The sequence below is a fragment of the Catharus ustulatus genome, chromosome 29 (genome assembly GCF_009819885.2).
Source record: "Catharus ustulatus isolate bCatUst1 chromosome 29, bCatUst1.pri.v2, whole genome shotgun sequence".
NCBI lineage: Eukaryota > Metazoa > Chordata > Aves > Passeriformes > Turdidae > Catharus > Catharus ustulatus.
In genome coordinates this window covers 64829-125776 of record NC_046249.1, presented here as the reverse complement: position 1 = coordinate 125776, position 60948 = coordinate 64829, and the positions used below count along the sequence as shown (strand labels likewise).

Below are 60948 nucleotides of genomic sequence, written 5' to 3'. Positions count from 1 at the left end.
TACAAAGAGCAGGTAATAGCCTGTGTTGTTTCAGTGAGGGGTCTTAATGCAAATCCTGCTGAACAACTGGATTAATTCCCAGCTCGCTCCAATAATTATCAAATCGCGGGTTTGTAAAAACCCCATGTGTTGACCCCGGTGCATGCTGGGGCTGGCAGTCGGGGCGCCCGATCCGGCGGCGGAACGCTTGCTGAGGCGCTCGCGCGGGGCCAATGAACGGGCGGGACACTGGGGAGTCGCGGCCTGCGGGACGCGGCCGCTCGCTCCAGCCCGGCCCAGAGCAGCCTCCGCCGCCTCGGGGCGGGCGGGGCCGACGGTGTGTTCTGCGGCCCTGTTCCGCCCCATCTCACCCGTCCTGCCCTGTTCAGCTCTGTCTCGTCCCGTCCCGGATGGCCGCGATCTCTTGGTCACCCGCGGGCCGAGGTCAGGTGAGGCACCGGCGCCCTATCTCAGTCTGTACCTAGGCAGCCTCGGCCCGGGCCGGTGTTTGCGTCCTGTGTGGGGAGGGATCTGTACAACCCCCTTCCTACAGCTCCCTGACAGAACTGTGTGCAGCCAGGTAGTGACCAGCTCTGCTCCCAGGGAACCAGCGACAGGACGAGAGGACAGTCTTAAGCTGTGCCAGGGGAGGTTTAGGTTGGGCAGAAAGGGTGGTCAGACATTGAAAGGGGCTGCCCGTGGAGTCACCATCCTTGGACATGTTTAAGGAAAGACTGGATGTGGTACTCAGTGCTTTGGTTAGCGACGTGGGAATCAGTCACAGGTTGGACTCGAAGATGTCAGGTCTTTCCTAAGGTCAGTGACTCTTCATTCTTGGCAGGGCCACAGCCATGTACCCCGCAGGACCGGCACCCGTGGTGACCTCACGGTGATGGACACAGAGCTGGAAAACGCCGGAAGAACTTCGGCCCACCGCAGCAGGTTCCTGAAGGTGTGCAAAGGAAACGCTCGTGGGAGCCTACGGAGCCAGATGCCGGGAAGCACCGTGTGGGCAGGGAGCAGCCGTGGAGCCCAGAGCACTCCGGGCAGCTCCTCCCACGCGCGGTTAAGCTCAGTCCTGAATAAAGTGGCACAACTGGAAACCAAAATCATGTATCAAAAAAAGGAGCTGGAATTGCAGAACACTGACTCGGGCCTGAAGCCTTTGGCTGAGGAGTGCACCTCATCTGCTTCTGGGCATGAAGGTGGTGCCAGGGGCAAGAAGTACTGGAAGAATTATGGTACCACCAGTGGGAATGGGACCTGCAGGGATGCCTGTTCTGAGGAAGAAGAAAGCATCCAAAGCTCTAAAAGGAATGCTACGGTTAAACAACAGCTTGATCTGGATAGTGATGAAGAGGAAATGAGAGAATTGATGGAGAGCTCTTTGGGGTTTTCCAGTGGAAATGGGAATCAGAAGGTTCTGGTAACTGATGCTCAGTGGGGTAGAAAGGTAAATATGAATTTGCTGGACTATGTAATTTTATTAATGCTTTTATATAATTGTTTTAATTGATTGATCACTTTTTATTTAGATAACACCAGCAACTAAATTTTAAATTTGCATTTGTGTCTTGCTCGTGATAGGATTCAGGTTCACACCTTAACATCTTAAAATAACTCTACCCGCAGTGATTTGTTCTCCCTTACACAATGAAGTAACATAAATCTCTTTTTCATGTTCTTCAAAAAGAGCACGACTCGAGTTCCATCAGGAAGGGCTCCTCCACCTCGTAAGGAAGTTTCACCAGCAGAGTTATCTAAAGCATCTTCTTTTCACAACAAAGACTCAGAGAAAAGTGTGTTTGGTAGAGTTAATTCACCAGCACCTTCACCCACCAGCAGAAACCTGTCAGGACATGCCATGGGATCTCGATTGCTGTTGTCTTCCATGAAAGACAACACTGTAAAGATTGCTCTGCCTAAAGCAGGCTACACCAAGCAAATCCAAGAATCACTTGAAAGTGACAGAAGTGAAATAAAGTCGTTAGATGAATTATTTTCTAAAGGGGCTGATGCAGAAGATCTAACCAGCAGTAGCTTGAAATGTAAGTGTCCTAAAATACTGTCTCAGTAGACTCAGTGTGAATTGTACTGATGATAATCTGATAAATTCTCTTAATAAGCATGGACAAATAGTCACTTTGAAAGAATTCAGTGGTGAAATTTTACATAAAGCGAGGCCTGATCAAAGTAATTATCTTGATCTGTTTATTTTTTCTAGTGTAATAGGTTTCCTTTTTTCTTAGCTTTTGACTTAATGGGTTCATATTGATGCTGCTGCCCTGGGTGACATTATGTCAAGGCAAATAGGTCATTTCGAATACTTTTCATGTATCAGTGGCACAGTATACTAATGGGTCAGACTGAGAACAGCTGGAACTGAGGGGCAGCAAAAAAAATCTTTTGAACTTCAGGAATGTCAGCAGCTCAAAGAAGGAAATTTAGGCATTTCTACAAAGTTACAATCAGTGATTGATTTATATTAATTTTTAGTGCTAAACTAGGAAGGTAGTAATAATTTTTCCCCCCACTTTTCTCATTCATGGGAAAGTGTACTGTAATATTAATGTAAATTCTCATGCATAAGTGTCATTCGTTTGCAGGCTTCAGACCAAATGTTGTGAGCCTTGATGATCTGGCACCAGATACTACCAGTAAGGCAGCAGAATTAAAGCAGAAAGTAAGTAGAAATTTCCAACTAGCACATATTCCCAGTCTGCCTTTGTTTGGTGGAATGTGGAGGTTCTAAAAGAAATACCTTTACAGGGAAAAGACATCCAGTTTACTCAAGAATCAAACAAATGTGTGAAAAAAGATACATTGCTGGTGGAAAAGGACCAGGCTGCTCTTAAAATGACCAGTGCAATAACCAGTGTGAGTGATTCTTCTAAAGAGGATGTTGAAAAATATGTCTCTGAAGCTGACATCTCTGAACATTTAAGTGGAGTTTCTTCAGATTTGCCTCCACTCAAACAGGATCATCTTAATCAGAATGACAGAACTCTTAATTCAGAATATTCTGAAGACTTTGAAAAGTCTCTGCCTACAGCAGACGGGGAATCTGTAGAGGGACATGCTGAGAGCTGCACGTGTTCTGGAGCACAGCCGCCTTCAGCTTCATCCCTGTCTGTCAGCGGAGGGCAGCGCAGCGAGGGGCACCGTGTGACCCTCACAGAGGCGGCGGTTCAGACAGCAGAGCCTCCATTCACCTACAGCTGGGCAAAGGGTGAGTTCAGCAGTTACTGCCCTAATCAGGCAAGTTTTACACTTTTACATATGCCCAATCAGCCTTGATAGACTTCTTCACTTCAGTGCCAGCTTCCCCTCACTGGTGCTAAATAAAAAAAATGTCTGAAGCCCAAATTTAATATGCTGTCTGCAGAAAAGACTGGGATTGAATATCATAATGACAAATGCTTTTTAGTTAAAAAATACCCCCCACAGGACCTGAGGGTGGATGAGCAAACGTTAGCAGCAGAGCTCACAACAGCACCAGTAGTACTCTCAAATGAAATTCCATATTCTGACATTTTTACTATCGTAAATAATAGCATTGCAGCATTACTAAAGCGATTGCCCATTCACAGAGTTCTTTTGCATTGTACTTCTCTCCTGGGAAAGCATTATGGCCCCAGGACAGGATCAGATATGAGCTTTGATATCCTGAGAGGCAGCTCCCTGCCTATATCTGTTTACTTAAAGGAAAAAGTGCTAAGAGCCACCATTCCTTGCCACACTCAAGGAGAAATTAGAAACTTGAGTGTCCTTGAAAACAGCAGTATTAACTACAGAAGTCTTTATTTTTACTCTGCCTAGCGTTAGAAAAGATGCTTTCTGCAACAGTGTTGTGAGCCTGAGAGTAAAAAAACTGTGGAAGTTGTTTAACTGTGTCAGCATTTTTTGGCTGACAGAAATCTCCTGGTAGGGCTGTACAGTGTCTTTTAGGGCAGCTGCTATCCCAAGAAACTGCTGAAGAACCAAGCAGTAAAACTAAATCTTTCCCTTCTCCTCACCCAGTAATTCTGATGCTATCCTATGCACAGCAAACCCCTCTGCAGTGCTCACCCCGCCTCTTGGAACCAGCTACTTTGACCCAGTGCCTATTGCCAGTCATGTGATCAGCATGGATGCAGTAGAAGGTACCAAAACCACATTTCTTCTTCTTTTTTTTTTTACTCTGTTTTCTGCACTTAAGCTCAGCTTGTTTTGTTGAGCCTTTGCTGCTGGCTGTGCCTCGCCCCAGTACATCCTTTCCCTTTCTTGCAGCCCTGACCGCATACAGCCCCTCCGTTCTCGTTTTACATGCCATGTGCAAGCAGCACGTGATGCTGACCCAGCAGTTTGTCGAGAACATTCACCACCTTCACACGTCCCTCGTGGAGTCATTAGAGCGTGAGAAGTTCCACTACCATACCCTGGAAGAGGCTAAGGAGGTATTTATGACAAAACAGAGACTGAGTATTCCTTTCCAAACACTTGGGGTAGTTGCAGCAAATGCAGTTTATTTGCATATAATTAATTAATGAGTTTAAAAGAAAAAAAAGACTGAAGTTCTGCTGGAGGCCATAGTTTTTAAAGATTAAGATTTCTGCTGTAGCATTTAGCTGTCCTCAAATGAGAAGGATCATTCAGATGCTTTAACAGAAGGATCACTTTCTGTTGCTAGTACAGAAACGTGACATGAAGATTAGTTGCTTTCTACTATTTAATAAATAATAACCTACATGATAAAGACATTAGATTCTTAATTTTTTTTTTTTTTGCAGTACATCAAGAAACACAAATCCCCACCTCTAACAATTGAGCAAGCGCTTGAAGAAATTCGGAGAGCCCAGGAAAAATAACTGCTTGGACGGTGACTGAGCTTTAAGTGACATTTATATTTATAGCTCTAAGGCTGAAATGAGAAACTTTTCAAGTTGCACAGAGAAAAGGTTCTAAACCATTTTGGAAGGATTAGTACAAACTGCTATGTTACTATAAATTAGTCAGTACAAGTTGCTAATTATATGTAATTTACTTTTCTGTAGCTGAATGTTTTATTCATGTACACAATACAGGGAATATGCCAGAACCTTCAGCCAGAGGATGTCAGCAAAAGAGATGTCAAGGTAACACTCCTGTCTAATGGGACCATGATAAGTCATCACAGTGCACACATTTATTCAGTGAATTGTGAGATCTGTGATCGCATCTATGATCAAGGCAGAAGCAAAAGTCTGTACTACAGCCCCTGAGAAATATGACCACAGCAGGAAATTACCATATCCTGACCTTAGTACCATTATCCAAACAGCATGTCTATGTAATCAGCCTTGTCAGATTACAACGAACCCAAACACACGCTTGAGTGTGTTGATTAAGATAAATTCAAAACAAGGAACACTTATAGTCAAGGAACAGGAATCCACTTACTCTGAAATCTCAGCTGCCTTTTTATTTTAAAAAAACCTGTTTATTGGAAGGCAAAACAACAACATTCACAAGTTGGTAACATACAGGTGTTGTATGCTGATTCACAGACAGGTACAGTTCCACAACTACAGTAGATCTAGAACAAACTGATATTCCACCATATTAACTGAATGGTTTTAAGAGGGTTTTTGCTCTACAAACAACTGGAAGAGGGAACCGCCACGCAGACCTGGGGAGTGAAGTGCAGTACAAGGGCCTAACAGCTCTAGCTGGTGGTCTCTGGAAACAGTTACAAAAGATTTCTCTTTTCATGTAGATTACAGCAAGGTTCCAAGAACATCTCCTTGATAGAAACATGTAGAGCAGAGAAAATGGATTCTCTTCTATTGAACTAATTAGCTTTTATTAAAGGGTATGTACAAAAATATAAAAAAAGCTCAAAGACTGTGTTCCATTACAAAGTGTCACCCATCCCTCAGAGTGCTGGAAAAGCTACCAGAGAACTGACCCTCGTGTCCTGCCCGAGAGGTGGCTGCAGCAGCTGCTGGGCGGGGCCTGGAGGTGGGTAGAAGGTTCTAAAAGCTTGCACAGTGCTCAGAGGTCACCTGCACTGGAACTAGATGCTTCATTCCCCATTTAGACATTAGGATACACTGCTCAGCATCAGTCTGACTTGATCCCAAGGCAGCACCCCTCCACTTCAAATAGAATTAACCTTTTGAGAGAAATAAACATACATTATGGAACTAGAGAACACACAACCACATCAGATAATGTCTGTATGCCACAGGAATGAATGAGGCACAGTCGTGCACCAGGAACAGCTTGAATGGGGTTTAATTTTACTATAAAATGGGCAACTAATTAGAAAGTTTTGCAAGAAATGGAAATTTTTAAACTTGCTAGACATGTCATAGTAACAACTGGCCTTTTTAAAGCACTAATTGACAAGTGTTGAAGTACATGTCATAGCTTTCCATTCTTCATCATAGTTTTAAAAGTAATTCATTTGTCACTTCCTCCAAATTTTATTTCAGATTTCTACAAGTTTAGTGTTCTACAGAAGATGCAAGACATCTTTCTTCAGAGAGTCTTATTCAAGTTGTGGAGGGTCTTGTGTTTCACGCTTCACTGAAACAATAGGGAAAAGAGTTCTTACATATTCCGCAGTTACCTAAACTATCTGAAATGTTTCGTGGAAAGAGGGTTCTGTTAGTAAGGAATTTTTTCTTAAAGGCTTTACTTGAACCCACTTGATTGCACAGATCTAGAGGTAGAAGTGACATTTCATTGAGCATGCCAGCTTTTTCCTTTTCGCTGTTGGCAAGTGCTGGCGTTCAACATATCACAGACTCTCTGCAAAAATTCATCATTCAGGTAATTGTCTTCACCTCTTATAAATGTCTCCACTTTTTCTGAACCCTTCCCGCACTACAGGGAATTTATTATCAGTTCTGGCTTTGGCAGAATGTGGTACTAACAGTAGGAAACTCTGAATAAGGCAGGGGTAAACAGTAAGTGTGATCTAACTTGATTCCAATCGCAAGGACCTCCCTGCTGTGGCAGCCGTGCCTTGCGTGGCACAGCTCCCCCTCCACTAACTGCAAAAGATGCAGGTGCTCAGTATTGTAGCCAGAAAATGGCTCACACAGAACACACTCATTAATGAACATTTCAGAAATCAGAACACAACACAATGCCTAAAAAGGAAGACTTGCTGGATTAATCAGAGCACATGTCCACTTACCTGTTGTATTACTGTATCAGTTACACCAGAAAAAATTAAGAGTTACTGATATTTTGATTTAGGTTTACAAAAAGCACTCTCAAGAGGTTTCTAAATTGCTGAGAAACATTCACTTACACTCATCCCTGGCCTTCATGCGTGCGATAAATGAGTAACTTTTATTTCTTCTGTAGTTTTCATAAGGGTCATCCAATGCAACTCCCACTCCTTTGTACTGATCCCATTTGTCTCGGATATCACCTCCTTTAATTGGATCCTGAATTCCTTGTTCCTTGGCTCCCAATCCACCAGATCCACTCCACCCTGCAGCAAGGACACAACACTGCAGTCCTTTCACTGTTTTTACTAGAATCATGAAGACAAACGTGGACATTTTGGAAAAAAACCAACGACAGCATCAGTGTGATAAAGCAGGATGGGGACAACCCGAAACACATGAGCTGTCCCATTTATGCATTAATATGCAGAGATTCTAGGAGCTGACAGCAGTGACCCTAAGAACTGTTTGGAGGATAAGAAGAAAGGCAGCGCAAGCCCAATCTGTCCGGTCAACCCTGCTGACCTGCACTGCAAGGAGATGAAATACCTTGGGTAGCGTCAGTTCTATCTGATGCCAAACTCACATCCCTGTCTTCTCTATCTTTCCCAGAAAGGCAACTATCACTGTTCCATAAACTTAACATCTCTGAACACTCTTACGTTGACCTTGGAATGCCAAGGAATAATTCCTTATGAACGTGCATCTAAGTGTATCTAAGACTTTGGTGTCTAATTTTCTTTCCCTGGCTTCTGTAAGATTCTAGAACATCTTACCCATTTTCACTAGCATTTGATGACCTTTATTTTCTTCTCCAAGTCTTGATTCTGGTATAGGAGGCCCAGAACTGGAGCCCAAACCAGCAGAAGAACTAAGAAAACAAGAACAAATTTGGAACCAGTGATACTACTCTGACACAGAGCACAGTCAGTTCTATTCTGTTAAGCATTACATCCAACACAATTCCATCCACTCTACTAAACTATTCTTTATTAAAGCCATTAGATTATGCAGTTATTGAAGTGCCAGAATCACCTGCCTCTCAGCGCAAGGGAAATCAAACACTGTGCTCCTCCCAGTGGAGCACTCCTGCTCCCAAGGAAGGCATACACAGACTTCACAATTGCACACACTTTAGTTAAAATAAGATACCACAATATAGGAATATTCTCTCTACACGCACATATAGCAGATAAATTGTTTCTAAATCTGCTCTCCATCATCTTTTATGCTCTTTGTTGAAATGCTGCTTATTATCCCCTGGTAATGAGGCAGCGTCCCTGCAGCCCTGTTCAAACAGCCCAGGTGAAAGACAGCACCAAACCAAAGCTTACAGAGGAGTGGGGCTTCGAGAGCGGGAACGGCGCCGCCTTCCTGGGGAGTACGATTTGGACCGAGACCGTGACCGAGACCGTGATCGGCTGTGAGAGGAGCGGGACCTGCTCCGGCTTCTGAAAGGGAGAGCACACAAGTTACCAGAGCTTGGATCAACATCGAGGGTTGGGTTTTCCCCAGTTCCCAAGGTTCAGCCCCCCTGTGCCCTACCTGGATTGTGAGCGAGAATAGGATCGCGATCGAGAGCAAGAGCGAGAGCGTGATCTCGAGTAGGAGCCAGATGATTTTGAAGATCGTGAACGAGACCGGGAAGATGAACGACCTCGGCTTTTAGACCGACTGCGAGACCGAGAAGGCCCACTGCACAGATGAGCATAGAAACTCCAGTGAGATTCCATGGAGAGGCACCAGAAACACAAATCTACTCCTGATCAAACTCAAATTACACAGAAGCACTACTTTCTGCAGTGAAAATGAAAGCTTAAGTGTGAAAAACTGTTTCACAGAATCACAAAGCGGTCTGGGTTAGGAAGGGACCTTATAGATCATTCAGTTCCAACCCCTGCCATTGAGCAGGGACACCTTCCTCAAGGCCAAGTTGCTCCAAGCCCGGTTCAACCTTCGGGCACTTCCAGGAATGGGGCAGCCACAGCTGCTCTGGGCAACTTGGTTCCATTTTTTGCAGATTAGACAGAAATTCCAGCACACCAAAGCTCAATTTTTCATCAGCATGTTGCTGAACAGACTTTCCCTCTGCATTTAGCCCAAGCACCCTCCAGATGAACAGCACACAGCAGAAGGTGGCACACAGGAACTCTCACCTATTTCTCTTCTCTTGACCTTTCCTCCGCCTTGCTCTCATTTTAGCTCTGAAGAATTCATACAGTCCATTCTGCTCCCATCCTTCACTGCAACAAATCAACCACACAGAACCCACACATGTATATTCCACTTCAGTGGTGACCTTAAGGATTTTCACCAGATTTCGTATAGAACAAAGGGTCTGGGCAAAACAGTCTCACAACTCTCAGTATAAGAACGAAGAGCAAGTGCAGTTGCAATACAACAAGAGCATTAGGAGAACCAAGACAGAGACAAAAGAGAGGGAGGCACTTTGTGGTTTGAGACACCTTCTTAAGGCATTCTCCTTATTTTATTGGCCACACCTACTATTACCTGTTTCTAGGCCTGTCATGAGATGGTGGACTATAAAATGCCTCAACCGCAGCCAGGAGTCTCTCACTGGGGGGCATCGGAGGTGGAAGACGTATATCTTTAGGATCTAAAGGTTTATACTCATGATCTTCAAGCTGCCGGAAACAAAACAAATTACATTCATGTCATGGGGTGGCTACCTGAAGAGTTAGATACAGATTTAGCTGTGTAGAGACCTCAAATTTCAATACTGGATAAAAAATTATCTGGAAATACGGATTCTGCAGATGACCCAATGCTTCCTCATGCTGTCACTATTGTGAGAAAAGCCTGCACTGCACAGGTTGCAGTATTAAGTGGGTCACCAGTTAGATAAAATGCAGATCTCATCCACCTATGTGCTAAGGTGTCTTGAGATGTCATCCACCTTTGTGCTAATGTGTCTGGACAGAAGCCTGGCACAAACTGGTGTACGAGAATAACACAAAGAAACAGAAGAGGCTTATTTGTTAATCTCAAATACAGAATATATACGTGTAAATATCCTGAAGATGCTGATACAGGTATGTTTCCTGTTCTCTACCCTTCTTTGCATATAATAACATAGATACTGTAAAGCATTGTCATGAGAATTCTGATTATGAAGAACTAGTACAGTGGCCCCATCAGACTTATGAGGTCTCCCTGGCCATCTGGAAATCACCGGGGCTTTCCATTTCCTACAAACAGGGGTCAGACCTCAAAGTATAAATTAATCTTTCTGTGAGTTCAACCGCCTTCTTCTAGCACACAACACATGAAAATCATCTCCATTTTCACTACCAAGTCCCCCCACTACTCCTGCTCTTAGAGCCTACACAACTGGTTGCAGGATGGAAGGATTTGAAATCACACGCATCCCATGTTGAACTGTCCCTAATAACAACAACAGGTTTTGGATCTTTTAATCCCACCAGTCAGCCCCACAGCAAGCACTTACTTTGACAAGTGGAGCCATCAGTCCGGCAGGAAGATCAAAGTAGGGAACATTCGGCACCAGACTGGGATCATCGTGGTTCATGTGTGGGGGCCCTTGGCGCCGCATGTGAGGGGGCTGCCCGTTAAATCCATGTGGAGGAGGCCCAAAATCAGGGTGTTGTGGCCCTCCCCAGGGAGGATGCTCGCTGATTCCAGGGTGAGGCAATCTGTGACCAGGATGATGATGAGGAGGTCCAATTTCTGCAGAGTGGGAGGGTTAAAATGTTTTATTTAGCTATCAAGAAAGGAAGGCAATCAGAGATGTTACTTTGAATACTGCATTTATCCTAAAACTCAAGCTCAGCAGATCCAGCAAAGCACCAGAACTGAAGGACCAGAGGCTGGCTACAGGTCCACACTCACGAATACCCTGCAGTGCATATACCTCCCTGGCCACAGCAGCCACTCTCTAGACAACGGGATAGTTCGGCCCCAAGCCACTGCTTCCTTTGGGACATACTGTGACCAAAAGGACCACAGGAAAGACATGCTCAAGAACAAAATGTTTCAGATGCAGCAGGGAGGCTACTGGTGGGAGTTATTTCCAAAGCTAAGTACACAATCATGGCTCAGCTTGGACCTGTAAACAGTTCTGTCTCTCTGCCAAATCAAGATATATAAAGAAATCTATATGGCAGCAATTTATTTGCATCAGTGGGTGACAAGAAAATACTTTTGAAAAAGATTTAGAGAAGAGGTACAGATGATAATTCCGTTATTAAAATAGGGAAGCGAGTGACACTCATCCAACCACTGATGGACAAAAGCGACGAACACCAGGAGACCCTGCTGAACTCGCTGCACTCTATGGAAAAAATGCAAGACTGAAAATCAACCATTTGCAACAGGATTAACAGTTTTTCCAGGAAAAGCCATTACAGCCACTTCCCAATCTGAGCTGGTACTCATTGTCATCAGAACTCGAGCAGAGACTGTATTGTCATTGCTCCACTGCTTTCCTAATTTTAACCATCTGGTTTAGTTGATCCCTCCCTCCAATAATTTTGCATGAAACAATAGATACTTTAAATCACCACTACAATCCAAAACCAAGCATCTCATTCTGAGCTTAAACCTAAACTCCCTCGGACAAGAGTTCTCCCTTTCTCCCTACTCACTACCAGAATCCTTTAAAAAACCGAACAAACAATAAAACCCAAGGATTAAAAAAAAAAAAAAAGACAATCTCTGCTACAGAAGTTAAACTCAATCCTAAATATATAAACTCAAATCCATTGGTTTTCAACCATTTTTGGACTTGGAAAATTGAAAAACTTGTAGAATCAATGTAGCAACTGGTACACAGAAAACGTAATGTATCTTCTACATGACCTGTCGCACAGGGTGATCTTTGGCCCGTACACTGACAAGGATCATTCCAGAGTAATGGTAACTCCCGCAGGTGAAATGGAAACTACTTCCGAGCAGACCTACGGCAGACTTCCCCACAGCCACAGGCCAAGAAGCAGCACCTGCTTACACTCCCACACATTCCCATGTTCCAACAAGAGAACAGACTTAATGAGGAGGAAAAACCAGAGGTAGGGATCATTTCACCACACACTACCAAGCCACACAACAGTAAAGGCAGAAAATTAGAGAGCTTGGCAGTCAAAATAAAAAGAAAACTAATGACTATATGCATAGGAACAAATCCTTTCAGCCCTCCTCTTAACTTCCTCCACCAACACAGGTCACAGCTCTCATCAGCCCTCACCTATGGGTTGATGTGCAGGTGATTAAATTTACAAGAAAACACCGCTTCTCACTTTTGAACTTAGTACTTTTAAAGCGAAGCAGTCGCAAAAGAGGTGCCTGTAGAGATGCTGACTTGAATTTGGACTACAACTTCTTATCCACTAGGGAAGACTCAAAAATCAAGGAAGCATCCAACTCTGCACACGTGTTTCCTACCGAGTTCTAAGCTGTAGCTTCCCAAACTCCCACACTAAACATTTCTTAGGAAAATCACAACAGTCCACCAGGGATAAACTGCCACCCCAAATCACTAAATAATTTTGTAATGGCAATCAGCATTGCAATGTAAGAAAACCTGGCCTGGTACACACTTTACCTTGAGGAAAATCCCCCTGGGGATAATCAAAACGATGAGGATAAGGAGGCCTTTCAAAGGGATGGCGAGGTGGAAAATCATCCTGCATGAAGCGAGGTGGAAAGCGGTTGAAATTATGCGGATGCGGGGGCTGGTTGAATTGGGGATGTTGCTGATGTGGAGGAAATGGGCCTCTGAAGTGAGGTGGCCGCTGCATTCGAAATGGAGGTTCCCTCTGACCCCCACCCCATGGAGGCTGTTCATGCTGGTTGTTCCATGGGGCTTCAAACTGGTTGTTCCAAGAAGGATCGGGCTGGTTGTTCCAAGGTGTCTCTCGCTGATTGTTCCAGCCTTGATCTCTTTGTTCGTTCCACATTCCTTCATGGTTGTTATTCCAGGGAGGACAATGAGGTGGTCCCTGGAGGTCAAGTACAGAAGTCTGGTTATCAGGTTACAAGAATAAAGAACACAATAGCATACCTCCATATGGAAATACAGCCCCATAGGCAAGATGCACAAGTGAAAGGACATTTAAAATACGAATCTGAACGACTGCAACTTCAGAAAAAAGATGGGAAAAGACCAAATTGTTACTGAACCAAACAGCTCTCGTTCATAGGAATTGCATGATGGTTAACAAACCGAAATAAAATTGCTATTTTGCCTTTAACTGCGCTCAGAATGACAAAAGCTCGGCATTGAAATCTGGATTTCTAATTTTCACAGCTTTTCACTGCACTTCCACAACCAAGATGGTCATTCCCAACTGCCACAACCAAGACAGCCATCCCGAACCTCCTCATCTGTTTTCAGAACTATTTCTTACCTGTTGTTGACCCCACGGTGCAACAGGGTGAGGTTGGTCAAACCAGGGTGGTTTATTTGGGGGAATCTGATCATGAGATCCAGGTCCACGTGGTCCACCTGAGGCAGGATCCTGCACTCCAGACCCGGTTGTATCATACTCTGTAGAACCAGCCAGAGGCAGCTGAGATTTACCGTCATCTGCAACAATTTAGGGACTATTGTCAGCATCAAAGTCACATGCAGTTAAATAAAACATCAGGCACCAGATGAACTTCTTCTGCAGAAATCTAACTGCTGTGAGACAGGATTTCTGACCCATTTAACACTCCTCTTTTTGGTTTTTTTTTTATATTCAAGCATCAGTCTGCACCTGCTGCAAAGCTCTGAACAGATTCAAGCTTTTGCCTCAACCAAACGAGCAGTGCATTTGTATCTCACTATTAAAAAAGGAGGAAAAAAAAAGTCATAGCATTGTCACCCACTGATTTTTGCACAGGCATCAGGTCAACTCAGTACCTGCTTGTGTGACCGGAACAGACGGTGGAGCTGAGGCTGGGGCCGCTGTGGGGGTTTGAGGCGGGGGTGTTGATTTCACCTCATTCTCTAGTGGGGGTATTTGGATCTGTTGCTGCTGCTGCTGCGTTAAACTGCTCACAAACTCCTCGTGTTGAGTTTTCAGGTTCTGGATCTGCTGTTGGAAAGCCACTTGCACAGGCTGTACAACCGTTGCATATTCAGTGATCAAATTTGCCTGATTAAATAAATGAAGGCGAACAAGTGAACGCTGCACCTACAGTACCTACCTTACCTTGCTTGTTCCGAATTCCCTGTATTGCCCTTCACCTACTCTCCCAAAAAACAGGATACAGGATAATGCTGGCAGAACCACCCATTATGAAGCTTTGTGGAGATTTCCAAAATATTCTTTGCAGCCTGGAACCCAGAATCTTTGGTACTGTCTTTCCAACATAGCTCAAATCAACAGCATTCATTATTAATAATAAAAAGCAAAAGTTCCTTTTGCCACAACTTTTTATATTCAATGTATCCAGTTTAAAGCTTGCTTCCTTTTGACCAAACACTCCTTGCTAATACAAAACACTGTACAGGACTGTATGAGTCAGTCTCCTGTATCCAGGACCATATCAGCAGCTGGATTATCAATTGTTTGAAATAACAAGGTCATATTTTACATTATTTTTTGTAATCCCTTATAAGCAACTTCCAGGGAGGGGAGGGGAAAGAGAAATTAACATCCTTTGAAAAGGAAAAGACTTTTCAAAATATTTGCATAAATAAAGAAAACTGGTATTTTTGTGGCTAACCTGGTACTGGCCAAGTCCAAGAGCTGGGCTTTGTAGTTGCTGAATAATGGACTCATCAAAGTACCCATTTTTCTCCCACAGTTGAAGAAGCTGCATGAACAAGAGTGCAAGTGATTTTAGAAATTATGAACAATCAAAAAAAACCTGAAGCACAGCATTTTTGTGCCGTCGGTTTTTCGTAAGACCTAGGATTTCGGTATTTATTTTTGAACCACTAAAGATTCAGGTGCATTCATCGTTACAATAACTCTTAAATAAAGCCTACGTACTTTTAAGTCCTATTTTAAATGTGAACTAGAGCACCTCCCATAATACACTTTATGAAGGCAGTCAGACCAGAAAAATCTCAGCGACCTTCTTGCACCCGCCTTTGTGAATTTACATAGCACCAACCTAATAAAGCAAAAGTCACAGTCAAACCAAAAGCAGATACTCACTCTGGCAATTTTCTGTTGCTTATCCTCTTCCACCGCTAGAAAACTGGTACAATAAATAGGCACAACCACCTTCTGTAAAGCGGCCAGAAGATCTCGTGCTTGCTTCCGCTGGCTTCAAGAAAGGAATGGGAAGAGTTATCTTTTCCCTATAACACTAAGTGCACAGGAATATCCAATTCATCTCAACTTCTACTATACTAAAAGTAGTGCAATCACAAAATAGAGTTCTCTCCCTAACGACTTTGGTGTGAAATCTTATTTGGAGGAAAAATACACAAAGCAGGTAAAATGGTTTTACCTAAATTTGATTACTAAAGCAGTAGATGAAAGTTGTGGACATCTGAGGACAGCCGCTAAAAATAACTATTACGTTAAAAGTATGAAGTGACTAGTCAAACCAGTGTCAACCAACACTGTATCCCTAGAGAAACTTCATCAAATTAATCAAAACGGCAAACTGAAACCCACAACAAAATCTTACCAGTGATGCAAAACATCATTGATTAAGTAGATGAGGTGCAGCCGCAGCTCAAAGTGAGCTCCTTCTGCTGTGATCCGGTTCCGCAGATGCCCAGCCATCAACTCACAGTGCGCGGGAGACTTGGCATTACTAAACATCCAGTTCTTGCCAGCCTTAGAAAAGCAAATTTTAAATATTTTAAGTCATTCTAACGTGTTCCCACGAGATGGGTTTCCTATAGCTCTAAAATAACTGCAGGAAGGGAAGTTTTCAGGTAACAGCTTTCATCTTACCTGCCACACAACACAGCTATAAAGCTGTTGTTAATGTACAGAGAATCTTAAAATTCAGACAAACCCACAGCACCACCAAATCCCTGTGCAGATTCAGACCACTTACTGAGATTGCATCTTTTGTGCAAGTATCAATTATTGGCTGCAACAAGTTGTCAAATTCGTTCATATCTAACTGGGTTTCCTCCAAAACCTTTTGCATTTGTTGCTCGATTGCAAGGGCTACTGCTGATGTGACTTGTTCCTGATTAAAAAACCAAAAAATAAAACAAAACAGAAGTAAAAAAAAGAAAAATTGTTACATTATAGCCAACATCCTTTTAAAGAACGAAGCTGCTGTATTCTTATCCTCTTGGACATAAGCAGCTATCTCAAGGACCAAAATCTTTTACAAGCACTGTGACCTCATGAAAATGTTTAAGTTCTTTAATTCTGAAAAGTCTTTTCACATTTTTCAGGAGAAGTCCAATTCACTTCTAAAATCTATCACCTAATAAAAAAATAATTGCAAGAAGCTGTTCAATTTAAGGAACATAACCAAGGCACAAGGAACTCTTCAGTTTGATTTTCAGCAGCTTTAACAGCTAAACATCTCCTGCAAAAGTCACCTAGCTGATAACACACAGTTCCCTTCCACCCATAATCACATCTAAGTCGGCATACTACTAACTGGTACATCTTGCAGCTCCCAGCAGTCTGCAGCATTTTACCAAGGTTAAGGTGGTCACACTGTATTCCACTCTAAACTAACAAGGTTTTTCAAGGACGAAATAAAAGCTTTTAATCACAGATCAATCGTACCAGCACAACCTACACATCAGATACATCCTAGGGTAACACTGGCATTCGCCGCACAACAAAAGAGGAAAGCAACGTCCCTTCTCCTCACCTCCATCACCACTCAGCATCAAATCGTCCTCTCCCCCTCCCCTCCTAATTCCTACAGTCACTGATAGGCCAGGATACACCAGGTGAGTGTTCACCTTAAACCAACCTGTCTCATAGCAAGGAGATGTTGCTCCTGCTGCTGCAGGTTCCACTGACTCTGCTGGATGAGTTCCTCCACAGATGGGGTGCCCTGAGGGGCTGGGATGGGCGCAGCAGGTGGGAGCGATGGCTGTGGCAGGGGCTGGATCTGTGCAGAAGCCTCGATGTCTTGGCTTTGCTTGCACAACACTATCAGACAGAGTAAACTTTGAAAGTAAACCTCCCAGAGAAACCTGCTACCGCCAGCCCACGGGTGCAAATGGCACTGGTTCCAAATAGACCCTCACTCTGAGGAGGTCACAGGGGTCTCCAGAGCTGCTTGGACAACGCTCTCAGACACTTGGTGGGATTCTTGGGGTATCCTGCGCAGGGACAGGATAATGATGATCCTGACGGGTCCCTTCCAACTCAGCGTATTCTATGATTCTACGGTTAACGCAAAATCACGGGTGGACGGTGCAAAAAAGGAGAGTCAGCAACTCCCTGTGCACTTCCAGAGGGACAACTCCAGGACAAGCCGAGTTCCGGCTCTCCAGGTGCTGAGCTCCGTCTCATCACGCTGCCCGACCCTGCGGCTCCCCTTGCCCGCCTCCAACCCCACAGCCGGGGCCGTGAGGAGCCGTGCGCAGCTCGGCCAACTCGCTGGAACCCAGAGCGCAGGAAGAGGCTGCAAACCGGTCGCGGAGGAGCAGGGCGAGGCCAGGAGAGACAAAAGTGTCCCCACCGGCCGACCCCGAGACCCCGCCGCCGGGAGATGGAGGGAGCCCCGAGCCGGCCCCGCCCGAGCCGCAGGCCCCACTCACGCTGCTGCTGCTCCAGGGCCAGCTTGTACTTGTAGTAGCCATAGAAGTCGCCCCCGAAGAGGAAGGAGAATTTGGGGTTCTCCTTCTGCTTCTCCATCGTCATCTTCTCGAACTCGGGCCCGTTCCGCGCCACAAACTGCGCCAGCTTGTCGATGACATTCCGCAGCTCCTGGTCTGTGGGAAGGCAGCGCCGTCAGCCCCCGCCCTTCCCGCTCCCTTCTCGTTCCCGCGGTCACCTCCTGTTCCCCCCGAACCCCCCGATCGCCCCTCACCCTCGGGCGGCAGCGGCATCTCCATGGCCCCGAGTCCGCGCGCCGCTGGGCCGCGCCGCACGGACGGAAGAGCTGCGACACCCGCGCGGCCGCGCTTTACGGCCCCGCCGCTATGGAGACGGCGCGCGGCGCCGGTCACGCGGGGCGGCTCTGCACGCGGCAGCGACCACGAGTCGGAGTGGAACAATGGATGCTCCGCTTGAGTTCCGGTAACGGCGCGGGCAGAACGCTACGCTTAAGGCAACTGACCTGCCTCAGGTCCAGTTCCTGCTAGCATTAATAATTATTTTAAAAGGGAACAGGACCAGGGATGAACAACGCCTCGACTTTTAGTACAGGTAACTTTTTTGTTTGGTCGATTGTTTTTTTTTTTTTTTTTCGGTGTTCCATTGGAACATTAAGTTTTGTCCTCAAAAGGGTTCCGGTGCTGTTAAAGTCAGTGAAATAAACCAGGGGCATTATATACAGGATCTAGTCTCAGGGTTCTCAGGTGAGCACCCAAAATTGATGGGGGAGTGTTTATCTCAAACTGAGATAATATTTCATTTCAGAAGTGGCATTACAAAACCGGTGAAGTAAGTTTAATTTCACGGAGAAATAGGCCACTGTTTGTGTCCAGGTCCTGTGCCTGAGACTGGGATTTTGACTGCTAAAAGTATGAACAAATCAGGATTTCTCCCAAGCCCCAGCTGCCACTACTTACAACGCTGGCTTCCTTTAGAGTGGCAAACGCCTCCTCCAAGCTGCTTTTAGGAGACTGGGAGGGCGAGTTTTGTTTCAGAGGAAGGCCAATGTTCTTGCCCAGGGCGCAGTGCCCGGAACTGGATGCTGACTGCTAAGATTTTGACCTGATCAGGATTTCTCCCAGACCCAATCTGCAACCACTTCGAACCCCGGCTGTTCCTCGAGCGCCACTGCCTCTTCGAAACTGACATTGCAAAAGTGGGGCGGGATTACCCTGCCTGCTTTTCAATTGCCAACGCCCGCTCCAAACTGGCATAAGGAAAGTGGGGACAGGATTTTTGTTTCACAGGTTAAAGGGCCGCTATTCGTGTCCTGTACCCAGGACCTGAGACTTGCCTTCTGCCTGCCACAATTCCAAACGGATCAGGATTTCTCTCAGATCTAAACTGCCACCATTAGAACCCTGGGCTGTTTTTCGATTGCCAAACACTTGCTCTAAACTGACATTACAAAAGCGGGGGCAGGATTTTTGTTTCTCAGGGAAAAGGGACTGTGTTCTTCTGCAGTGCCCAGTGACTGAGACAGGGCAAAAATTCCCAACAGTGCGGGATATCTCCCAGATGCAAACTTTCCCCACTTAGAACCCTGTTGTGCTTTGAGTGCCAAAAGCCTCCTCTAAACTGACATTAGGAAAGTGGGGACAGGATTTTTGTGTCACCGGTAAAAGGGCCACTATTCGTGTCCAATGACCTGGACCTGAGACTCGGCTTCTGCCTGCCATAATTCCAAACGGATCGGGATTTCTCCCAGACCCAATGTGCCACCACTTAGGACCCTGTCTGTTCTTCGATTGCCAAACACCTGCTCTTTACTGACTTCACAAGCCCTAGGTGCCTTTGGAGCTACAAAGGCCTCCTCCAAAGTGATTATCTGAAAACTGGAAGGGTGAGTTTTCCTTCAGCTGTGAAAGGGCCAAAGTTTGTGTTTAGAGGTCAGTAGCCGAGACCTGGCTTCTGCCTGCTAAAATTCAGAATGCATCAGGATATCTCCCAGATCCAATCTGCCACCATTTACAACCCTGGGTGTCTTTGGAGTGACAAATGCCTCCTCCAAATTCTATGTATCTACTGGGGGAGTTGAGTTTTGTTTCACAAGGAAATAGGTCACAGTCTGTGTCCAAGGAGCGGGCTTCGGCTTGCTAAAATTCCAAACGGATTAGGATTTCTTCCACACACATGCTGCCACCGCCAATAACTCTGACTACCTTTGGAGTGACATACTGCTCTTAGGAAACTGGAAAGTCGAGGTTTGTTTCTAAGGGAAAAGGGCCAATGTTCTCACCCATGACCCCGTGCCCGGGACCGAGCTTCTGCCCGCCGGAGTTCTGAACAGATCAGGATTTCTCCCAGACGCAAGCTGCCACCACTTAGAACCCTGGCTGCCTTTGGAGTGCAAAATGCCTCATTTAAACTACTGTCAGGAAACTGGGCTGGTGACTTTTCTTTTAGAGTAAATTTGGCTACCTTTTGTATCCAGCATTCCAGACCTTAGACCGGGTTTCCGCCTGCTACAAGTCCAAACGGATCGGGATTTCTCCCAGATCCAACCTGCCAGCACTTAGAATTCTGACTGTCCTTTGGAGGGCCAGATACCTCCTTCAAAAATGATATCAGGACACTGGGAGGGTGAATTTTCATTCACAGGGAAAGAGGCCACCTTTTGTGTCTAGGGCCCTGTCCTGGTGACTGTGCTCTACCCGCTGTAATTTCAAACGGATCAGGATTTATCACAGCTTCAAGCGGGCTCCACATAGAGTCCTGACTGTCTTTGCAGTGCAAAATGCCTCTTTTAAACTGCTATTATGCTTCTGGGAGGGGGAGTTTTGGTTCAGAGGGCAAAGTGCCAATGTTCTCGTCCAGGGCCCTGTTCCTGAGACTGGGCTTCCGTCTGCTACAATGCCAGACAGATCAGGATTTCTCCCAGACACAAGCTGCTAGCACTTAGAACCCTGGCTGCCTTTGCAGTGCAAAACAGCTCTTCCCTACTGATGTCACAGAACTGGGTGGGTGAGAATTACTTCATAGAGAATTTACTCTTTTTCTTGTTCTTTTTTTAAAACATAGATAGCCCTGAATAGAGGTCTCTGTGACACACCATTCTTCTCGTTCCTATTCTCGTCCATCCTAGTTAGTTACACGCATAGTAAGTTGTTGCATTCACTAAAGACTAATTAGATCACCTAATAAATTCTCTCTGTTACCTAGCTATGCTGCTGAAATGCAAAGTTTTATTTCTGATGCAATTTTTGCCCCTTTTTCTGAACGCACTTGTTGTAAAAAGGGAAGTATTTGTGGTTTCTATAAATTTTTTTGTATTGAAAACTGACTCACCTTTCTCTTGTTGAATTTCCTCACCTGGAATTCAAGTCTGAGGAGCCAAACAGCCACCATTATTCTGAGGCCTTTTATACCTCATGGGATTTGCTCCTCCTTTTCCTGCAAACCAGGGGCGGTCCCAATCAGGGGTATATTAACCTCAGCCTTTGCTAGTGGCCTCCATGCCGTCTCTGGGAATCAGCTGGGATAAGGGTTCTCCTCTCATTTCAATGCAGAGGGTGTTTCACCTTACCTCAGTTTGTTTTTTAGCAGATGCTTTTGGGCATCTAAAGCAGAGACTTTGAAGATTCAGTGAAGAAAATTGCATTAAATACAGTTGACATTTAAGTTCATAGTTTTGGGTTTTGTGTTCAGAGGTTATTAGGTGCTTTTGTAATTTTTAGTTGTGTTCTTGGTTTTTTTTGTTTTTTAGGTAGAATACAGCTTCCTGAAATTTTAGGTGAAGTATGACACCTGAGATTTTTTTTCAGCACCTTTGTCATATAACAAAAGGTATCTGCTCTGTGTTAAAGATGTTTGAGATTGAAGTTGCAGGTGAGTAAAGGGAGGACTGTGACCAGGAGAGGGAGGGTGAGAGGGCTATCCAGTTAGGAGTTACCTTAGAGCGTGGGTGGGGGTGGTTTGAAGGCAGTACGGTGTAAAATGTCCATTGGTGGGCCCTCGAGACTTTTCACAAGCGCGGCAGATGTATTCGCACATCTTACAGCACATGAGCTCACCCACCTCACTCACAGAAACGCCACCTCACTTTGTCTCCTCCTAACCCAGGTGCCCATTGTAACAGCCACAACCTCAGGCTCTGGCTGGAGCTGGAGACTCAAGGACCCCAGCATGCTCAGGAGAGGGTGAGTAGCTGACTTGTGGGGATTTGGCCCACACAACACTGCTCTTCCTGGGAGCTGTGGAATTATGTGGTTTTGGCTAATGTGCTCCTCAGAGCATACACCGATGTTTGGTTTTCTTTAGTGTAGGTGACTAAGAGACAGGAGCCCGGCAATGGCAGCGATGTCCCGGACATCGAGGGAACCTCGCTTCGCGCCCAAACCGGATTCACCTCTCTAGGTGTCTGACAGATAAGCAAAGGGCTGTGATTCACAGAGGGGATGACACAGGGGTGGAGTGCTGGGTCTGTAATTGTCAGGAGGGATTTCTGAGGCAGCTTTGGAGACAGGGATGTCCAAGAAGCAGCTCCTTAGGCCCCATGAGAGGCAAGTCTCAATTTGATCTCAGTGCTGAAATTGCACAGGGTAGAGCAGTTCTGGTGGGTGTCATGACACTTGTTTATTGTGCACTGTGTGTCTTTTGAGTGTGTTATATTACATGTCCTGAGTCTAAGCCCTTTAAGGGGCGTATCAGAAATTCTGGGCTAATTTTTAGCCTCTGCTTTCCTTGGCCTGGTGCTGGCCCATGGGAGCGTGGGCTGGCATGGTAATCGCATCTCTGCTTGGAAGCATCCAGTCTGATGTCTTTTAAGGTCTTCTTCTGAGCTGTATTGACAGCTGTACACCACAAGGGTCCATTACAGAGGTTTAGGATGTGAAAGAATGTGAAGATAGGGAGAGGATTCTGACCAGAAATTTCTCAGGCATTCATCTCTTCAGTTCTTGGGATTAATGCTTCTGCTAGCATCTTCTTCCAGCCTCATCATCGCCCCATCAGTCTCCACCCAGTCATCCCATCTTGCATTCTCTCAGTCCTTGTGATTCTTCTTCCTGCTGGGAGATTTTTTTTCCCTCCCCATGTCCTCCCCTTGTTTGTCATGTCCTGTGTCACGTGTGCCTGCACACATTTGGCCAGGAGCTGCTCTGCCCTGTTGTGTAGACTGTGTGTAGGTGTGCTAGAACCAGTCCTAGGGACTTGCTTTTGGTGATGTGGGGTGGGGTTGGACTCTAGTTGAGATCTGCAGATTGATCCCAGATCTCTGGAGGGGTTAGGTCGTCCCGCAGCACTTTGACTTTTGCCCTGCCTCTGTTTCAGATGCAGATGGATCCAAGTTGAGGACAAGGGCCCCCCCTGGGTAAGGGATTTGCCCCGACCAGTTCAGTCACAGTTTGCCTTTGCAGGGGCAATGTTAACAGTGACTGTGTTACAGCATTTCTCTTTGTTTTTAGGAAATGAAGCTGGATATCAGCAGGCCAGGTGAGCAGTTTCTGACGGTCTGAATCAGTTGTTTTTGCTCAGGTCTCAATCTCTGGTGCAGCTCTCAGCATTCATTGTTCTTTGTGTGTTTTAGGCAGTGCCCTTGAACTACCCTGAGATGGCTCTGCCCAGCTGACCAAGAGACCCAGTTCACTGCTCCTGTGAGCCCTCCAGCAGTATTCCAGGACTCTGATGAAGCCTTCACCTTCTGCAATTTGAAGATACCAGCTGGGTGGCCTTTGGCAAGAGCCAAGCAGTTGAGGTGAGACTGGGAGTTTGGGAGAAGGTGTTTGAGTCCAGTCAAGTTTCAGCCGTGCCACATCACCTTGTCTCTTCTTAAGCCAGGTCTATTTTGTGATGATGGCATCAGACTGAGTACAGCTGAAATGTGTGACCTGAGCACCTGGGCATTCTTGGGAGATGGTGAGTAGTGAAATTATCAGGTTTTGCCCTGTATGCTGCTCAGAGCATGCACTGATGTTTGGTTTTCTTTATTGTACCTGACAAAGGGAAAACTGCCCAGTGATGGCAGGAATTTCCCAGATGGTGAAGCTTTTTACTGCACACCTGACATGGATTCTCATACCTGGATCTCTGACAGATAAGTGCTGGGCTCCAACCCACAGAGGGGATGGGAGCGGGATGCTGGGTCTGGAATTGTCAGGAGGGATTTTTGAGGCAGCTCTGGAACTGGGGATATCCAAGAAGCAGCCCCTCAGGCCCCGTAAGGGGAAGAGTCTCAATTTGATCTCAATGCTGAGTTGCACAGGGCAGAGCACTTTCTCTGGGTGTCATGTCACTTGTCTCTTGTGCAGTCTGTGTCTTCTGTGTGTGTTGCATTGTATGTCTCTTACCTTAGCCCTTTGTGGGGCCTATCAGAAACCCTGGGCTCATCCATAGCATCTTGTGATCTCTGCATTCATCAACTTGGCTCTGCTGCCCTAAAACCTTGGACTCATTTGCCATCTGAATCTCTTCTCTTTTGAGGAGTATCCAGTCTGTCTTGTAAGGTCTTCTTCTGAGCTTTATTGACAGCTGTGCACCGCAAAGTTCCATCACTTCAGATTGGGTCTTGGAAGAATGGGAAGATAAGAAGAGGATTCTCAGGCATCCATCTCTGCAGCATCTTCTGAAGGAAATCATTCTGCTAGCAGATCTTTCGAGCCTTGTCAGCTTGCTGTCAGTCTTCCCTCAGGTCATCTCATTTTGCATTCCTCATGTCCTTGTGCTCCTTCCTACTGATGAGATTATTTTTTTCCTCCTCCTGTCATCTCCTCGTTTGTCATGTCCTAGTGTCACAGGTGCCTGCAGTGCATATGGGTCTGTAGCTGCTCTGCCCTGCTGTGTAGTCTGGGTGTAGGTGTGCTAGGACCAGTCCTAGGGGACTTGATTTTTGTAATGTGGGGTGGTAGCTTGCACTCTAGACATCTGCAGATTGATCCAGATGTCTGGATGTGTTATGTTATCCTGCAGCACTTTGACTTGTTCTCATACCATCCTTTCAGATGCAGATGGATGCCAATCATGAGGACAAGGAGCCCCACCTGGGTAAGGGATTTCGCAGTTGGTTTTGGATCAGGTCTCAAGTCTCTGGTGCAAGCTCTCAGCATTCATTGTTATTTGTGTGTTTTAGGCAGTGCCCTTGAACTACCCTGAGATGGCTCTGCCCAGCTGGCCAAGAGACCCAGTTCACTGCTCCTGTGAGCCCTCCAGCAGTATTCCAGGACTCTGATGAAGCCTTCACCTTCTGCAATTTGAAGATGCCAGCTGGGTGGCCTTTGGCAAGAGCCAAGCAGTTGGGGGTAGTTTGGGAGAAGGAGTTTGGGTCCAGTCAAGTTTCAGCCATGCCACATCACCTTGTCTCTTCTTTAACCAGGCATAGCCTGCTGCAGCAGTGTCAGCTTCTGAGTGTGGCCGAAGCCTGACCTGAGCCCCTGGGCATTCCTGGGAAATGGTGAGTAGTGAAATTATCATGGTGCTCCCTGTGTCCTACTGAGAGCATGTGCTGACGTTTGGTTTTCTTTATTGTAGCTAAAAGACAACAGCCCAGTGGTGGCAGGAATTTCCCAGATAGTGAAGCTTTTTACTGCACACCTGGCATGGATTCTCATACCTGGATCTCTGACAGATAAGTGAAGGGCTCCCACCCACAGAGGGGATGTGAGCAGGATGCTGGGTCTGGAATTGTCAGGAGGGATTTTTGAGGCAGCTTTGGAGCTGGGGATGTCCAAGAAGCAGCCCCTCAGGCCCCATAAGGGCAAGAGTCTCAATTTGATCTCAATGCTGATTTGCACAGGGCAGAGCAGTTCCTCTGGGTGTCATGTCACTTGTCTCTTGTGCAGTCTGTGTCTTCTGTGTGTGTTGTATTGCCTGTCTCTTACCTTAGCCCTTTGAGGGGCCTATCAGAAGACCTGGGCGTATCCGTAGCATCTTGTGATCTCTGCATTCATCATCCTGGCTGTGGTGCCATCAAACCTTGGTCTCAGGAGCTTGGACAGGCATCTTAATCTGTTCTCTTTTGGAAAGCATCCAGTCTGATCTCTTTTAGGATCTTCTTCATAGCTGTGCACCTGAAGGATCCATTATATCAGATTGGAACTTGGAAGAATGGAAGATAAGAAGAGGATTCCCAGGCATCCATCTCTGCAGCATCTTCTTGGAGGAAATCATTCTGCTAGCATCTTTTTTCCCACCTTGTCAGCTTGCTGTCAGTCTTCCACCAGTGCTTGTGGTCCTTCCTCTTGCTGAGATATTTTTTTCCCTCCTTTGTCATCTCCTCATTTGTCACGTCCTGTGTCACGGCTGCCTGCATGCATTTGGGTCGGAGCTGCTCTGCCCTGCTGTGTAGTCTGGGCACAGGTGTGCTAGGACCGGTCCTGGGGACATGCTTTTTGTAATGTGGGGTGGTGTTGGACCCTAGATGAAATCTGGAGGTATAAAGTTATCCTGCAGCATATTTGACTTCTATCCTCCCTTCCTTGCAGATGCAGATGCATCAGTTCTGAGGCTGTGGGCCCATCCTAGGTAAGGGTTTTGCCCTGATCAGTTCAGTCACAGTTTGCCTTTGCAGGGGATGTGTTAATGGTGACTGTGTTATAACACTTTTCCTTGCCTTTTGTTTTTAGGAAATGAAGCTGGGTATCCACTGTCAAGGGGAAGCAGGCCAGGTGAGCAGTTTCTGATGGTCTGAATCAGTTGGTTTTGCTCTGGTCTCAATCTCTGGTGCAGCTCTCAACATTCATTGTTCTTTGTGTTTTTTAGGCAGTTCCCTTGAACTACCCTGAGATGGCTCTGCCCAGCTGACCAGAGACCCAGTTCACTGCTCCTTTGAATCCTCCAGCAGTATTCCAGGAGTCTGATGAAGCCTTCACCTTCTCCTATTTGAAGATGCCAGCCGGGCTGCCTTTGGCAATGGCCGAGCAGTTGCGGTGAGTCTGGGAGTTTGGGAGAAGGAGCGTGGGTCCAGTCAAATTTCAGCCATGCCATATCACCTTGTCTCTTCTTAAACCAGGCCTACCCTGCTAGGACAGTCTCAGCTTCTGAGTGTGGCCGAAGCCTTTCACCTGAGCCCCTGGGCATTCCTGGGAAATGGTGAGTAGTGAAATTATCAGGTTTTGCCCTGTATGCTGCTCAGAGCATGCACTGATGTCTCCTTTTCTTTATTGTAGCTGACTAAGGGACAACAGCCCAGTGGTGGCAGGAATTTCCCAGATGGTGAAGCCTTTTTTACTGCACACATAGCGTGGATTCTCATACCTGGATCTCTGACAGATAAGTGCTGGGCTCCAACCCACAGAGGGGATGGGAGCAGGATGCTGGGTCTGGAATTGTCAGGAGGGATTTTTGAGGCAGCTTTGGAGCTGGGGATGTCCAAGAAGCAGCCCCTCAGGCCCCATAAGGGGAAGAGTCTCAATTTGATCTCAATGCTGAGTTGCACAGGGCAGAGCAGTTCCTCTGGGTGTCATGTCACTTGTCTCTTGTGCAGTCTGTGTCTTCTGTGTGTGTTGCATTGCCTGTCTCTTACCTTAGCCCTTTGAGGGGCCTATCAGAAACCCTGGGCTCATCCATAGCATCTTGTGCTCTCTGCATTCATCAGCCTGGCTCTGGTGCCATCAAACCTTGGTCTCAGGAGCTTGGACAGGCATCTGAATCTCTTCTCTTTTGGAAAGCATCCAGTCTGATCTCTTTTAAGGTCTTCTTCTGAGCTGTGCACCTGAAGGATCCATTATCTCAGCTTGGGTCTTGGAAGAATGGAAGATAAGAGGATTCTCAGGCATCCATCTCTGCAGCATCTTCTAGAAGGAAATCATTCTACTAGCATCTTATTTCCCACCGTGCCAGCTTGCTCTCTGTCTTCCCTCAGTCCTTGTGGTCCTTCCTCTTGCTGAGATATTTTTTTCCCTCTCTTGTCATCCCCTTATTTGTCACGTCTTGTGTCACGGGTGCCTGCATGCATTTGGGTCGGTGCTGCTCTGCCCTGCTGTGTAGTCTGGGCATAGGGGTGCTAGGACCAGTCCTAGGGACTTGCCATTTGTAATGTGGGGTGGTGTTGGACTCTAGTTGAGATCTGCAGATTGATCCCAGATCTGTGGAGGGGTTAGGCTGTCCTGCAGCACTTTGACTTTTGTCCTGCCTGTGTTTCAGAGGCAGAGGGATCCAAGTTGAGGACAAAGGCCTCTCCTGGCTAAGGGGTTCGCCCCAAGCGGGTCAGTCCCAGTTTGCCTTTATAGGGAAAGCGTTAACGGTGACTCTGTTACAGCATTTGTCTTTGTCTTTGTTTTTAGGAAATGAAGCTGGATATCAGCAGGCCAGGTGAGCAGTTTCTGATGGTCTGAATCAGTTGTTTTTGCTCAGGTCTCAATCTCTGGGGCAGCTCTCAGCATTCATTGTTCTTTGTGAGTTTTAGGCAGTGCCCTTGAACTACCCTGAGATGGCTCTGCCCAGCTGGCCAAGAGACGCAGTTCACTGCTCCCGTGAGCCCTCCAGCAGTATTCCAGGAGCCTGATGAAGCCTTCACCTTCTCCTATTTGAAGATGCCAGCCAGGTAGCCTTTGGCAAGAGCCAAGCAGTTGAGGTGAGTCTGAGAGTTTGGGTGAAGGTGCGTGGGTCCAGTCAAGTTTCAACCATGCCACATCACCTTGTCTCTTCTTAAGCCAGGTCTATTTTGCTAGGACCATGGCATCAGACGGAGTGCAGCTGAAGCGTGTGACCTGAGGCCCTGGGCATTCCTGGGAGATGGTGAGTAGTGAAATTATCAGGTTTTGGCCTGTATGCTGCTCAGAGCATGCACTGATGTCTGGTTTTCTTTATTGTAGCTGACTAAGGGACAACAGCCCAGCGGTGGCAGGAATTTCCCAGATGGTGAAACTTTTTTACTGCACACCTGGCATGGATTCTCATACCTGGATCTCTGACAGATAAGTGCTGGGCTCCAATCCCCAGAGGGGATGGGAGTGGGATGCTGGGTCTGGAATTGTCAGGAGGGATTTTTGAGGCAGCTTTGGAGCTGGGGATGTCCAAGAAGCAGCCCCTCAGGCCCCATAAGGGGAAGAGTCTCAATTTGATCTCAATGCTGAGTTGCACAGGGCAGAGCAGTTCCTCTGGGTGTCATGTCACTTGTCTCTTGTGCAGTCTGTGTCTTCTGTCTGTGTTGCGTTGCCTGTCTCTTAGCCCTTTGAGGGGCCTCTCAGAAACCCTGGGCTCATCCGTAGCATCTTGTGATCTCTGCATTCATCATCCTGGCTCTGCTGCCCTCAAACCTTGGACTCATTTGCCATCTGAATCTCTTCTCTTTTGAAGAGCATCCGGTCTGTCTTGTAAGGTCTTTTTCCGAGCTTTATTGACAGCTGTGCGCTGCAAAGTTCCATTACTTGAGATTGGGTCTTGGAAGAATGGGAAGATAAGAAGAGGATTCTCAGGCATCCATCTCTTCAGAAGAAATCATTCTGCTAGCAGATTTTCTAGCCTCGTCAGCTTGCTATCAGTCTTCCCTCAGTCATCTCAATTTGCAATCTCTGTCCTCCTGGTCCTTCCTGCTGAGAGATTGAATTTTTTTCCTCCCTCTGTCCTCGCCTCGTTTGTCACGTCCTGTGTCACGGGTGCCTGCATGCAATTGGGCCAGAAACTGCTCTGCCCTGCTGTGTAGTCTGGGCATAGGTGTGCTAGGACCAGTCCTGGGGACTTGCTTTTAGTAATGTGGGGTGGTGTTGGACCCTAGATGAAATCTGGAGGTATAAAGTTATCCTGCAGCACATTTGACTTCTGTCCTATCTTCCTTTCAGATGCAGATGGATCAATTCTGAGGCTGTGGGCCCATCCTAGGTAAGGGTTTTGCTCTGAGCAGTTCAGTCACAGTTTGCCTTTGCAAGGGGATGTGTTAATGGTGACTGTGTTACAACACTTTTCTTTGCCTTTTATTTTTAGGAAATGAAGCAGGATATCCACTGTCAAGGAGAAGCAGGCCAGGTGAGCAGTTTCTGATGGTCTGAATCAGTTGTTTTTGCTCAGGTCTCAATCTCTGGTGCAGCTCTCAGCATTCATTGTTCTTTGTGTGTTTTAGGCGGTGCCCTTGAACTACCCTGAGATGGCTCTGCCCAGCTGGCCAAGAGACCCAGTTCACTGCTCCTGTGAGCCCTCCAGCAGTATTCCAGGACTCTGATGAAGCCTTCACCTTCTCCTATTTGAAGATGCCAGCCAGGTAGCCTTTGGCAAGAGCCAAGCAGTTGAGGTGAGTCTGGGAGTTTGGGAGAAGGGAGTTGGGTCCAGTCAAGTTTCAGCCATGCCACATCACCTTGTCTCTTCTTAAGCCAGGTCTATTTTGTGATGATGGCATCAGACTGAGTGCAGCTGAAGTGTGTGTACCTGAGGCCCTGGGCATTCCTGGGAGATGGTGAGTAGTGAAATTATCAGGTTTTGGCCTGTATGCTGCTCAGTGCATGCACTGATGTCTGGTTTTCTTTATTGTAGCTGACTAAGGGACAACAGCCCAGTGATGGCAGGAATTTCCCAGATGGTGAAGCTTTTTACTGCACACATGGCATGGATTCTCATACCTGGATCTCTGACAGATAAGTGCTGGGCTCCAACGCACAGAGGGAATGAATGCAGGATGCTGGGTCTGGAATTGTCAGGAGGGATTTTTGAGGCAGCTTTGGAGCTGGGGATGTGCCAGAAGCAGCCCCTCAGGCCCCATAAGGGGAAGAGTCTCAATTTGATCTCAATGCTGAGTTGCACAGGGCAGAGCAGTTCCTCTGGGTGTCATGTCACTTGTCTCTTGTGCAGTCTGTGTCTTCTGTGTGTGTTGTATGTCTCTTGCCTTAGCCCTTTGAGGGGCCTATCAGAAACCCTGGGCTCATCCATAGCATCTTGTGACCTCTGCATTCATCATCCTGGCTCTGGTGCCATCAAACCTTGGTCTCAGGAGGTTGCACAGGCATCTGAATCTCTTCTCTTTTGGAAAGCTTCCAGTCTCATTTCTTAAGGTCTTGCTCTGAGCAGTATTGCCAGCTGTGCACCTGAAGGATCCATTACAAGAGATGAGGAATTAGAGGAATGGGAAGATAAGAAGAGGATTCTCAGGCAGCCATCTCTGCAGTTCTTGGAGCAAATCATTCTGCTAGGATCTTTTTCCAGCCTTGTCAGCTTGCTTTCCGTCTTCCCTCAGTGATCTCATTTTGCATTCTCTAAGTCCCTGTGGTTCTTCTTGCTGAGTTTTTTTGTCCCCCTGTCCTCCCCTCGTTTGTCATGTCTTGTGTCACGGGTGCCTGCACGCATTTGGTCTGGAGCTGCTCTGCCCTGATGCATAGTCAAGATAGGACAAGGTGCAGGGACTTGCGTTTTGTACTGTGGGGTGGTGTTGGACTCTAGGTGAGAGCTGCAGATTCTCTCAAGATGTCTGGGGCTGTCCAGCTATTATGCTGGGCTTTAAATTTTGTTCTAAGTTCTTTTTACCTTCAGTTTTCTGGGGTTTTGGGTAGAAAATGTGTGGGGATGTCTCTTAGCTCTCAGGTAACCACTCATTGACCTCCCGCTTCTGTCTCGCAGGTCCCCGAGGCAGATTTCCAGTTCTCATGCGCCACCTTTCATGGAACCTATCCCTCGATGTCGAGGACCAGCAGCCAGAGGATGCGGTCAAGCATCCTATTCAGCGTACCGTTTCAGGTAAGGGTTGCAGTTCGCTTACCAGCTGAAGATTGTGTGACCGTCTGTGTGTGAGAGTTTGTGTCCGTCTGCCACCGCTAGCGTATGCCTGTGCGAGTGTGCGTGGTGACTGGTTGTAATTTTGTGTGAGTGCGTTTTGCCTTTCAGGCTTTTCAACCAATTCTAAATTTAGAATAAAAATTCCCCAGCCAGGGTTTTTTTTTTTTTAATTTCCTCCCTGGCTGGAGTTTTTTTTCCCGGATCCCGGCCGGTCTGCGCGGTGAAGTTCATCACCAAAGTTTGGGCGCAGAGCGACCAGGGACCGGGGTTTTCGTCAGGCAGGGCGATATTTGAGGTTCCAGGGGAGCACAGAGAGCTGTGGTGTAATTGGGCGCTCGAGACAAGAGCGGTGGCAGGTGAGCCGAAAGTTGTGTGCGGTGGATAAGGGTTATGTTTTATGGGTTCTGATTTTCTTCTCATTTTATTTATGCAGGAAATTGAACTGTCATCAACTGTCATGGTCTAGAAGGACGATTATGTTCTGTTACTATGTATGAGGTTTTATTTTGTTTTAGCAAGAGGCAGAAACCCCCCAGTGATGCTGCAGCCGTCCCAGCCTTTAAATACTTTGGGGATGTGCTTGCCAGCATTCCCGAAAGAGCACTGGGAAAGCACCAGGAAATCACAGAACCGTTTAGGCTGGAAAAGAGCTCTGACATCACCGAATCCAAGCTGTGCCCATCCCCACCTTGTCCCCAGCCCAGAGCCCTGAGTCCAGGACAGCTCCAGGGACCCCAAACCTCCCCGGGCAGCTCCTTCCAGTGCCCGGCCTCCCTTTTCATGTGGGAATTCCTCCCGAACTCCCCTGGTCCAGCTCCCATCCCATTGCTGGATCAGAGCCTGACCCTATTGAATTTTGGGGTTGTCACCACATCCTCCATCCCGTTTTTCAGGGCAGTGACAGCGAGTACGAGGTGGACCCGGGGCACCAGAAGGCGCATTCCTTTGTCAACCACTACATCAGCGACCCCACCTACTACAACTCGTGGTGGCGGCAGCTGAAGGGCATCTGCCAGGCACAGGCTTACAGCTACACAGAGAGCGATTCGAGCGAACCCGAGCACACCCCACTCTCCAACAGCACCTCCACGCAGCAGGGCAGCCTGTTCCGCCCCAAAGCCAGCAGGACTCCCACCCCCCAGACCCCTGGCAATGCCCCCAGCAGCCAGCCTGGGACCCTGTACCGCCCTCCCAGCAGCCTGGCCCCCGGCTCCAGAGCTCCCATCGCTGGGTTTTCCTCTTTCGTTTGATATTTAAACAGAAGGGAAAAAAAAAAACCAACAGGAGAGGGGGGAAAAATTAGGGGAAAAAAAAGGAAAAAAAAAAAAAGAAAAGAAAAGCCCCAAGAAAGTAAGAGAAAAGGAAAAAGCAGCAAGGAGGAGGAAGGGGAGCAGCCCCAGGGGTTTTCTGCTTTCTGGGCAGCACTGGAGCTGGATGCCAAGGTCAGGTCCCCTCCTTGGCCAAAGTGTCACAGACTCCTCGGGGGAGGCTCGGGCTGTGCTGACATCACCCTTGGCACCCATGGGGGCCACCCCGGACCTGCTGCTGGACTCCAGTGGGTGCTGGGGGCTGGGTGAGGGGCTCCTGCCGTGCCAAACCCTGGCCCCTCCACTCGTGGCTCCCCCAGGACATGGGGACAAGCGGTGCCACAGAGACCCCAAACTAAAGAGGGCGAGAGGAGCTCTGCTGATCTCAAACCTCTGGATTTGAACCCTGCACTTGGCACCCCCACAGCCTTTGGGGGAAGGATCCCAGGGCACAATTCATTCCCCCCACTCCTTGGTGCCTGGCCCAGCACAACCCCCCCAGGAGGACCCAGGACTGAAACCCCCGGAGAGCCCCAGTGGGTGCACGTGGTGCTCATCCCCTCTGACTTTGCACCTCGGGGGCTCTGGGGAGGACTCGGATGAAGCAATTGGAGCCTCCCCTTGGCGTTTCTGGGGGTTTGGGGGTTTTCAGTGGGGTTTTGTGCAGAGGCCTGAGGGCATTCGGGGGTGTGGATGCCCGGGGGGGTCCGTGGCCATTTTGGGGTTTCTGCACAGCACAACCTCCTCAGTGCCTATGGGTGAGCCAGCACCAGCCTGGCAGGGCCGTGGCACCCGGCCTGAGCCGAGGGAGATGCCGATAACCATCCTGAGGACAAGAGTGTCCCCTCTCTGGCACCTTGCTCTGCCCCAGAAAGGGCCAGTGCTACGTGTCCGTGTGTCCTGCTGCCCCACTGGGCTCGTGGCAGCCCTGTGGCACCAGGGAAGGACCTGGGGTGCCAGAGGTGCTGGGTGGAGCCCAGAAGGGTGCAGGGAGCTGTGCTGGCCGTGTCCTGCATGTCCCCATCGCAGAGGGGGCTGGAGCTGCTGGGAAATGGGGGGTGGGACAGGACAGCCCTGCCAGCAGCAGCCCTGGCACTGGGGATTCTCCTGGGCTGGGTCACAGCCGCCCTCTCCTGCTCTGCCCTTCAGGCCTGGCAGGAAAATCCAGGTGAGGCGTTCAGGTTTCATCAGCTGTCACCAGCTGGGGCTGGGGGTGGGGAGGGCTCAGCACACCAGGTCAGTGCCAGAGGCTGCACAGTCCCTGTCACAGCACCTGGGAGCCACATCCCAGGCCAGGGGCTGCCAGGGGAGCATTGTGCAGGTTTTGGGGTCCCTGCTGCTCCCCCTTGGACTGGGAGGGTTGGGCTGCACTGGTGGCCTTGCTGCTGAGCCACAGTCACACTCTGTCCCCTCACAGTGTCCTCAGAGCAGCTGGCACTGCAGGTGGGTGACTCCTCTGACCCACCTGGGCAGCACAGCACCCAGGGCTGCCGTCCCCTCCTGGGGAGCCCCCAGACCCCACTCACGGGCACAGAGGGGATTCTGTGCCTGGCTGGACAAACCCTGCTCCTCATGTGCAGCTCAACTCCAGCCCCAGCCATCCCTGCTTGTGCAAGAGGGACCTTCCTCCCACGGGGCTGGGACACGGAGCGGCCAGAGACACGGGGCAGAGCAGGTCTGGGGAGTTGAGCAGCACAGAGGAGTTCCCAGAGCAAGGAATGCTCCTTGTGCAAGGGATGGCACCCGTGCAAGGGACATTCCGTGTGCCAGGCAGGCTCCTGGTGTCGGGGTTGATCCCTGGCTGAGGGCTGTGAGCTCAGACACATCTCCCATCCTGGGAATGCGGGGATGCAGCCCTGGATCCCACCCGTGAGGGATCTGTGTGCGCTTTGGGACAGCCCAGGCGCTGCTCACCTGCCCTGACCCAGCTCATCCCTGGCTGCCAGGAGGAGCCCGAGGTTGCAGCCACACCCGAGGCAGGTTTGGGGCTGGTGCTGTGCTGGGAGGTGACACTGCCGGTGCGGTGAGGAAGCTGCAGGGAGATGCTGCCCACGGCACCCAGCGTGTCCCGGTGCCCACCTGGCCAGGGCGTGGGCGGGCAGAGCATGCAGCCGGGATCCTCTGGGCAATGCTCCGCCCTGGGTGAACTTCGGGGAAGGGGCTGAACCCCTCGGCTGTGCCTGGGGGTCTCTGGGGTTACTGGGGCGGTTTCGGGCAGCAGCCAGCGCTGGGGATGGGGGATTTTGGGGGTGTGCTTTGTTCTGGCATCCTGGGGTGTCCGGACAGCGATCCGCAGCGTTCAGGGAGAGCTCCCCGCTGTCTCGGCAGCGTCGGCAAGACAAAGCTGGCAGGCGCTGGCAGCAGGAGGAGGGGATGGGGCTGCCGCGAACTCGGGCGCTTTTCCAGCAATGCCCCGCCCACGCGTGAACCACCCGCGGGTGAGCTGCCCACGTGTGAACCACCCACAGGTGAACCACCCACAGGTGAGCTGACCACGTGTGAACCGCCCACCGGTGAGCTGCCCACAGGTGAACCACCCACAGGTGAGCTGCCCACGTGTGAGCTGCCCACAGGTGAGCCACCCACAGGTGAGCTGCCCACGGGTGAGCCACCCACAGGTGAACCGCCCACGTGTGAACTGCCCACAGGTGAGCTGCTAAGTGTGAACCACCCACGGGTGAGCCGCCCACGGGTGAGCCATCCACGGGTGAAACAGCCACGGGTGAGCCATCCACGGGTGAAACAGCCACGGGTGAGCTGCCCACGGGTGAACCGCCCACGGGTGAGCTGCCCACAGGTGACCCACCCTCGGGTGAGCCGCCCACGTGTGAGCTGCCCACAGGTGAAGCACCCACCGTGTGAACCACCCTCAGGTGAGCTGCCCACAGGTGAGCTGCCCCCGGGTGAGCTGCTAAGTGTGAACCACCCACGTGGAAAAACTCGCATGAAAAAACTCGTGTGGGTTCCCCATGAGTGCAAAAAACTCGCGTGCGTTTCCAACGTGTGGAAAAAACTCGTGTGAAAAAAACTCGTGTGAAAAAAACTCGCGTGAAAAAAAACCTCGCGTGAAAAAAAACCTCGCGTGAAAAAAAACCTCGCGTGGAAAAAACTCGCGTGGAAAAAACTCGCGTGGAAAAAACTCGCGTGGAAAAAACTCGCGTGGAAAAAACTCGCGTGGAAAAAACTCGCGTGGAAAAAACTCGCGTGGAAAAAACTCGCGTGGAAAAAACTCGCGTGGAAAAAACTCGCGTGGAAAAAACTCGCGTGGAAAAAACTCGCGTGGAAAAAACTCGCGTGGAAAAAACTCGCGTGGAAAAAACTCGCGTGGAAAAAACTCGCGTGGAAAAAACTCGCGTGGAAAAAACTCGCGTGGAAAAAACTCGCGTGGAAAAAACTCGCGTGGAAAAAACTCGCGTGGAAAAAACTCGCGTGGAAAAAACTCGCGTGGAAAAAACTCGCGTGGAAAAAACTCGCGTGGAAAAAACTCGCGTGGAAAAAACTCGCGTGAAAGCGCCCACCCGCGAACCACCCAGGCGTGAACAATTCAGGCGTGAACAACCCACGCGCGAACCACCCAGGCGTGAACAACCCATGCACAGCCCCTCCTGCCACGCCGGGGGCCAGATGGGACTCGGCGCATCCTCAGAGCCCCGGACACGGCTCCGTGCCGGGGGCGGCGGGAGAGGAGAGCGGCGGGGAGGACAGACCCGGCTCTGTGCCCCCTGTCCCGCTCTGGGGGTACCCCTGGAGGGGTCCCTGTGCCAGGGGCTTTCCTGCAGAATCCACGCTCCAGGTGGGATCATGGAACCACGGCATGGCTTGGGTTGGAAGGGAACTGGAGCTGCCCTAAGAAGGGCAGGCTTAGTAGGTTCGCGGCAGAGTGAGGACTTGGGGAAGGGTTAGTGTGTCGGCCCGCTCCTCGGGGGCTGGTTTAGGAGGGGGTCAATCCCCCTGGACCCTGCTCTCCGGAGGGGATCCGTCCCCTGGGCGCCTCTCCAGGACCCCCTGCTAATGAGTGGGCTCCGGGGGAAGCAGAGGGCGTCACGTCGCTCTGCAGCGTGAACAGACACACAAAAAATTAAATAAATCGCCAGACAAACGAGCGGCGCCGCCCGTCCCCTCAGCCCCGCCCGTCCCCTCAGCCCCGCCTGTCCCCTCAGCCCCGCCCCGCGCATGCGCTCTGGGCCTCGCGCACCTGTGCAGGCCCCGCCCCGTCCTCGGCCTTAAATCGCGGCGGAGCCGTTGCCGGCCCTCTCCACGTGGGAATGCTCCTGGGATGCGGCGGGAGCATCGCTCGGAGCGCTGCGCGAACCCAGCCCGGGGGCTGCTCCCGGTGCTGCACGGAGCCCGAGGTGCTCAGGTGGGACCTGGGGTCGGTTCTGGGTTTTGTCGGTGTCCACCGGGGGTCCCGCAGCGGGCGCGGGACTCTGGGCACGATCCCTCTCCTGCCGCAGGGAGCTGGGGCTCTGCCGGTAGCTGTGCCCGAGAGAACGGCGGCGGGATCTCCTCGTGCAGATGCTTTATCTCTGCTGGAACCACTCGGGACTCCGGGACCGCCGTGCCGGCCCTGGAGCCCCGAATCCCGGCGCTCCCATCCCGCGGTACCGCCGGCACCCCGCGGGTGGGCAGAGCCCCAGCGGGAGCAGCGCCGGGCTCCCCTTCCCCGGGCCCGTACCCCTGCGGAACGAGCGGGGCTGGAGCACGGCAGGAGCCGGGCACGGTTCCGCTCGGGCTGCTTCTCCAACACCTGCCAGGGGAGAGGCTCCCCCTACTTTGCAACCTAAAAAAGCTCTGCAATGGCAAAACCTCATTTGTAGAAATTCAACTGAGAATTTTCCTCTTTACTTCCAGATCGCAGGATATGCTAAAGATATACTGGGGTTGAGAGGAATCCTAAATCTGAGTCTCAAGTCCGTAGGTTTCCTGCAGGTGAGTATTGCCAGGCCAAAACGATGGCAACTGCTGAGGCTGCTTTTGTGGCCCAAAGCTGCACGGCGGCCAGCAATGTTCCTTGGTGTTTCTGTGTGTCCCAGCTGGCGGGCAGTGTGGGGCAGGAGGAGGCCAGGAGTCCCTGGAAGGCAACAGCACCTCTTGTGCTTTGGCTCTGTGCTTGTCCTGCCTGTGCCAAGCACGTCCCAGGGATGGACACTGGGCTGCCCAGGCAGCGCTGGCACAGACACGGCTCAAGGGCTGCCCGTGGCTCCTGGGCCAGGGGCTGCTCTGAATGGGCACCTTTGTTTCTGCAGCAAATTCTCATATTTAAATTAAATCCTTTTCTGGTGCTGCCCTGGACAAAAGTCCTTCCTGCATGCCGATGAAGGCTTTGTCTGCTCCGAATTGACGTGTAATGAAGTGCTGTCTTCTCGCTAATGGGAGCCATCGGAGGTGATGGGTCCTTTGGCAGGTATTTTTTCGATGATCTCTTTCTGTCTGTGGTGGAGATCACCGGGCTAGGTCTGTTGATATGCTAATTACGGTCGTTGTCTATGGCCCCGGGTGCTTGGTGTTTAAGAGATTCTTTTTATTTTATTTTATTTCATACAATCCTTTTATATAAACACGAATTATAACATATATCACAGGTGGGGTGAAGTTTTGTTTGGATGAAGGTGGGAGTTTTTCAGGGAGCCAGCTGGAAGTGCAGAAGGGATGGAAAGGTTTTGCAGGTGGGTCCCACTGGAGGTGTGCTGGAGGCAGGGATGTGCACCCCTTTCCTGAGGGAAAAGAACTTGCAGAGGCCACTGCTGAGGCTCTGAAAAGAACTGAGCTTCTGCAGGGAGAGTTGTTCTCCTGCGGGCACAGGGGCCGCGCCTTGGAACGGGCTGGGAGCACCTCCAGCCCTGCCTTCTCCTGCTTGGAAACAGCACCTGGAGCCCGAGCTATGGGGGTTAAACCAGCTGAATTCCAGGCAACTCTGTCAAGAGTCCCCAGGGGCATGGGTGGGGCTGGGGGATGAGGGTTTTAAACAATAAATTCTTTGGAATATTCACCTGTCCCAGTGCTGCTGAGCTTCCTTGGAAGCTCTACTGGTTTCTGACACAGCTGCATGGGAATATCCACACTCCATGAGGCACTGTGAAGTTATGGCAGTGGGAATGGAGCAGGGAATTTGGGGCTATGGGATAATTCATGGGAACCAGCAAATCTGACAGGGAACCCCAAATCTGAATGCTGCACAGAGAACAATCTGTGTGCTGCCCAGGTGACAGAGTAGCTCAAGCACTGGAATATTTCTATGCTTGGGGTGACTGGACCTGGATTTTATTCCTAACTTTAACTGACTTCTTAGATGATCTTGGGCAAATGGTTTTTCTGTTTCTCCCTTGAATATTCCAGTTTCTGTTCAGTAAAGGGTTTGTATAATATTTGCTTCCATTGCAAATATAACATGCTATCAGCTCCACCAGTGAAAAGGGTGTTTTCTAGATGGTGCATTTCTTTGCTAATTATGTGGTTTTGATTGCTGAACTGCCTTCAGATGTTGCTGTTATTAATGTAGAAATCTGTATTTAATTCTGTATCATTTCAGGAAGTCCCTTGGCAGAACGTGAAGTAGCAGCCCCCAGTAGCTGTGTGTCATTTGCTGGTGCAGATGCTCCAGTAACCATTCCAGTGACAGAAAATACAGATTCACCAGTCTGGGACTTCAGCAGCAAGCAAGGTGAGAGATGGGGATTCACACAGACACTCGCTGGGTCTGACAGCCAGCCCAGGTGTGAAAAGGATGTGTGGTTTGGGGGTTTTTTAGCCCAGACCTGCATATCTGAGCTTAAATTAAAACAGATAGATTGACTGCTTTGAGGACCCTCAGCAGATCAAGTCATACATGGCAGTATGCAGGAATTAACCTGTGTGATCCAATCTTGTCTCCTCCAGTGTTTCTAATATCTGAATCCCTTCAGACACTTAAAAACTCTTCTACATTCAACACTTCATTTTTCCTTTTTCAATTTTTTTTCCAGGAATGAACTTCAAACATTACAGCTCTGAACCATAACCCTAGTTCTTTGCTGTCACTGTGTTATTGAGTCATGAAGTCAACTGTATTTCTGTTCCTTCATAGTTTTTGGTCCTATCTTTTACATGTACAGCAAGAGTGAGGAGAGGGAAATACTTCTTGAATAAGCAGAAGCCCAGACTGTGTAGAGATGTGTTATGCTTTGAGGCTCAGTAGTTTTGGGGCTTGTTTTGTTCCTGTCCCCATCAATACAGAAAGAAAGGGATTTCTCTGGGTGGATCAAATGGCATTGAAACTTCAGAAGCATTTTACTGCTCTTTCTTGCTTTGCATAAAGCAAAGGGTTTTGTTCTTAACAGATTATCCAAAGGGCTTCTCCTGGATCCACAGCAAACCTTAGTCTTCAAAGTGTGGCATAAAGCAGGTAAAGTTTGTAGTGCAGTACTAAGAGGACTGTGTTTTCTTCATCCCCTTTCTTAGATTGCTTACATTTCATGCAAGGTAAACAAATTCTGTTAAGTGAATTGAAGAATAGCATTGTAATGCCATTTTTTGCGTTGTGCTAGAAGAATGCTGGAGATGCATACCTATTGATTTCCTGGCCCTTGGCATCCTCCTTTTCCCCATTAATCATCTTCCAAGATTTGGTTCATCCATATCCTCCCTGGTTTTATTTTGACAGTGCTTTAGGGGTTGGGTTTTCCTGCTGAAGGAAATCCCTAACTGCTTCCTTCACGTGCTCTTTGTTGTTGCTGCAGTTGGTTGAAGTGTGGCCGGGCAGTTGTAGCCAAATACTTTTATTTCTTTCTTTTTACATATTGAAGTTCAGCTGTCTGTGTATCCAGTGTGCACAGTGGTTCTCCTGGCAATCCCTGTCCCTGCCCTGGGCTTTCACTGTCCTGCAGGGCCATTTTTAGCTAAACATAACTGAGGTATTCCAAATAATATTCCCCTGTTGGACAGGATTGTCCTGGACCTCGAGTCCACTTCCAAGCCCTATTTCAAGGCTGTGTTTCAGCATTCCTGAAAGGGATTCCTGTCAGTGTATATGTACTCTGTATCCTGTATGTTGTTGCTTCATGGGTGTTCAGCAGTTTTTTAGGAGACTATTCTGTGCATTTGGATGTCTGGGAGCATGGCAGAGCTGTATTTGCTGCTTGGGGTGACAGCTGGTGCTCAAAAACATACAGTAGATTCAACTTTTAGTTGGTTAGGAGACATCTAATATGTCAGGAATCTGTTTTTCTGGGATATTGACCATTTTTTCTGGGTTTTTCTGTATTCTTCCAGATATGCTGGGGTGTGTTACAGACATGTAATGCAACCCTTACACTACTTTCCATCACTTTATTCTTTGATAGTATGGGTGGCGTTAACAAAAGTGTCTGAAATGAAAGCGTTGTCAAATGCTACTTTGGCTCAATGCTGCAAAATCATTTGAATATTTAAAGCTATTTAGAAAGCCTGAGGTTTTGTTAGATCAGCTGGATAACATCGTAATTTCTCTTATTTTCTTGCTGTGAAAGACTCACATGCAGTGTTCCTTTTTCCTTTTCACCCTAGGTGAAGGTCAGCTTTCCACCATGTCCCAGTAATTCTACAAACTTGTCCAAGCAGATGTTGAATTCCTTGTCAGAGGAAGTCAGCGTTCCCGCTCTGGAGTGATAAGCCCACAGGCTGACAACCTTTCTGATTATTCTCAGGTCTCAGAAAGACCTCTCTAAAGCAAATTGACTCTACTGGAAAAACGGTACACTCTGTCCAAGTGTGTCCACTGTGTGTGGGCTTAAAAAGTAGTGGGTATTCCCTCTCCCAGTGAGAGGGAGGTGCAGGGGGTAGCAATCCTGGGACAGATTCCTTTTGACACAGCCTAGATGTTCTTTCCCTTGTCATTGATGCTTCCTGGTTTGCATTCTTGTAAATTAGGATTTAAATGATGCCATTGTTAAAACAGGCAGGGTCTTTCTCCAGGCCCTGATAAGAATAAGGGTTGTGTTTGTATCTGGTTTTGTTTTTGTAAGTTTAAATTAGCATAAATCCCCTTGATTTTACCTTAATTTCTGTCCATGAGCAGTGAATGACAGCTGGTGAAATGCTGTGGTGTTGCACATTACAGGAGTAAGGCTATCAGATATCCTGCAGTAATTCTGCTTTCTGCCCCTTCAAATGAGTGAGTGTTTTAGTTCATGATCTGTTTATTTAGCTTACAGAGACGATCCTTTTCCTGTGTGTGTCTTTGAAGTTTAGATGGACTGTGGGCCACCACTATGGGATCTGAACAACTGGCTTGGGAGCTGCCAGCAGGCGTGGAAAGCTCCCTACCAGCCCCACTAACTTGATTTTGGTATAAATCTGAAACGCTAAATGACGTTCCTGTGGACATTTGGAAGAGCTGGTTTCACCCATCGGAGGAAGAGAAGGGGACACAGTGCAATAACCGATGAAGGGGATGGAAAATCCGGGGCTGGGTGGGGTGCTCCGCAGCAGGACTGAGATGCTGCAGCAGTGTGGTGAGCTGTTGGAGGGGAGCAGCAACTGCAGTGTTTCCAGAGCTGGAGGGAATGCTTGGATTTATCCATCCTGTTGCTGCTGTCACAGAACAGGTGCTGTGAAGGCAAATCTCCAAAGGAACGGTGCTTCCTGTCCCCTCAGCCCCGCACATGCGCTCTGGGCCTCGCGCACCTGTGCAGGCCCCGCCCCGCCCGCGCCCTTTAATTGCGGCCGAGCCGCTCCCGGCCTGCTCCACACGGGAATGCTCCTGGGATGCGGCGGGAGCGTCGCTCGGAGCGCTGCGCGAACCCAGCCCGGGGGCTGCTCCCGGTGCTGCACGGAGCCCGAGGTGCTCAGGTGGGACCCGGGCTCGGTTCTGGGTTGTGTCGGTGTCCGCCGGGGGTTCCCAGCGCTGCCGCTCTGGCCGCAGCGTGGGTGGGTCTCCGGGCACGATCCCTCTCCTGCCGCAGGGAGCCGGGGCTCTGCCGGTAGCTGTGCCCGAGAGAACGGCGGCGGGATCTCCTCGTGCAGATGCTTTATCTCTGCTGGAACCACTCGGGACTCCGGGACCGCCGTGGTGGCCCTGGAGCCCCGAATCCCGGCGCTCCCATCCCGCGGCACCGCCGGCACCCCGCGGGTGGGCAGAGCCCCAGCGGGAGCAGCGCCGGGCTCCCCTTCGCCGGGCCCGTACCCCTGCGGAACGAGCGGGGCTGGAGCACGGCAGGAGCCGGGCACGGTTCCGCTCGGGCTGCTTCTCCAACACCTGCCAGGGGAGAGGCTCCCCCTACTTTGCAACCTAAAAAAGCTCTGCAATGGCAAAACCTCATTTGTAGAAATTCAACTGAGAATTTTCCTCTTTACTTCCAGATCGCAGGATATGCTAAAGATACACTGGAGTTGAGGGGAATCCTAAATCTGAGTCTCAAGTCCGTAGGTTTCCTGCAGGTGAGTATTGCCAGGCCAAAACAATGGCAACTACTGAGGCTGCTTTTGTGGCCCAAAGCTGCACGGCGGCCAGCAATGTTCCTTGGTGTTTCTGTGTGTCCCAGCTGGCTGGCAGTGTGGGGCAGGAGGAGGCCAGGAGTCCCTGGAAGGCAACAGCACCTCTTGTGCTTTGGCTCTGTGCTGTCCTGCCTGTGCCAAGCACGTCCCAGGGACGGACACTGGGCTGCCCAGGCAGCGCTGGCACAGACACGGCTCAAGGGCTGCCCGTGGCTCCTGGGCCAGGGGCTGCTCTGAATGGGCACCTGGAGATGCTTCAGCCTGGACAGAGACCACCGAGAGCCCAAAAGCACCGCAAGGCACAGCTGGCATTTCCTGCTGATGGCAGCACAGGCCACTTACAGAGGAGCTCAGACAGCGATTCCTGGTTCTGATCTCCCAGAGCTCCAACACAGCTGCCAGGTATGTCCCAACCACCCCAAAACCCTTCCCTCGCAGATATTAAATCCCAACCAACAGCCTGCAGAGATACCTTAAAATCAAAGGTTTAGGTGGTGTTATAGATAATAACCAAATCAAGTCGAATTAAATAGCAAAACAGCAATTTTTATTTTTGCGACCGAAAATACGGTCCTGGGACGCCACAAGCGAAAACACAACAGTGCCGAGCCCGGGGTCGCCACTGGGTGGATACACACGCTGATCTGACCTCTACTGCATCAGATTTCCCTGTGTTCACACCCTGCTATTTCGGAGAGTCCAACCTTATACAGTTTTTTCTCGAGAGTTTCCTTTGTTTCTGCAGCAAATTCTCATATTTAAATTAAATCCTTTTCTGGTGCTACCCAGACAAAAGTGCTTCCTGCATGCCGATGAAGGCTTTGTCTGCTCCATATCCATGTGTAATGAAGTGCTGTCTTCTCGCTAATGGGAGCCATCGGAGGTGATGGGTCCTTTGGCAGGTATTTTATAGATGATCTCTTTCTGTCTGTGGTGGAGATCACCGGGCTAGGTCTGTTGATATGCTAATTACGGTCGTTGTCTATGGCCCCGGGTGCTTGGTGTTTAAGAGATACTTTTTATTTTATTTTATTTCATACAATCCTTTTATATTAACACGAATTATTACATCTATCACAGGTGGGGTGAAGTTTTGTTTGGATGAAAGTGGGAGTTTTTCAGGGAGCCAGCTGGAAGTGCAGAAGGGATGGAATGGTTTTGCAGGTGGGTCCCACTGGAGATGTGCTGGAGGCAGGGATGTGCACCCCTTTCCTGAGGGAAAAGAACTTGCAGAGGCCACTGCTGAGGCTCTGAAAAGAACTGAGCTTCTGCAGGGAGAGTTTTTCTCCTGCGGGCACAGGGGCCGCGCCTTGGAACGGGCTGGGAGCGCCTCCAGCCCTGCCTTCTCCTGCTTGGAAACAGCACCTGGAGCCCGAGCTGTGGGGGTTAAACCAGCTGAATTCCAGGCAACTCTGTCAAGAGTCCCCAGGGGCATGGGTGGGGCTGGGGGATGAGGGTTTTAAACAGCAAATTCTTTGGAATATTCACCTGTCCCAGTGCTGCTGAGCTTCCTTGGAAGCTCTACTGGTTTCTGGCACAACTGCATGGGAATATCCACACTCCATGAGGCACTGTGAAGTTATGGCAGTGGGAATGGAGCAGGGAATTTGGGGCTATGGGATAATTCATGGGAACCAGCAAATCTGACAGGGAACCCCAAATCTGGATGCTGCACAGGGAACAATCTTTGTGCTGCCCAGGTGACAGAGTAGCTCAAGCACTGGAATATTTCTATGCTTGGGGTCACTGGACCTGGATTTTATTCCTAGCTTTAACTGGCTTCTTAGATGATCTTGGGCAAATGGTTTTTCTGTTTCTCCCTTGAATATTCCAGTTTCTGTTCAGTAAAGGGTTTGTATAATATTTGCTTCCATTGCAAATATAACATGCTATCAGCTCCACCAGTGAAAAGGGTGTTTTCTAGATGGTGCATTTCTTTGCTAATTATGTGGTTTTGATTGCTGAACTGCCTTCAGATGTTGCTGTTATTAATGTAGAAATCTGTATTTAATTCTGTATCATTTCAGGAAGTCCCTTGGCAGAACGTGAAGTAGCAGCCCCCAGTAGCTGTGTGTCATTTGCTGGTGCAGATGCTCCAGTAACCACTCCAGTGACAGAAAATACAGACTCACCAGTCTGGGACTTCAGCAGCAAGCAAGGTGAGAGATGGGGATTCACACAGACACTCCCTGGGTCTGACAGCCAGCCCAGGTGTGAAAAGGATGTGTGGTTTGGGGGTCTTTTAGCCCAGACCTGCATATCTGAGCTTAAATTAAAACAGATAGATTGTCTGCTTTGAGGACCCTCAGCAGATCAAGTCATACTTGGCAGTATGCAGGAATTAACCTGTGTGATCCAATCTTGTTTCCTCCTGTGTTGCTAATATTTTAATCCCTTCAGACACTTAAAAACTGTTCTACATTCAACACTTCATTTTTCCTTTTTAAACTTTTTTTTTCCTAGAATGAACTTCAAGCATTACAACTTTGAACCATAACCCTAGTTCTTTGCTGTCACTGTGTTATTGAGTCATGAAGTCAACTGTATTTCTGTTCCTTCATAGTTTTTGGTCCTATCTTTTAAATGTACAGCAAGAGTGAGGAGAGGGAAGTACTTCTTGAACAAGCAGAAGCCCAGACTGTGTAGAGATGTGTTATGCTTTGAGGCTCAGTAGTTTTGGGGCTTGTTTAGTTCCTGCCCCCATCAATACAGAAAGAAAAGGATTTCTCTGGGTGGATCAAATGGCATTGAAACTTCAGAAGCATTTTACTGCTCTTTCCTGCTTTGCATAAAGCAAAGGGTTTTGTTCTTAACAGATTATCCAAAGGGCTTCTCCTGGATCCACAGCAAACCTTAGTCTTCAAAGTGTGGCATAAAGCAGGTAAAGTTTGTAGTGCAGTACTAAGAGGACTGTGTTTTCTTCATCCCCTTTCTTAGATTGCTTACATTTCATGCAAGGCGAATAAATTCTGTTAAGTGAATTGAAGAGTAGAATTGTAATGCTATTTTTTGCCTTGAAGAATGCTGGAGATGCATACCTATTGATTTCCTGGCCCTTGGCATCCTCCTTTTCCCCATTAGTTCATCTTCCAAGATTTGGTTCATCCATATCTTCCCTGGTTTTATTTTGACAAGTGCTTTAGAGGTTGGGTTTTCCTGCTGAAGGAAATCCCTAACTGCTTCCTTCACGTGCTCTTTGTTGTTGCTGCAGTTGGTTGAAGTGTGGCCAGGCAGTTGTAGCCAAATACTTTTATTTCTTTCTTTTACATATTGAAGTTCAGCTGTCTGTGTATCCAGAGTGCTGTGTGCACAGTGGTTCTCCTGGCAATCCCTGTCCCTGCCCTGGGCTTTCACTGTCCTGCAGGGCCATTTTTAGCTAAACATAACTGAGGTATTCCAAATAATATTCCCCTGTTGGACAGGATTGTCCTGGACCTCGGGCCCACTTCCAAGCCCTATTTCAAGGCTGTGTTTCAGCATTCCTGAAAAGGATTCCTGTCAGTGTATATGTGCTCTGTATCCTGTATGTTGTTGCTTCATGGGTGTTCAGCAGTTTTTTAGGAGGCTATTCTGTGCATTTGGATGTCTGGGAGCATGGCATAGCTGTATTTGCTGCTTGGGGTGACAGCTGGTGCTCAAAAACATACAGTAGATTCAACTTTTAGTTGGTTAGGAGACGTCTAATTTGTCAGGAATCTGTTTTTCTGGGATATTGACCATTTTTTCTGGGTTTTTCTGTATTCTTCCAGGTCTGCTGGGGTGTGTTACAGACATGTAATGCAACCCTTACCCTACTTTCCATCACTTTATTCTTTGATAGTATGGGGGGCGATAACAAAAGTGTCTGAAATGAAAGTGTTGTCAAATGCTACTTTGGCTCAGTGCTGGGAAATAATTTGAATATTTAAAGCTATTTAGAAAGCCTGAGGTTTTGTTAGATCAGCCGGATAGCATCGTAATTTCTCTTATTTTCTTGCTGTGAAAGACTCACATGCAGTGTTCCTTTTTCCTTTTGATCCTAGGTGAAGGTCAGCTTTCCAGCATGTCCCAGTAATTCTGCAAACTTGTCCAAGCAGATGTTGAATTCCTTGTCGAAGGAAGTCAGTGTTCCCGCTCTGGAGTGATAAGCCCACAGGCTGACAACCTTTCTGGTTATTCTCAGGTCTCAGAAAGACCTCTCTAAAGCAAATTGACTCTACTGGAAAAACGGTACACTCTGTCCAAGTGTGTCCACTGTGTGTGGGCTTAAAAAGTAGTGGGCATTCCCTTTCCCAGTGAGAGGGAGGTGCAGGAGGTAGCAATCCTGGGACAGATTCCTTTTGACACAGCCTAGATGTTCTTTCCCTTGTCATTGATGCTTCCTGGTTTGCACCCTTGTAAATTAGGATTTAAATGATGCCATTGTTAAAACAGGCAGGGTCTTTCTCCAGGCCCTGATAAGAATAAGGGTTGTGTTTGTATCTGGTTTTGTTTTTGTAAGTTTAAATTAGCATAAATCCCCTTGATTTTACCTTAATTTCTGTCCATGAGCAGTGAATGACAGCTGGTGAAATGCTGTGGTGTTGCACATTACAGGAGTAAGGCTATCAGATATCCTGCAGTAATTCTGCTTTCTGCCCCTTCAAATGAGTGAGTGTTTTAGTTCATGATCTGTTTATTTAGCTTACAGAGACGATCCTTTTCCTGTGTGTGTCTTTGAAGTTTAGATGGACTGTGGGCCACCACTATGGGATCTGAACAACTGGCTTGGGAGCTGCCAGCAGGCGTGGAAAGCTCCCTACCAGCCCCACTAACTTGATTTTGGTATAAATCTGAAACGCTAAATGACGTTCCTGTGGACATTTGGAAGAGCTGGTTTCACCCATCGGAGGAAGAGAAGGGGACACAGTGCAATAACCGATGAAGGGGATGGAAAATCCGGGGCTGGGTGGGGTGCTCCGCAGCAGGACTGAGATGCTGCAGCAGTGTGGTGAGCTGTTGGAGGGGAGCAGCAACTGCAGTGTTTCCAGAGCTGGAGGGAATGCTTGGATTTATCCATCCTGCTACTGCTGTCACAGAGCAGGTGCTGTGAAGGCAATAGTCCCTTCTGGTGACTTCCATGGGTACAAGCACAAGGCTGGGAGCATTTCTGGGGTGCATGGGGCAGTATATCCTTTCCCATCAGCATGTTTTTCTTCTTGCTAGAAACGCTGTTCTCTGGACTAGATTCTAGGTTTAAATGAGGTATAAATTTAGAAGAGCAGTATTTATTATGTGTAGGAATAGAGGAGTGAAAGATTTCCTGAGGTATTTCATCCCTTCCCGTGCTACCACAAGCGATGTATCTTAAAATCCCTAGGTCAAAAACACAGAGAAATCCTCAGATTTTTATCAAGTTCAGCCACAAGTCAAGTAATATCCTTGGCTTTGACTTTTATTGGAAGGTCATCTCAAATCCAAGTCTTTTGATTGAGTAAGTTTAGAACTAGCTCTTTTTTGGTTTGCAGCCTAAGTTCCATAGCCAAGTCAGGACTTTTTCTGGAGTGTTATCCTCTTGCTTAGAGCAGTTTCAACACTTACCTGCTCATCTGCTTTTCAATAAAAGCCTTTGATCTTTTATTTGTATATTTACATGTTGTTGACTAAAATGATCCAACTTAAACCCAACTGCCACAGGCTTATTTTCCCCCTCTTACCAAATTTCTTACTACTGCTTGCAGAAAAAACTTGAGCTGGGTGAGGTTCAAAGATACTTCAGTGAGAAGCTGACTAGGTCTTTCCCTGACTTCAGCACATCCAAACCAAGCCATGAGGAGTGTGAGAGTGACCCTCAGGGCTTGATGAGCAGAGAAGTGGATCCCAAAGGCTGCCATCTTCTGGAGAAATCCAGTCAGTTGGTGTCTCAGGTCAGCAGCCTAATCAATGGTGAGTTGTTGCTGTGAGGAACAAAATGACAAGGAAATCAAATCCCTGCTGATGCTTCTAAAATAACTTACCAGACTAGAGAATAAACTGGAGCCCAGAGCTTCAGTTCCTGCCAGTTGGAAAGTTGTTCCCTGCTTTTTCTGCCCATGGCTTCTTACAGGGTAGCAGCATTTCCAAGAGGATGGAGTTGAAGGGCACATCCCTATTATGCCAGAATTTGCAATTCTTTTGTCACCTTGATCTTCCCTTTTTTCCACCCTCCTCTCTTTATTCTCCAAGGTTTTGTTCTTTTTATTTCCCTTCTCATCCTTAGCAACTGTTTTTACTGCTCTTTTACATGCCTTCCTCTACAATCTGTTCCAGACTCCTTTCCCAAATGTCCCCCACCATTCCCTTGGAGCAGGACTTGCCTCAAAATTGTTGCCCACTTTACCTAATACTGGTGAACTCAGTTCTCAGAGGATGCAAGCAGTTAACAGCATCTGCTCACCGGGAAGCAAAAATAAGGGATTGTGGCTTTTTAAAGAATTTGTAACCTTTCCCATTAACTTCATCCTTAATGCTTCTGCTTTTTCCTCAGCATTTCTGTTCTTCTGGCCTTGTCAGTGGGAAACAGAGCAGAACATGCTCACATCAGCAGTGTTTGCAGAGCTGTGCATGTTTAGCTCCCAACCATCATTACAACTAGGACTTTCTGCCAAACCCCCTAATAAATCAGATTTAAGCTGAATTGTTGCTCCGTGCATTTACAGAGCACTGAACCCATCAAGAGAAGTGTAGAGATCCATGCAGGCTCTGAGGAGCTGCTGCCATTCCCAGGAGACAGGGGTTTGACCAGTGGAAAAACCACAGAGAGGAGGAGGAAAATGCTGAGGTTGTAAATGGAGATCATCAAAGCAAAGAAGGAAGTGGTTCTGATGAGAACTGTGTTGAGAGTGTATCAGCACAAGCTGGCTCAGAAAGAAACATGTGAGAGCTTCCCTGATGACAGCAGTGAAGACCCAGTGGAAGGCTCAGAAAGCTCCATCAAACCAAAAATCCCTTTGTATCCTTTATTCTTAAACACTCCATGCATTTGATGATTCTTCTGCTTAGTTAGAGTCTCCCTGGCCTCAGGACAGAGAAATTGTCTATGTGAAGCTCTTCCCTGGGAAATGAATCCAGAACTGGTGGTCTGGGAAGGTGTTGGAGGACCCCATTACACTGTTTCACAGTGGTGATGACTTTCTTAAAACTTGTAGCCAATAAATTTTGTGATTTGTGAGAGTCACTTCATTTTGGGTAGTTCTGATATGTCTTCTTGCATTTTCTCTCCGTGTTTTTTTTCCCCCCATGTGTTAAAGCTCTTGTGTTTCTCCTGTATTAAAAGAAACATGCTTTATTTTGCTTTTAAAATACTTCCTAATGTTTCTTGCACAAATTACGAATCTTGGATTAAGTGTTGGAATTTTTGCAGGATGAAGTCCTCTACAAATTTGTGAGGTATTGTTTTAAACAAGTTGGTGTCCCAGGTGAGAGAACCAAGTGTTAGAACAATGGAATATTGATGAAAACAAATGAAATTTATTATTTGGGACCTGTTAACAGGTGAGGCTTTTTCCACATCTGGATCTCCGTGCAGCTGCGTACTGCCAAAGGTTGTTCCTTAACCGCTCTGCTCAGATCTGATCCTGTTGTTGTTCCCAACTTCTTCCTTCCACCCCAGGAGATGGAAGCCTCCATGAGACTGCTCAGCACTTCCTCTCATCCCTCTGCATCTCCAGAGGGGTAAGTATGGGATGTCCTCTCCTTTATTGTCCAATTTAGTCCACTCCTTAAAGCAGGAACAGAACTTCTCCCTTCCTTTGCCTGCCAGCACTGAACTTAAATGTGATGGCTTTCAAATTGTGTCAGGGGGATCTTCCCAATAGCTCTTCTCTCCATGAGGATGGTTTTTAACACCCATGCCTGCATTGTCTGTGATCCTTATGCCTTTACATCACCCAGTTGTTCAGTGTGCTCAGGAAATGCTGCTCATCAGGGTCAGTGGAAGTCGCAGGTTGTCATCCACACTTTGTGCTTTAATGTGAGGTGACATGCCTAATTCTGAGGAGCTCTAACTTGTAATTATGGTTTCAATTCATCTCTTTTAGATCAAGATAAAATGGAGGGGGCTCCTGGAGAGGTATCTTGTAATGGTTCTGTGACCCAGGGAGTAGCAGAATAACTTGAGTGATTGCTCCTCCTGCACCAAAGCTGTGGATTGCCGACAATTTGTTTTGTTTTCTGGTCATGAAGATTTATTTACAGTGAGAGGTTTGTGGCTCAGTTGTTTAGACATCTACATATTTATTTTCAGTTCATAAAGAGAGGTTATTAAAAAGAGAGTGACTTTTTACACAGGCAGATAGTGATGGGATAAGGGGACACAGTTTTAAACTAAAAGAGGGGAGATTTAGTTTGGATATTGGGAAGAAATTCTTCCCTGTGAGGGTGGGGAGGCCCTGGCACAGAGTTGCCCAGAGAAGCTGTGGCTACTCCATCCCTGGAAATGTTCCAAGCCAAGCTGGATGGGGCTTGGAGCCCCTGGTCTAGTGGAAGGTGTCCCTTCCCATGGAAGGAGTTGAAATGAAATAAGCTTTAAGGTCCCTTCCCACCCAAACCATTCTGGAATTCCATCATTCTTTTCCAGCCCCAGCTCTGCTGTGGGTGTGCAGCAGCTGGGCTGTTTGTTTACCACTCCCAGATAAGGTGATGCCCTTGTTCCTCTCCATGTGACCTACGGAACAAGCACTTCCAGGAGCATTTGTGTCACTGGGAACAGCTTGCCTGATGAATCAAAACAGACTCAGACAGGCTCTGATAGCTCTGAAGTCACGGACACCTGTGGTGTAATACTAATACCAGCTTTTCTTGAATCCCCTCTGTGCAGCTCTGAGCTGAATGGTTGGAACTACCGCCCTGTAAGTTATTACAAATTAGGTAAAATGTTAGCAATGAGCTATGTGAATATTTTGATCTTAAAGTCCCTAATTTGAGGATTAGCTGTCGTTAATTCTTTGCTGCAGCACTTGCAGCGTGTGCTGAGACAGGCTTCCGTTGTGCCTTGTGCATCAAATTCTCTTTGAAGAACCAGTTTTTCACTGCTACCAATACATAGAGTCGGAAAAAATGCTTCCTCATAGTTTTGCTTTTAATGGGGACATCAGCTTCTAAATCTGGATTTGGTTTGGTTCTGCACAGGTCAGCAAACACCAAGTGTGACAGCAAGGCTGAAATCTGAGCTGTCCTCGGGACACCACAGCCCTCACTCACTTAGCAGCTGGCAGCCATCTCTCCTGGCCTTCCTAGTGCTCCTGCCTCCTCTCCCTGGCTTGTCTGACTCCCTGCTTTCCCCATCTTCCTTCCTGGAATGACAAAGCAGTGCTGAGGTGTGGAGCTGGGCAGTCACAGCAAAGGAGCTGGCAGCATTTGAGACAAAAGTGTTGTCCCAGCTCATGGGGCCCTGAGGAGGTGCTGCAGCAGCTCAGGCTCAGCATGGATGCTGTGAGCACCTTCCAGGGATCAGAGTTTTGTAGGGCCTCACAAAACCTCTTTGTCTTTCACTTATTTTCTCCATTGCATCAAACTAACACTTCCCGTTCTTGAGGTCCTTCCCAGCTCTTGTCTTCCACTCTGCTCACCTGCTCTGAGTGTGGCCTTGAGGATAGGTTTGAAAAATCAGAGTTTAATAAACTTTTCCATAAAATGCCAGAATCCCAGAAAGGTTTGGGTGGTCAAGGACCTCAAAGCTTCTCTTGTTCCACCCCCTGCCATGGGCAGGGATGCCTTCCACCATCCCAGGCTGCTCCAAGCCCTGTCCAGCCTGGCCTTGGACACTTCCAGGGATCCAGGGGCAGCTACAGCTGGTCTGGGCACCTCCCCACCCTCACAGGGTATTTCTTCCCAATATCCCATCTAACCCTGTCCTCTGACAGTGGGAAGCTGTTCCCCCTTGTCCTGGCACTCCAGGCCCTTGGCTAAAGTCTCTCTCTAAATACTGGGATATTTCCCCCCCCACCTCTAGGAATATTCCAAAAGAATAAGAAACTTGTGTGGAGACCAGTTTTATGCAGAATAATTCATATTTGTGTATACATAGACTTGCCTTCAGTGTGAATAGAAATAGCACAGCCTTGGGCAGATTCACAATAGCAGGCTTTATATGTTCCAAAAATGCTGATGGCAGCAACTGCCAAAAGGTTGTTTCTACTGGTCTGCTGGATCTTCCTGATTTCCTGCCTGGAAAGCAGGAGAAGGTGCAAGGCCAGGGTAGGCTGTAGCCTGCTAACACGGATCTGTTTGCCCTCCATCCCTGTGTGCAAACAAAACTGCCAGCAAACTTGCTGAGCCACAGGGCTGAAACCTTCTCTGCCTCCAAGGCTGGAATTCTTTGACCTTGGAAGAAGCCGTGTCCTCTCATGACATCCTCATGAATCTGCTTTAATCCAGCCCCTGGCACACAGGGATAAATCCTCGGCTGGTGTCAGTGTCCCTGCCATTCCTATAAAAAGAAGAGTGAAGTGTGATCCTTGGTGCTCGAGTCCCCTTTCCTCTTGCATCTTCCCCGTGGAACATGTGTGCTTCCTGGCTGAGCACCAGGCACTCAGAGCCTGAGAGACAGAGAGGGAGAAGCCTGGGATGGGCACTGACCAGAGCCTGTTCCTGGGGTGGGGAATGGTGTAAACACGACTTTTCAGATGTGTGCTCTGGAAACTATGCAGGAGGATAAAACTGGCACTCAGAAGGTGCCTCTGAGATGGATCAAAGGAAGGTTTGATGTCCAAAAAAGAGCAAGGGAGCTGGGGAAGGGTCTGGAGCACCAGGAACAGCTGAGGGAGCTGGGAAAGGGGCTCAGCCTGGAGAAAAGGAGGCTCAGGAGAGACCTTCTGGCTCTGCACAACTCCGACAGGAGGGATGGGCCCTATTCCCAGGGACAGGATGGCCACAATTTGTGCCAGGGGAGGTTTAGGTTGGATATTAGGGAACATTTCTTCCTCCAAAAGGTTGCCCAGCCCTGGCACAGCTGCCCAGGGCAGTGGTGAGTCCCCATCCCTGCAGGGATTTCAAGCTGTGTGGATGTGGCACTTGGGGACATGGGATAGTGGTGGCCTTGGCAGTGCTGGGGGCACAGTTGGTCCATGATCCTATGTGTCCTCTCCAACCTCAGTAATTCCACGGTTCTGTGATTCTGGTCATCTGTCTGAGCTGGGAGTGCTAATGGTGCTTTTAAACCTTGCTCAGTTTGAGTCCCACCTGTACATGTAAAATAGCAGCAAGAACTGGTGTTACACCTTTCCCCCAGCTGGAGGTTCATTTTTAGGAAGGTCATTAGGATAAATACACACCTGTGAGCACCACTTCACCCTGCACTTCGGGCAATGGTAGGAAAATGGGAGGAGCTGTATTTTAGCTGGTCATCATTGAAACAACATGCCAGTGGTGTTTTCCAAGCACACCTGGTTTCCTGACTTTGGGAGCAAACAGACTGCTCTCCTTTGCCTCAGTGACATCAAATAGCACCAGGCACCTCCTCTTGTGTTTTGGCTTTGGAATACAGAGCATTTTAGGGGAATTAGATGTCAGGAAGGAATTATTGACAGTGAGGGAGGTGAGGCCCTGGCACAGGGTGCTCAGAGCAGCTGTGGCTGCCCCTGGATTCCTGGAAGTGTCCAAAGCCAGGTTGGACAGGGCTTGGAACAACCTGGGATAATGGAAGGTGCCCCTGCCCATGGCAGGGGGTGGGACTGGATGGGCTCTAAGGCCCTTTCCACCCAAACCATTCTGGAGTTCTATTCCTTACATTGAAAATGGCAGGTGCTGGCTCTCCATCCCTGGCTGTGCAGGACACGTGGCACATGGGAAAGGGGAGCTGTGGGAGGCAGGAAATGTGGCTTCATGCACCTTTGAAATGGGGTTAATTGGCAGATGGGAATTTCCTAGAGAGAGGCTTCCAGATGCTGTGCAGAACTCAGGAATCAGTCACTGCCCCTCTCCAGCCACTCCTGACCTTTCAGCTGCTGTCCTGGTCTCTGGACAGCCCTGTCCAAGGGAAGCACTTTGCCCAGCGAGCAGCTCTCTCTGCTGGTTTTTAATCTTTTAATCTTCCTCTGTGGCCAGGTCTGCATTTATCTCTCTTGGCTCCTTACATTTTGGTTTAGGAAGTTTCTTCTGGAGAATTGTTTAGAAGAAAGAAGAGCAAAGCAAAGATTTTCCTAATTATCCATGTCTGTTATTTCAGTCTGATAGACAGGAAGTGTTTTAAAGTATTTTGCCTGCAGGCTGCTACCTGAGCCTGTGATGCACAGGTTACCAAACACGAGGACTGACTCATTCCTAGAAAAGCCATTTCCCTCTCCCAACAGTGCATATCAAAGTGCACCAAAACAGGGTCCTGGTGCTGTTTCTCTTGGGAGGGAGCTGGGCACCTCAGGACACCTTTCCCAGGACTCAGAGAAGCAGCCCAGGGATGTAGGTGAAAGGCCAGACTGGTGGATCAGTTTTCCAAAAGACCTTCCTGGCCCCGCAGCTTCCTCCCCTAAAGGCTCCTGGAGCAGGATCACTTCTCCCAGTGCTTCACAGGCACAGCCAGCTCTGAACTAGCTGGGGAGAAATGTGTTTGTATGCTGAAATTACTCTTTTCCTAGTGCTGCTGGGAACATCTGGGACAAAGCCAGGCTGTGGGAGGCTGCTGGCAAAGCAAGGAGGAGATGACTCTGTATAAACCAGGGCTTTTCCTCTCATGGGCTGCTGCTTTGGGGTCCCTGCAGGCAGCTGAGCCTGGACTATCCCATTTCTCATGGAATCACAGTGATGGTTTGGGTTGGGAGGGACCTTAAAGCTTATCCAGCCCCAACCCTTGCCATGGCTTCCCCTAGACCAGATTGTTCTAAACTGCATCCAGCCTGGCCTTGGGCACTTCCAGGGATCCAGGGGCAGCCACAACTTCTCTGGGCACCCTGTGCCAGGGCCTTACCACCCTCATAGGGAAGAACTTCTTCCCAATATCTGATTTAAATCTCTCCTCTTTTAGTTTAAGCCCATGCCCTGTCCTGTCAGCAGTCTGAAGATTTGTTGTGATAGAGCATTGCCTCTGCCCTGTGAGGAGACTTGGTCTTCAGGGTACTGCAAATTATTAAGTAAAATAATAATGGAAAGCCAAAATGCAGTCAGGTCCCAGTGACTACGCCATGTCATTCCTTTGGCTGAGGGTGGATGCTCACAAGTTCAGAGGTCACACACCAGAGCTCCTTTCTGGGCTTCAGATCATTCTCTTTCTCACTGGGGTGTTTTTTTCTGTGTGTCTAACCTGTCACCCTCTGCACAGCCCTGTGGTTTGCCTTGACATGAAACGAAGCACAGGGCAGAGCTCTCACACCTGGTCACTCCTGCTCTGGGGAGAGAAGGGAGCCGTGCCTGGAGGAATCCCCTTCCGAAGAGCAAACTGTCCCAGGCCCAGCCCCGAGCTCTCAGAAGAATCACCAGGATCTTCTCTGCTCAGCTCTCCAAGAGGGAATAGTGCTGGCCAGAGGCCGTGCCCAGCAGAGCTTCCTAAGCCATGGCCAGATGTGTGGCAAAGGCTGAGCCCTCCAGCAAAGGGGAGGTGGAAGCCACAGCTTCCAGGCTCTGTTTTTAGTTGGCCTAATTGGTCACTTGCAGTGCCCTGTTTAGAAGGGCTTAAAGCCTGTGGTCAGCCACAGGGAGCTGTGTCTTGTAGGGGCAGGTCCCCAATGAGACTGTGGGTAACCCACAGCCTGTTACCTGCTCTCCAAGTAGTCCAGGCTTAGGATTTATTCCTGTGAAATGGCTCTTTCAAAAATAGTTGGTGGGCAGCACAATTCTCTGTTTCCACAGGTGCCCACAGTGCTTGTGTGTACACAGGCCAAGGGCACTGTGAAATCTGGTGGGTGTACAAAAGAGGGTGACTAGAAAGATGACACTTGTACACCTTGCAGAGAACAGACTTTGATGACAACAGAGCTCAGTTATTTTTGTACTGCTGTCTCCAGAATTTGTTTCAATAAAATTCCTCTGGTTTCTAGTCAGCCTGGGCAGTGTCCTTATGCCAGGGCATGAACCTTTCCTTAACAGGGGACAGGAGTCTCTCCCACATGAGCTTCCAAGTCAGAGGAATGCTGCTGGAAGCTGGGGTGGCCAGGAGCCCATGGAAAGATCACTGCTTTGCCAAGGAATTGACTATCACCGTGCAGCAGGGGTGAGTCACTTCCAATCTGAGCTGCTTTTCAAACCCTGCATGGAATTCAGGATTTAAGCAGCCAAAGGATCAGCATCTCATTTTTCTCCCACTTCTGCAGTGTTGTTTCCCCAGGGGACACCCTGAATGCGTAATTCACTGCTGGAACAGCTTGCCCTGTGTCTGTGGCCCCTTTCCCTGCCCTTGCTGGGTTGGGATGGCAGGTCAGGCACCCTGTGTCCCCTGGAAGGACAGGAGTGACGTGCAGGCTGCTTTCTGCTGGTGGCATCCCCAAAAAAGACTCGGGCAGGATGCCAGCTGGGCTGGGATCAGTGTTGCTGAGGAGGTCACAGCACTGGCCCCTGAGCTGGATCTTGGGCACAAGGTGAACAGTGTCTTCCTTTCAGGTGTAGGTCAGCACTGGAGCCGGGCAGGAAAACAAGGCAGGAGCCAGCTGGAGAGGAGTGTCGGTGCCAGGCAGCTTTGTCTGGAGCCCGAGGGCTGGAGCAAAGGTGGCTTCAGGGTGTCAGGAGCACTGGAAGTCGCTCTTGTGCAAGGTGAGCTCGGGTGTGAGTGTGGAGGCTCGCAGCACATCCTGCGGGACCTTTCTGCGTGTGGGGCTGACGAGCACCAAGGGGTAAACACACTGAGCTTTTTAAAAATGGGGGAAAGGGGCCTTGCTTCCCTCCACCTTGTCTTCCAGCCTCTTGTCCTGAGCCCAGTCCATCCCAGCAGCCTCAGACCCAGTGTCTGGCCATACACGTCACGGGTTTGAGGGTGGATTTCACTCCCAGCTGCTCATCCAGCCCCTGCTCCTCCTGAGCTTGGGGAACATGTTCCACCATGCAGAGGTAAACCTGCTGGGAGCTTGGCAGCTGTGTGGGGTGGATTGTGGCTCTGTGTCGGACAAAGGGATCCAATCTGCCCTGCACAAAGGGCTCAGTGCTGCACTGCCTCCAAAGCACGTGCTTGTAAAGCCTTTGGGCGAGGGTTTTCTGCATCTCATCCTCCCCAGAGTGGGTTTAGGGTGAAAGCCAGTGTTCCTCCCAGCGCAATGCCGGGGGTCTGGGCAGGACCCCCTCCCCATGCCTGAGCCCCGTGAGCGGGGCAGAGGGCTGAAATAGCCACCTCATCACGGGTGCCAGGTGAGCCAGTCCTGTCAGCTGAAATGCCACTGGGGCAACCCTGTTTTCCTGTCACCCGATCCCTGGCTGCTGGAATGTCCTGGGTGCTATATAAGGCTGGGGCCAGGGAGAGGGCTCTGAGGGCACTGCCTGTGCAAGCAGGAGTGGAGCACTGTGCCGAGGTCCCTCCGGTGAGGCCACGGAGGGACAGGGCTCGGGGCAGGTCACTGGGGGAGATGATCTCAGGGAGCAGGCCCCGTTACGGCTGGGGTGGGATAGGGAAGGGTGGGCATTGCTGAGCCCATGCTGAGCAAGCCCTGTGCCTCAGTTTCCCTGGGACAGAAGGGAGGAGACAGGGCAGGACATGGTTTTTGGGACTGACCAAAGCCATCGAGAGCCACCCTGGCGCATCATCACCTCCAGTCGCTGAACAGGACACCCACGTGAAGCCCTGTGCTGATGCAGCCTCCTGGCTCCACAAACTCCTCCTCTCCTTCCAGCCCCTCTGCCACCATGGTGGGTCTGAAGCCCCCCGAGGTGCCCCCGACGATCACCATGAAGTTCATCAGCGCGGGGATGGCCGGCTGCATCGCTGACCTGTGCACCTTTCCCCTGGACACCGCCAAAGTGCGGCTGCAGGTACGATCCGCCGGGTCCCCAGAGCCCCGAGGGAGCACCTGGTGACTACCACAGGGCTGGTGGCACCTGGGGAGGAACAGGAGGTGGGGTGATGCAGTTGGCACCCCACAGATCCAGGGCGAGGTGAGGATCCCCCGGACCATCAGCTCCGTGGAGTACCGGGGTGTTCTGGGGACGCTGAGCACCATGGTGAGGACAGAGGGAGCTCGCAGCCTCTACCGAGGGCTGGCGGCCGGGCTGCAGCGCCAGATGGGCTTCTCCTCCATCAGCATCGGGCTCTACGACCCTGTGAAGCAGCTCTACACCCCCAAGGGTGCTGAGAGTGAGTGTCCAGGCAGTGTGGGATTCCCTGTGCACCCCCTTCCTGGTGCACAGCCCTCTCCCGGAGAGAAGCTCACCCTGAGGGGCACAACCCCCTGGGAGGACCCTCAGTGGAGCACCGCAGGACGCTCACCCCGGGGTCTCTGCAGGGCTGGGGGTCCCTGCAGGGCCAGGAGTCCCAACACCCGCCCTCTCCAGACACAGGCGTGGGCACACGGATCCTGGCTGGCTGCACCACGGGGGCTGTGGCCGTGGCCTGTGCGCAGCCCACCGACGTGGTCAAGGTGCGGTTCCAGGCCAGCGCGGCCCTGTCGGACAGCGCGCCCCGCTACAGCAGCACTGTGGACGCCTACCGCACCATCGCCAGGGAGGAGGGGATCCGCGGGCTCTGGAGAGGTGGGACTGGACAGCGACGGGCACGGAAAGGGACGGGGCGGGAATAGCAGTGGGAATGGTGATGAGGAAGGGAACAAGGATGGGGACAGCAGGGCTGGGTCACCTGCCCAGGATGCTGCAGGAGGGGCTGTGAGCAGATTCCCAATGCCTCCTCCCTTCTGCCCAGGAACGCTGCCCAACATCGCCCGCAACGTCATCATCAACTGCGGGGAGCTCGTCACCTACGACATCATCAAGGACGCGCTGCTGCGGGCACAGCTCATGGCAGGTGAGCACACGGGGACGTGGCCAGGTGCCATCCCCGTCCCTGCCACATCCAACCCCCAGCTCCTCCCCACCTTTAGACAACGTCCCGTGCCACTTCGTGGCCGCCTTTGGCGCCGGGTTCTGTGCCACAGTGGTGGCATCGCCGGTGGACGTGGTGAAGACGCGGTACATGAACTCCAGCCCCGGGCAGTACAGCAACGTCCTGAGCTGCCTCCTGGCCCTGCTCACGCAGGATGGCCCCGCCGGCCTCTACAAGGGGTGAGTTGAGCACCTGCAAACAGATCCCAAACATCCCAACCCCTATGCGGGACTTTGGGGATGTCCCAGCACTCCCCCTTCAGCGCTGCTTTTGCTGACACAGCTTTGTCCCGTCCTTCCTGCGGCTGGGCTCCTGGAACGTGGTGATGTTTGTGTCATACGAGCAGCTGCAGCGTGCCATGGCGCTGGCACGGCCGGGCCTGGCCTGAGCCCCTCGGCGCCTCTCGCCCGCCCAGCCAGGCTCAGCATCAATCACGTTAATTCATCAATTATATTAATTGCCAAAGCGCCGGGGAGCAGCGGAGCCAAACACTCGGGGGGGGACCGGAGAGACAGAAGGAGAATAGATGTTGTTTGAGGAGAAATGTGGGGAGAACAGAGGCTTTCCGTGAAGAGTTTTAAGGGATGAAGGAGAAATTGTTTGCTGGCTTTCCAGCCAGGAAGAACAGCACTTCCCAAGGGCAGTGGTGTGGGCAGATGGGACCAAGCTGAGGGCCAGGGCATTCCCATTGTTCTTCCCATTATTCC

At 49.2% G+C, this 60948-nt stretch overlaps 4 protein-coding genes and 4 long non-coding RNA genes across 31 annotated transcripts in view; 7 read left to right on the top strand and 1 right to left on the bottom strand.

The window, feature by feature from the left end:
• Window positions 1-258: 258 nt before the first annotated feature.
• C29H19orf44 (chromosome 29 C19orf44 homolog) lies at window positions 259-4987 on the top strand. 3 transcript variants are annotated; one of them, XM_033082223.2, is made up of 8 exons: window positions 259-428; window positions 821-1432; window positions 1673-2027; window positions 2586-2662; window positions 2749-3208; window positions 4026-4121; window positions 4249-4415; window positions 4749-4987. In XM_033082223.2, exons 1-8 carry the CDS (start codon window positions 390-392, stop codon window positions 4824-4826), a joined length of 1884 nt encoding a protein of 627 aa, XP_032938114.1. In that variant the 5' UTR covers window positions 259-389; the 3' UTR covers window positions 4827-4987. The 3 variants fall into 3 exon arrangements, with proteins under 3 accessions (XP_032938114.1, XP_032938113.1, XP_032938112.1); XM_033082221.2 differs by having other exon boundaries at window positions 408-423; window positions 829-1432; XM_033082222.1 differs by lacking the exon at window positions 4749-4987 and having other exon boundaries at window positions 296-428; window positions 4000-4121; window positions 4249-4340.
• A 406-nt stretch (window positions 4988-5393) lies between these two features.
• LOC117008401 (calcium homeostasis endoplasmic reticulum protein) lies at window positions 5394-18219 on the bottom strand. Of its 2 annotated transcripts, none has more exons than XM_033082219.1 (18): window positions 18126-18219; window positions 17854-18027; window positions 17058-17239; window positions 16170-16307; window positions 15792-15943; window positions 15311-15422; window positions 14874-14963; window positions 14065-14299; window positions 13568-13746; window positions 12763-13159; window positions 10651-10889; window positions 9693-9826; window positions 9338-9424; window positions 8727-8876; window positions 8516-8632; window positions 7958-8052; window positions 7262-7447; window positions 5394-6528 (listed from the first exon to the last, which is right to left on the bottom strand). In XM_033082219.1, exons 1-18 carry the CDS (start codon window positions 18148-18150, stop codon window positions 6491-6493), a joined length of 2730 nt encoding a protein of 909 aa, XP_032938110.1. In that variant the 5' UTR covers window positions 18151-18219; the 3' UTR covers window positions 5394-6490. The 2 variants fall into 2 exon arrangements, with proteins under 2 accessions (XP_032938110.1, XP_032938111.1); XM_033082220.1 differs by having other exon boundaries at window positions 5394-6112.
• A 4964-nt stretch (window positions 18220-23183) lies between these two features.
• LOC117008536 lies at window positions 23184-23714 on the top strand. Its single transcript, XR_004420327.1, has 4 exons — window positions 23184-23222; window positions 23317-23344; window positions 23439-23606; window positions 23686-23714. It is a non-coding gene; the product is annotated as an uncharacterized LOC117008536 (long non-coding RNA).
• A 14-nt stretch (window positions 23715-23728) lies between these two features.
• On the top strand, window positions 23729-28420 carry LOC117008534. The gene is made up of 3 exons (XR_004420325.2): window positions 23729-23767; window positions 27013-28156; window positions 28251-28420. It is a non-coding gene; the product is annotated as an uncharacterized LOC117008534 (long non-coding RNA).
• LOC117008535 lies at window positions 26487-26960 on the top strand. Its single transcript, XR_004420326.1, has 3 exons — window positions 26487-26511; window positions 26606-26772; window positions 26856-26960. It is a non-coding gene; the product is annotated as an uncharacterized LOC117008535 (long non-coding RNA).
• A 205-nt stretch (window positions 28421-28625) lies between the features above and the next one.
• Window positions 28626-30104, top strand: LOC117008533. The gene is made up of 3 exons (XR_004420324.2): window positions 28626-29665; window positions 29768-29809; window positions 29904-30104. It is a non-coding gene; the product is annotated as an uncharacterized LOC117008533 (long non-coding RNA).
• A 352-nt stretch (window positions 30105-30456) lies between these two features.
• On the top strand, window positions 30457-32848 carry LOC122149466 (protein sidekick-2-like). Of its 3 annotated transcripts, none has more exons than XR_006163127.1 (2): window positions 30457-31504; window positions 31977-32848. XR_006163127.1 is itself a non-coding variant. In XM_042780052.1 (2 exons), the coding sequence occupies exons 1-2, from the start codon at window positions 31445-31447 to the stop codon at window positions 32791-32793; spliced, it is 417 nt and encodes a 138-aa protein (XP_042635986.1). In that variant the 5' UTR covers window positions 30457-31444; the 3' UTR covers window positions 32794-32848. The 3 variants fall into 3 exon arrangements, 1 of the variants encoding a protein (XP_042635986.1); XM_042780052.1 differs by having other exon boundaries at window positions 32437-32848; XR_006163128.1 differs by lacking the exon at window positions 30457-31504 and adding an exon at window positions 31511-31899.
• Window positions 32849-43616: 10768 nt separating this feature from the next.
• Window positions 43617-60948, top strand: part of LOC117008512 (mitochondrial uncoupling protein 3-like) — a 24733-nt gene continuing 7401 nt past the window's right edge. For 4 of the 19 annotated variants that reach the window (XR_004420318.1, XM_033082443.1, XM_033082444.1 and 1 more), the window contains exons 1-10: window positions 47447-47461; window positions 48999-49203; window positions 49956-50248; window positions 50866-50970; window positions 57823-57972; window positions 59040-59178; window positions 59290-59500; window positions 59698-59895; window positions 60062-60163; window positions 60240-60420. Coding sequence is in view for 18 of the 19 variants with exons in the window: in XM_033082443.1 (XP_032938334.1) it covers window positions 50085-50248; window positions 50866-50970; window positions 57823-57972; window positions 59040-59178; window positions 59290-59500; window positions 59698-59895; window positions 60062-60163; window positions 60240-60420 (1250 nt within the window). In the remaining variant the exon portion in view is untranslated. Of the gene's footprint in view, window positions 43702-45326; window positions 45459-46115; window positions 46181-47321; window positions 49204-49955; window positions 50249-50865; window positions 50971-51335; window positions 51499-57312; window positions 57437-57536; window positions 57640-57822; window positions 57973-59039; window positions 59179-59289; window positions 59501-59666; window positions 59896-60061; window positions 60164-60239; window positions 60421-60523 lie in introns of those variants that run through there. The other 15 variants (XM_033082436.1, XM_042780051.1, XM_033082432.2 and 12 more) reach the window with 15 other exon arrangements.

Excerpts from the sequence above, each read along its gene's own strand:
- C29H19orf44 (XM_033082223.2), top strand. The coding sequence starts at position 390 with ATGGCCGCGATCTCTTGGTCACCCGCGGGCCGAGGTCAG. Across the intron at positions 1,433-1,672 it reads ATGCTCAGTGGGGTAGAAAG|AGCACGACTCGAGTTCCATC; the intron begins GTAAATATGAAT and ends TTCTTCAAAAAG. Across the intron at positions 3,209-4,025 it reads CACCTACAGCTGGGCAAAGG|CAAACCCCTCTGCAGTGCTC; the intron begins GTGAGTTCAGCA and ends TCCTATGCACAG.
- LOC117008401 (XM_033082219.1), bottom strand. The coding sequence starts at position 18,150 with ATGGAGATGCCGCTGCCGCCCGAGG. Across the intron at positions 15,423-15,791 it reads AATGATGTTTTGCATCACTG|CCAGCGGAAGCAAGCACGAG; the intron begins GTAAGATTTTGT and ends CCTTTCTTGAAG. Across the intron at positions 9,827-10,650 it reads TGATGGCTCCACTTGTCAAA|CTTGAAGATCATGAGTATAA; the intron begins GTAAGTGCTTGC and ends TGTTTCCGGCAG.
- LOC122149466 (XM_042780052.1), top strand. The coding sequence starts at position 31,445 with ATGTCGAGGACCAGCAGCCAGAGGATGCGGTCAAGCATCCTATTCAGC. Across the intron at positions 31,505-32,436 it reads TATTCAGCGTACCGTTTCAG|GGCAGTGACAGCGAGTACGA; the intron begins GTAAGGGTTGCA and ends CCCGTTTTTCAG.